The following is a 72089-nucleotide window of genomic DNA, read 5'->3' as shown; positions in this document are numbered from 1 at the left end:
TACTTGCTCTCCCAAGCAGCTAATACTATTAAAACAGGCTTTTTTCTTCTACAGCAAACATTATAATGGACAGTGAAAGCCTGAATAACTTCCCCCTAAAATGGGGAAAAGGAGAAGGATTTCTGTTTGTCCTCACATCTTCTGTTCTAGTGGCCTGGAGGTTCTAGACAGTGCAAAGAATGTGGAGAAGAGATAAAAGTATATGTATCAGGAAGGAAGTTGTAAAACGAGCCTCATTTGCAGGGGATATGATTAACTGAAAAGAAAATCCTAAGGAATCTACAAGAAGAAAAGCTTGAATTTTTCAACTTTACATGATACCAAGTCAATATATAAAAATCAATTGCATTCCTATACACAAATGCCACATAGTTTAAAATAAGATGCAAAATGCCACTTACAATAGTGTCAAAAATGTCAAATACTTATGGATAAATTTAACAAATTTATCAATGCAAAACGTCTACACCAAAATCCACAAAGCACTCATTTGAGAAATCAAAAAAAGAGATAAATATTTCATGTTTTTGATTGAAGGATTTATGTTACTAGAATACCATTTCTCCCACATTGACCTGTTTATTCCAGAAAAATCCCAACTGAAAACCCTGAAAATGTTTTTTTATAAATTGACGAGACGATTTTATAATTTTAAAAATTAAAAATTAAATAGAAAACAAAACAAAACAAAAATCCTCCATATAGGGGACCCATGAGCCACAGAGGAGGACTCCTCCTGTCTCCCAAATGAAATCTTGCTATTTAGAGATGCACAAAACCCCAAGAGTGGGAGACACCTCCATGGCCCCATGAGGCCAAAGCCACAGTAGGCGGCCATCATGGACACAAACTTGAGGCTGACTGACCACCTGGCACTCACCCTAATTTCACATCCCAGGGAGCTCACCTCAGTGTATGAAGATCGGACCTGCCATGCCCTACGCCCTAACCCTAGCTTGGGTTTTCCGACTTCTGTCTCCAGAGCACTGGCCTACAAACTCTCCAGATTGGGGACTCCAGAGCCACACCACAGGACTCTCCCTGATCTCCAGAAGAAAAATGTGCCCTATGAGCTTCACAAAACATGCAGATTGAAGAAAGCTGCATGTCCCCCACGGCAACCCCTCTTTTGTAGGCTGCCATGGACACTAATGCACAGTCTAACACAAGCTTGAGTGCTGACTTCTAGTCAGGCATCCAGGACGCTGGCCTCAGAGACAGCAAATTAGAACTGACATTCACCTAGGCCTTAATCTTAATGCTCACTTGGGTTTTCAGGCCTCTATCCCCAGAGACCGAGACCTGGTTTCTCTGCTACACTCTCTCTGGCTCTGTGCCAGGGGTAACTGTCCTGGGTCTGGGGACTTAAGCCCCAACCCTAACAACCCAATCCTAGCAATTCCCCGCCCCCCCACCCCCTGTGATCCTTTGCTCTTTTTGAGTGCTTTCTACCAGACTCCGGAGTTAATGCTGGTCCCCAGCTGCAGGGCACTCTCGTATTGGGATATTACTTTCTAATGGGTCGCTTCTGGTGGTTCCATTTGTTTATCTTCTGATATCTGTCCGACTTTCCCACTCCGCTTTACCTGCCCACTGGCGTCTTCTGCTCCAGTAGAGATGTAGACGTGTATAATTCTTTTTTTTTTTTTTTTTTTTATTTTTTATAAACATATATTTTTATCCCCAGGGGTACAGGTCTGTGAATCACCAGGTTTACACACTTCACAGCACTCACCAAAGCACATACCCTCCCCAATGTCCATAATCCCACCCCCTTCTCCCTAACCCCCTCCCCCCAGCAACCCTCAGTTTGTTTTGTGAGATTAAGAGTCACTTATGGTTTGTCTCCCTCCCAATCCCATCTTGTTTCATTTATTCTTCTCCTACCCACTTAAGCCCCCATGTTGCATCACCACTTCCTCATATCAGGGAGATCATATGATAGTTGTCTTTCTCTGCATGACTTATTTCGCTAAGCATGATACGCTCTAGTTCCATCCATGTTGTCGCAAATGGCAAGATTTCATTTCTTTTGATGGCTGTATAGTATTCCATTGTGTATATATACCACATCTTCTTGATCCATTCATCTGTAGATGGACATCTAGGTTCTTTCCATAGTTTGGCTATTGTAGACATTGCTGCTATAAACATTCGGGTGCATGTGCCCCTTTGGATCACTACATTTGTATCTTTAGGGTAAATACCCCATAGTGCAATTGCTGGGCAGTTCTATTTTCAACATTTTGAGGAACCTCCATGCTGTTTTCCAGAGTGGTTGCACCAGCTTGCATTCCCACCAACAGTGTAGGAGTGTTCCCCTTTCTCCGCATCCTCGCCAGCATCTGTCATTTCCTGACTTGTTGATTTTAGCCATTCTGACTGGTGTGAGGTGATATCTCATTGTGGTTTTGATTTGTATTTCCCTGATGCCGAGTGATATGGAGCACTTTTTCATGTGTCTGTTGGCCATCTGGATGTCTTCTTTGCAGAAATGTCTGTTCATGTCCTCTGCCCATTTCTTGATTGGATTATTTGTTCTTTGGGTGTTGAGTTTGCTAAGTTCTTTATAGATTCTGGACACTAGTCCTTTATCTGATATGTCGTTTGCAAATATCTTCTCCCATTCTGTCAGTTGTCTTTTGATTTTGTTAACTGTTTCCTTTCCTGTGCAAAAGCTTTTGATCTTGATGAAATCCCAATAGTTCATTTTTTCCTTTGCTTCCCTTGCCTTTTGCGTTGTTCCTAGGAAGATGTTGCTGCGGCAGAGGTCGAAGAGATTGCTGCCCGTGTTCTCCTCAAGGATTTTGATGGATTCCTTTCGCACATTGAGGTCTTCCATCCATTTTGAGTCTATTTTTGTGTGTGCTGTAAGGAAATGGTCCAATTTCATTTTTCTGCATGTGGCTGTCCAATTTTCCCAACACCATTTATTGAAGAGGCTGTCTTTTTTCCATTGGACATTCTTTCCTGCTTTGTCGAAGATTAGTTGACCATAGATTTGAGGGTCTATTTCTGGGCTCTCTATTCTGTTCCATTGATCTATGTGTCTGTTTTTGTGCCAGTACCATGCTGTCTTGATGATGACGGCTTTGTATTAGAGCTTGAAATCCGGAATTGTGATGCCACCAACGTTGGCTTTCTTTTTCAATATCCCTTTGGTTATTCGAGGTCTTTTCTGGTTCCATATAAATTTTAGCATTATTTGTTCCATTTCTTTGAAAAAGATGGATGGTACTTTGATAGGAATTGCATTAAATGTGTAGATTGCTTTAGGTAGCATAGACATTTTCACAATATTTATTCTTCCAATCCAGGAGCATGGAACATTTTTCCATTTCTTTGTGTCTTCCTCAATTTCTTTCATGAGTACTTTATAGTATTCTGAGTATAGATTCTGTGTCTCTTTGGTTAGGTTTATTCCTAGGTATCTTATGGTTTTGGATGCAATTGTAAATGGGATTGACTCCTTAATATCTCTTTCTTCTGTCTTGCTGTTGGTGTAGAGAAATGCAACTGATTTCTGTGCATTGATTTTATATCCTGACACTTTACTGAATTCCTGTATAAGTTCTAGCAGTTTTGGAGTGGAGTCTTTTGGGTTTTCCACATAGAGTATCATATCATCTGCGAAGAGTGATAATTTGACTTCTTCTTTGCCGATTTGGATGCCTTTAATTTCCTTTTGTTGTCTGATTGCTGAGGCTAGGACCTCTAGTACAATGTTGAATAGCAGTGGTGATAATGGACATCCCTGCCGTGTTCCTGACCTTAGCAGAAAAGCTTTCAGTTTTTCTCCATTGAGAATGATATTTGCGGTGGGTTTTTCATAGATGGCTTTGATGATATTGAGGTATGTGCCCTCTATCCCTACACTTTGAAGAGTTTTGATCAGGAAGGGATGCTGTACTTTGTCAAATGCTTTTTCAGCATCTATTGAGAGTATCATATGGTTCTTGTTCTTTCCTTTCTTGATGTGTTGTATCACATTGACTGATTTGCGGATGTTGAACCAACCTTGCAGCCCTGGAATAAATCCCACTTGGTCATGGTGAATGATCTTTTTAATGTACTGTTGAATCCTATTGGCTAGTATTTTGTTGAGTATTTTCGCATCTGTGTTCATCAAGGATATCGGTCTATAGCTCTCTTTTTTGGTGGGATCCTTGTCTGGTTTTGGGATCAAGGTGATGCTGGCCTCATAAAATGAGCTTGGAAGTTTTCCTTCCATTTCTATTTTTTGGAACAGTTTCAGGAGAATAGGAATTAGTTCTTCTTTAAATGTTTGGTAGAATTCCCCCGGGAAGCCGTCTGGCCTTGGGCTTTTGTTTGTTTGGAGATTTTTAATGACTGTTTCAATCTCCTTACTGGTTATGGTTCTGTTCAGGCTTTCTATTTCTTCCTGGTTCAGTTGTGGTAGTTTATATGTTTCTAGGAATGCATCCATTTCTTCCAGATTGTCAAATTTATTGCCGTAGAGTTGCTCATAGTATGTTCTTATAATAGTTTGTATTTCTATGGTGTTAGTTGTGATCTCTCCTCTTTCATTCATGATTTTATTTATTTGGGTCCTTTCTCTTTTCTTTTTGATAAGTCGGGCCAGGGGTTTATCAATTTTATTAATTCTTTCAAAGAACCAGCTCCTAGTTTCGTTGATTTGTTCTATTGTTTTTTTGGTTTCTATTTCATTGATTTTTGCTCTAATCTTTATGATTTCTCTTCTCCTGCTGGGCTTAGGGTTTCTTTCTTGTTCTTTCTCCAGCTCCTTTAGGTGTAGGGTTAGGTTGTGTACCTGAGACCTTTCTTGTTTCTTGAGAAAGGCTTGTACCGCTATATATTTTCCTCTCAGGACTGCCTTTGTTGTATCCCACAGATTTTGAACCGTTGTATTTTCATTATCATTTGTTTCCATGATTTTTTTCAATTCCTCTTTAATTTCCCGGTTGACCCATTCATTCTTTAGAAGGATACTGTTTAGTCTCCATGTATTTGGGTTCTTTCCAAACTTCCTTTTGTGGTTGAGTTCTAGCTTTAGAGCATTGTGGTCTGAAAATATGCAGGGAATGATCCCAATCTTTTGATACCGGTTGAGTCCTGATTTAGGACCGAGGATGTGATCTATTCTGGAAAATGTTCCATGTGCACTAGAGAAGAATGTGTATTCTGTTGCTTTGGGATGAAATATTCTGAATATATCCGTGATGTCCATCTGGTCCAGTGTGTCGTTTAAGGCCTTTATTTCCTTGCTGATCTTTTGCTTGGATGACCTGTCCATTTCAGTGAGGGGAGTGTTAAAGTCCCCTACTATTATTGTATTATTGTTGATGTGTTTCTTTGATTTTGTTATTAATTGGTTTATATAGTTGGCTGCTCCCACGTTGGGGGCATAGATATTTAAAATTGTTAAATCTTCTTGTTGAACAGACCCTTTGAGTATGATATAGTGTCCTTCCTCATATCTCTTATTATAGCCTTTGGCTTAAAATCTAATTGATCTGATATAAGGACTGCCACTCCTGCTTTCTTCTGATGTCCATTAGCATGGTAAGTTCTTTTCCACCCCCTCACTTTAAATCTGGAAGTGTCTTTGGGCTTAAAATGAGTTTATTGGAGGCAACATATAGATGGGTTTTGTTTTTTTATCCATTCTGATACCCTGCGTCTTTTGACAGGGGCATTTAGCCCATTCACATTCAGGGTAACTATTGAGAGATATGAATTTAGTGCCATGTATTGCCTGTAAGGTGACTGTTACAGTATATGGTCTCTGTTCCTTTCTGATCTACCACTTGTAGGCTCTCTCTTTGCTTAGAGGACCCCTTTCAATATTTCCTGTAGAGCTGGTTTGGTATTTGCAAATTCTTTCAGATTTGTTTGTCCTGGAAGCTTTTAATCTCTCCTTCTATTTTCAATGATAGCCTAGCTGAATATAGTATTCTTGGCTGCGTGTTTTTCTCTCGTTTAGTGCTCTGAAAATATCATGCCAGCTCTTTCTGGCCTGCCAGGTCTCTGTGGATAAGTCAGCTGCCAATCTAATATTTTTACCATTGTATATTACAGACGTCTTTTCCCGGGCTGCTTTCAGGATTTTGTCTTTGTCACTGAGACTTGTAAATTTTACTATTAGGTGACGGGGTGTGGGCCTATTCTTATTGATTTTGAGGGGCGTTCTCTGAACCTCCTGAATTTCGATGCTCGTTCCCTTTGCCATATTGGGGAAATTCTCCCCAAATAATTCTCTCCAGTATACCTTCTGCTCCCCTCTCTCTTTCTTCTTCTTCTGGAATCCCAATTATTCTAATGTTGTTTCATCTTATGGTGTCACTTATATCTCTCGAATTCTCCCCTCGTGGTCCAGTAGCTGTTTGTCTCTCTTTTGCTCAGCTTCTTTATTCTCTGTCATTTGGTCTTCTATATCACTAATTCTTTCTTCTGCCTCATTTATCCTAGCAGTTAGGGCCTCCATTTTTTATTGCACCTCATTAATAGCTTTTTTGATTTCAACTTGGTTAGATTTTAGTTCTTTTATTTCTCCAGAAAGGGCTTTTATATCTCTGGAGAGGGTTTCTCTAATATCTTCCATGCCTTTTTCGAGCCCGGCTAGAAACTTGAGAATTGTCATTCTGAACTCTAGATCTGACAGATTACCAATGTCTTATTGATTAAGTCCCTAGCCTTCGGTGCTGCCTCTTGTTCTTTTTTTTTTGTGTTGAATTTTTACGTCTTGTCATTTTGTCCAGATAAGAGTAAATGAAGGGGCAAGTAAAATACTAAAAGGGTGGCAACAACCCCAGGAAAATATGCTTTAACCAAATTAGAAGAGATCCAAAATCGTGAGTTGGGAGAAAGGGGATAAAAAGAGGTTCAAAAAGGAAGAAAGAAAAAAAATAGAAAAACAAAAAGGAAAAAAAGAAGAAAAAAAAGAAAAGAATTTTTTTAAAAAAGAAAACACCTAAGAAAAATGTAAAAAAGAAAATATATATATATTAGATAAACTAGTAAAAAATCGTTAAAAAAGAAAAAGGTAACAGTTAAAAAAAAATTTACCCAAAGGAGAGAAGAAAAAAAAAATGAAAAAGAAAAAATTAAATTAACTGCAAGACTAAAAAAAATCACAGGAAAAAAGCCATGAGTTCCGTGCTTGGCTTTCTCCTCCTCTGGAATTCTGCTGCTCTCCTTGGTATTGAAACCGCACTCCTTGGTAGGTGAACTTGGTCTCGACTGGATTTCTTGTTGATCTTCTGGGGGAGGGGCCTGTTGTAGTGATTCTCAAGTGTCTTTGCCCCAGGCGGAATTACACCGCCCTTACCCGGGGCCGGGGTGAGTAATCCGCTCGGGTTTGCTTTCAGGAGCTTTCGTTCCCTGAGCACTTTCCGTAGAGTTCCGGAGGGCGGGAATACAAATGGCGGCCTCCTGGTCTCCGGCCCGGAGGAGCCGAGAGCTCAGGGCCCCACTCCTCAGTGCGCCCTCAGAGAAAGAGCGCCCAGTTACTCCCATCTGCCTGACCTCCGGCCGCGCTCCGAGCTCACCGAGCCTGTGACCGGTTCAAGGTAACACCGAGCTGTGAGCTTACTGTCGGCTCTGCCTCTGTAGCCGGCTTTCCCGTTCCAATACCCGCAAGCTCTGCGACACTCAGACACCCCCGATCCTTCTGTGACCCTGCGGGACCTGAGGCCACGCTGACCCCGCGTGGGCTTCGCCCCGGTTTTAGCCTCTGGAGCGATGTCCCTCAGCGGAACAGACTTTTAAAAGTCCTGATTTTGTGCGCGGTTGCTCCGCCGCTTGCCGGGAGCCGGCCCCTCCCCCCCGGGGTCTATCTTCCCGTCTCTTTGGATTCACTTCTCCACCGGTCCTACCTTTCAGAAAGTGGTTGATTTTCTGTTTCCAGAATTGCTGTTCTTCTTCTCTTCGATCTGCCGATGGATTTTCAGGTGTTTGCAATCTTTAGATAAGCTATCTAGCTGATCTCCGGCTAGCTGAAGCAGTCTCAGCTTGCTACTTCTCTGCCATCTTTCAGATGTGTATAATTCTTATCTCAGGCTGATTTGGTGGGTGATTGGAGATCTTTGGAAGGTAATCAGCTCACTTTAGGGTGCAGGTTGAAAGGGCGCCTCCTCCTACTTCCCCACCATCTTGTCTCCCCCCTGGAAGTCTATGTTAATACCACATATGCAGTATCATTTTCATTCATATCATACCGGTTATTCCTATGAGATTCCCTTTTGCAGTTTTATTCAAAAAGCTATTCAATTTCCAAATATATGGGGAAATCCTAGTTATCCTTTCTTGATTAATCCAGCACATTTGCAATTATGATCAAAGAACAACTCTTGTGGGTTTCATTCTTCTGAAATATATTGAGACTTCCTTTATTTCCAATGTATAATTATAGTTGAATTCAATTCCTTCTTTGAAATAGACTAATAGCCAGGCAATCCTGGACTCCAGACTGGGGCCCATTCCCCCTTGGAGGGCCAGGATATAAGAAAAGGTAGAGCAAGACCTTCATTCATACTCACACCCCCTCCTACTAACTAGAGGGGATCAGGAGAGATGGTGGACCCAAGGAACTTCCAACACCTGAAGAGTAGGAGTCTGGAGCCAAGATGGATCTTGGGAAGCATTGGAGAGCAGAAAAGGAGGAAGGGACGTGGAAAGTGGGAGCAGGGGATGTAGGGTTGGATGATAGTGAGCCTAGGACTGGATCCAAAGATAAGGACTGGACATGAGTTGAGGGTGAGTATATTACCAAGAAGTACCCTTATGGACAAAATGGAAGTCAAAGAAGAACCTTCAAGAGATAGGATGTTTGAACTCAGTAACAGTACCACTGATAATGATACTACAATGTATGTCTCCTTCCAGCCTGAGCATTCCACTTTGTGTGACAAGTTGAATAATCTCACTATTATCTAGGTCACTCTACTGCCTTGCATGCATGGGTTTTCAGTTCTCCTACACAAGGGAAAAATGTAAGTTGGTTCTCATGACTGAGCTTTGAGATCTCCCAAGAATGTGTGTGTTTTAAAAGGTAGATCTTCTACTGGGGCACAGAGAGACAACACCCACCATTGTTGGCAGCACCAGGAGTTATAAGGGGTTGGGTGCCTCAGAAAGAGACTCTAAGACAAGGATGTGAGTATAAGTAGTTTCTCTGGAAGGATCTGTGGTGGGAAGAAATGATGGGAGCTAAGATGTGAAGAAGGAGGGCAGCCAACACAGAAGACAGGGTGTTAGTTTAGAGGTCACTGCTTGGGCAACTATGTCTCCATCCACTGGGAACATTTTAAATACATGCAGAACAGCCCTGAGTCATCCCCTCCAAGTGCAAAAAGACCTGCACGGGATGAGTGTTGCTCTTATGGACATTGGTTACCTGGCTCCCGAGCTCACTGCCATGGCCAAAGAAGCCAAGGAAGCCAATGGACACCCTCGGGTAAAGAGCTGCAGGCAACTGTGAAGGCAGCCACTGTGTGTACAAGACAGGACTTGTCAGTGAAGACACCAGAGGGCACCAACCCTCTCCTCTCCTCTCCTCCCTATCATGACCCATGGGATCTGAAATATTGAGAAGTTAGTGTAGTGCTGCCCATCATACACCAAATGACTGCCAGGATGCCTTACTTTCCTGATCACTTACAGTCCCAATGCTGATACTTCTTAAATAACAAGTAATTTCTGTCCCATGACTCCTCCAACCCCACTCTTTCACTCCAGAAGTTTCAGTTCAAGCAACTCTTCTTGCAAGCACTCTTCAAATCTTGCCAGGAACAAAGACATGCACCTTTAGCAAGGGATGGAGGACTATCGACAGCGTATACCTTGTGCCAAGAATAATGAACACTTTTGTCCTCCAAGAAAAAATTCCTATTCCTTGCAGTCTCGGAAGTCATAGGATCTGAGGCTTAAGAGTGCTCACTATCCTTGAAATCAGTATTAGTAAGTGCAGCTTTATCAGCTGAACAGCAATTGACAGTAGATTGCAGTAGTGACAAAATAAAAAATCTAATTATGGTCCCTTCCTCTAAACATTAACAATTAACTGTGTATCTTGAAATCAACCATTTATACATACATACATGCATATACATATACATATTTTTTTTTTTTTTTGAGAACGAGAGAAAAAAGACTGAATTGGTGGGGTGTGCTAGAAGGCGATGGAGAATCTTTTTTTAACAAGGTTTTATTTATTTATTTGACAGACAAAGAGATCACAAATAGAGAGGCAGGTAGAGAGAAGAGAGAAGCAGGCTCCCCACCAAGCAGAGAACATGATGTGGGGCTTGATCCCAGGACCCTGAGATCAAGACCTGAACTGAGGGCAGAGGATTAACCCACCGAGCCACCCAGACACCCGAGAGGGAGAATCTAAACAGACTCCATGCTCAATGTGGAGCCTGATTTGGGATTAGTTTCATGACCCTGATATAATGACTTCAGACAAAAATCAAGACTCTGATGCTTAACCAATTGAGCCACCAAGGTGGTCCCCCCATATCAACTCTCTTTTAGCCCCTCCAGTAACCTCTAAATAGCCTTTGTTGGTATTAATCATTCTAGTATTACAGCCATGATTTTTCTCTCCATGAGTAATTAGCCCCTGGAATGGCAGGCACCAACTTCATAGAGCGCCATGTAAGGACACACCCATTCTAGATTAGAAAACTACATTATGATAGAATACAAAATGTTATATATGTTTTACCTTAACATAAAACATCTGTAATTGCTCTGTGATTTCTATATTGTGTATTACTCAATTTTGTTAACATAAATGCTATTTAAATAAAACAACAGGGGTGCCTGGGTGGCTCAGTGCATTAAGTCTTTGCCTTTGGCTCGGGTCATGATCTTGGGGTCCTTGGATGGAGACCCACATTGGACTCTCTGCTCAGCGGGGACTTTCTCCCCCCCACCACCCTGCCTATCTGCCTACTTGTGATCTCTCTCTCTGTGTCTAATTAATAAATAAAATGTTTAAATAATATAAATGAATAGATAAATAAATAAATAAAACAATAGAAGAGAATAGGTGTCAATTACTAGTAAGTAGTGGTAGGAATAATTATGCTACATTATGCATTTAAAAATAAAAAAAAAGATTACTAATAAACTTTTCACTTTGTAATAGGTTTAGACTTACCAACAAAACCAAATAGAAAAGACAGGACTAAACATTTCCATACACCTAACACAGTTTGCAAACTATTTTCCTTTTTTGTAATTCTTTAATTCCAATATGGTTCACATATATTAGTTTCTGGAATACAACAGAGGGATTCAACACATTCATGCATTCTCTAGGGCTCATCAGGACAAGCAGCTCCTTCATCCCTATCACCTACTTCACCCATGCTTCCAACCATCAGTTTGTTGTCTGTCGTGAAAAGTCTGGATAAAAGAGCTCAGACTGAGGCAGGAATCCACCAAAATCCTAGAGGAGAACACAGGCAGCAACCTCTTTGACCTCAGCCACAGTAACTCCTTCCTAGATGCACCTCCAAAGGCAAGGGAAACAAAAGTGAAAATGAACTTTTGGGATTTCATCAAGATCAAAAGCTTCTGCGCCACAAACGAAAACCATCAACAAAACAAAAATGCAACCCACAAAATGAGAGGACTTATTTGCAAATGACACTACAAAGGGCTGATATCCAAGAACTATAAAGAACTTCTCAAACTCAACACCCAAAAAACAAATAATCGAGTCAATAAATGGGCAGAAGATGGGACCAGACACTTCTGCAAAGAAGACATACAAATGGCTAACAGATGCATGAAAAACTGTTCATCATCATTAGCCATCAGGGAGATTCAAATCAAAACCACACAGATACCACCTTCCACCAGGTAGAACCGCAAAAACTGACAAGGCAAGAAACAACCAGTGTTGGAGAAGTTGGGAGAAAGGAGAACCCTCTCATACTGCTGGTGGGAATGGAAGTTGGTACAGCCACTTTGGAAAATGGTGAAGAGGTTCCTCAAAATATGAAAAATGAAGGATACTATATTTTACACCAGGGCTGAACCTGTTAAGAAGATTACATGTGGCCAAGTGATTCATGTTGGCTGGCTCAATTGTTCTCATGATACCTCATTTTTCTCTTCCTCCCCTTCATCCTCTTCAGCAGTAACTAGACAATCAAATATTTCATTTTATAAAGACATTCCAAGACTGGAAGGATGTAGAGTGAGTTCAATGAGTTTCAGGCTGAAGGAATAAAATGTGACAGTAACATGGAACCCCCATATCCTGGGGGACTGACAGGTTTGCAAGAGGGGTGGCCCATCACAGTATTAATCCTTCCAATACTGGGGGATATTGAAGTGAGTACACATGAGCCTAAGTAATGCCTTTCTGCAGCCTGGATGGGGTGCGGGGTCTCTGCCTCAGGGATTTAGAAGGCCAACAGTTGTTCAGGGTCTTTTAGAACTGAAGGATTAATCTGGATTGCTTGATTGACTCACTGACTTTATTTATGACAAGAAAATGTTGGTCACAGTTTCACGACATACAGAATTGAGGCACGCAGTCAATACCTAAACATCTGCTCTCCAGGGTTATGTTTTTAAAAGACTGGATGTGTAGAAAACAAATCTGACTTAGGTACCAGCCACAGGTCTTTAGCTCATGGGTTGCAGCCTGCCAATACACAGGGGCCATCTCTGGCTCACTGATATCACAGAACAGAAACAGAATCTGGTACAATGAAGATGTAATATTTCACCATGAAGGTTTTTTTTTTTCCAAACAAAGGTCACAAATTACTCAAATTCATAATTTATTCTGTTGTGCTTTGTAGCAAATGAAAAAAAAAAATATTTTAAAATGAAAGATTATTTTGGGAGTGATTTAGATGTTACGTTTTGTGCAATAAACAATTTACATCTTAGGGGATCACAAGAAAATATTGAAAGCCCAAACTCTGGAAGGATTCTGAATTTGAGTATTATAGATTATTATAGTGTTTATATGCCTAATCATATCTGATAGTAAGATCTAGTCTTATATGTATAACAAAATTCAAAAATAATTTGCAATGCTACTACAACATTATATTAGCCCTGAAACACTATTGAGGATATTCAAAGAAAAATGCTATCCCCTGGTTACTGACAGGAAACAGGTAAAGCCCATCAGTGAGGAAAAGTTTCAATTATAAGAGATGTCATATTAAGAATGTCATAAGGGGGGCGCCTGGGTGGCTCAGTTGTTATGTATCTGCCTTTGGCTCAGGTCATGATCCCAGAGTCCTGAAATCAAGCCCCACATTGGGCTCCCTGCTCTATGGGAAGCCTGCTTCTCCCTCTCCCACTCCCTCTGCCTGTGCTCTCTCTCTCTGTAAAACTAATAAATACAATTAAAAAAAAAAGAATGTCATAAGGGGAGCACCTGGGTGGCCTTAGAGCCTCTGCCTTAGGCTCAGGTCATGGGTTAGAGCCTCTGCCTTAGGCTCAGGTCATGATCCCAGGGGTCTGGGATTGAGCCCTGCATCGAGCTTTCTGCGGAGCAGGGAGCCTGCTTCCTCCTCTCTCTCTGCCTGCTTCTCTGCCTACTTGTGATCCCTGTCTGTCCAACTAATAAATGGAATCTTAAAAAAAAATGTCATAAGGGTGTGCCTGGGTGTTTCAGAGGATTAAGCACCTGCCTTCTGCTATGGGCATTTCTCAAGGTCCTGGGATCTAGCCATGCAGCAGGCTCCCTGCTCAGCAGAGTCTGCTTCTCCCTCTGCCTAACCCCCTCCATACATGCTCTCTCTTTCTCTGTCTCTCAGATTAATAAATAAAATCCTAAAAACAAAGAATTGGGTCATAAAGATAGATGATACATTAGTTGATTTTCTTAGCATGGAGAAGAAATAAGGATATGTGAATTTATGAAATCAATAAATGGTTAAAAAAAGGATACCGTCAAAAGATTGCTTATATCCATACACTGCATGTAACTAAGTAGAACTTAAATAAAATTTTGAAAAGAAAAAATAATTGCCCATATCCAGACATAAGATAATGGAGCAACTGCAGCATGTTTGGAAAAGAATGGAAGACATTTTTTCTTCCCTCACAATGATTACGTCCACTTGCACCTTGCTCAGAAACTAACCTTAAGAGGGACATCATCTCCATTTAGGAGATGCAAACATGCATCTTTCATATTCCATATTTCAATATGCAAACTTTCAAAATTTCGTACTTAGGATATATGATTTTTCCAAATTCAATGGACTTGGGAGATATTCTCAGGCCTTATTATAAACAGAAAATCTCCAATAAATACACTATAATTAAATGAAATCATATGGATGCATATAGATTAAACTTCTTTTGTAATATGTCAAGGTGGCATGATAGTTTTAAATGGGTGAGAAAGGTTAATAGAGATGTAAACAACAAATCCTGAAGGGACACAAAGTTGCACGCTCACCACAAGGTCTGTTTTCTTTACAAGTCACAAAGGAGCCTAAAAGTACGTGTGAGGCATGGAAAACTCAGGAAGAGCTATGAATATGATATCTGAATTAGAAATAAGCAACAAAGGAAAAGAAAAAAGTGGGAAGTGCATGAATTGGTCGATCTAAGCATCTATTTTAATATCTTCCACAAATAGCAGCAGCTTTTTTTTCAAATGTTGATTCACAGATTTTGCTTAGTACAATCTTTTGCATATTGAGAAGTGGTCTTGACACTTTGAACAGAAGAAATCTCAGTGGAATCCTGCGAAAGAGCTCTTCCTGAACTCTTTAACCAATTTAAAACTGCTGAAGATTGTTACCGACTCATGACAAAATTAGAAAACATGGCAAATCTCAGTTGAAAAGAGATAAGCAGGGGCACCTGCATGGATCAGGTCTTGATGTCAGGATCCTGGGATCGAGTCCCACGTTGGAGTCCCCACTCAGTGTTGAGTCACCTTCTCCCTCTGCCTCTGCCTCCCCCTCCTCACCACTGTACTTGCATAAAATCATTAAAAAAGAAAACAGAGAAAAGGAGATGAGGTAAAAGGCACGTTTTGAAGATATTATTGATGAGTTTCCTTCCAATGATCACGAGAAAGGATCAATAAAACAATTCCTGTTTTCCTTGTAAATTTAACCTTAAAAAAATGAAAGGTTTATGGAATCAGGGACCTGTCAAGTTTGCACTTGTTTTCCAACTACTGTAACATTGTTGGAAAAAAATAAACACTGAAAAGTAATAAAAGCATCAGTGCAGGACAGTCTGTGCTTTTACCTGGGGTACTGGGTCTAGCAGAACTCAGAGAGCGGGATCCCAGCTCCTCCTTCTAGAAGGTCCTGAAGGTCAATGGTTTTTGCATTCCTGGCCCAACCCAATGTAGCTCCAGTTTCTCTGAAGCTGAGTCACGATTTCTCGCCAGAAACAAGTCGGCATTGGTAAAAAACCAACCACAGTATTTCTGTTGCAGTGTCCCGTGACCTCTCAATCCAGAGACCCCTGAGTAAAATAGGGTCTTCAAAAGTCCTCAGGGACAATGAGGACCAAACCCTGGGAAGAGCCCCAATATGTCATTGCCTGTACTTTCTCACCTACCAGCATGTTCTGGGGAAGCTCCCAGAGCCCCCTACTCAGCACTCAGCCAACAAGGCCGCTTCTCTGTCACACCTCAGGAGGCAGGAATTTACTGCAAAGGCCCCAGGGTCTCCCCAGGGCATCGGGTGAACCAGCTGGAAATACAGCTCTGGCTCTCTATCCTGGGGCAGTGAGAATGGAGCTGGACCCCATGACCTGGGAAGAAGGAGGGCTCTGCTGCAGAAGGGATTGGGAAAAAAGGGCCTAAAAGGGGAGAGAAGCATAAACACCCAAATCCTCCTGCTGCTGAAGAAGGGATGGGTCTCCTTTCGGGGACTTCTGCCCTGCCCATCCCTCAACAGGGAAACTGTGGGAGGACTGTGGGGCATCATGGGTCTTACCACAAACACTGCCACCATCAGCTCCACTCAAGGCCCCCCTGTGGTTGGGGGGCAGCTGGTTAGGTGAAAACCCTGCACAAAAGCTGGTTTAATGCAGGGCCTCCTCACCAGGCTCTCAGGGCCTCACAAGACACTTCATTCTCTGCTCACTGTCACAGTAGACCACTGCATAGGGACAGCCACCTGTCCTGCTGATCACTACCCCCCTAAACAAGCAGGTGCCATGTGCTCAAGAGGATCTGTCACCAGAGTTAATACAAACACCATCAGATCTAAATTCAACCTGGGCCCCCTCCCCAGAAAGTTAATGCAGGGCCTCCTCACCAGGCTCTCAGGGCCTCACAAGACACTTCATTCTCTGCTCACTGTCACAGTAGACCACTGCATAGGGACAGCCACCTGTCCTGCTGATCACTACCCCCCTAAACAAGCAGGTGCCATGTGCTCAAGAGGATCTGTCACCAGAGTTAATACAAACACCATCAGATCTAAATTCAACCTGGGCCCCCTCCCGAGAAAGTCCCTTGCAGTAGAAGTACCACGAAGGGTAATCTTGCTCTATCCTCCATTCCCCACTGCTGCCAGGGTGTTATCTGTCTGAAGGCTTCACCCTGTGCCCTCGAAGGAGAGGGACTGTAGGTACCCCTGAAGGGAGATGCTGACACAGAGACAGAACCATGAACAGTTTATTGGGGAGATACCAGGAGAGACAAATCACAGGGTACAGGATGGGCAGGGAAAGCATTCAGACCACCAGGAAGAAACATTCATATCTTGATTAGATATAAACTCATTGGAGCCTGGTTGTTGGAGGTCAAGGAAGTCTTCAGATTACAAAATGATTACCCTGTAAGGCAAGAGGATTTGGGTTAGTACAATGGGAACTTATGTTTTCCTAAATGCTCTCTGCCTTCCATACTGTATCTGAGGCCTTGGATGAACACTTGGGTGTGTGGCCACATCTGTGAGTCTGTATGTATTAGACAATAACTGTCTTCACATCTCACATAGAAATATCTGATTGTACCTGTTCTCTTAACTATATTTTACTACATTGTGGCTAGGACCTGACATTTAATAGAAAAAAGGGAGCTCTTTGCCTTGTCTTTAAAATGAGAATTGCCACTACCGGGGCTGAGGTATTACACTCTTACTGTATTTTATGGACTTAAACAAACACTTTTTGATGCTCATTGGCATGGAGCTATTTTCATTTAAACAGTGAGAATGGTGAATGGTCAGAGCCCAGATTCTTTGCCCATTATTATTATTATTTTTTCTTTTTGAGACAGAGACAGAGAAAGTACAAACTTGTGAGCGAAGAGGGATGGGGGAGAAGTGAGGGAGAGAGAGAATCCCAGATAGGTTCCAACTCAGCACCGAGCCCGACTTGGGCCTCAATCTCAAAAGCTCGAGATCATGACCTGAGCAGGAATCAAGATTCTGCTGCTTAACCCACTGAGTCGCCCAGGCGCCCCAGCAGTTTCTTTATGTACTTCAACTCCTATTGTTCTAGTGACCTCAGAATCCAATATGTTCTCTCTATGACAGATTAAAATAAAAGCTGAGGCCCTGAGAAGGCCCCACTGAGAGCTGGTATTTGGACTGAGAAATCTGGAATACAGGCAAATCTGGACACTGGGACTGAAGTCCCAGAGAAGTGCACAGCTATAGGCAGGGTGGTGACGCAGATGCGGAGGCCTGTTGACAGGTCTCCAGCTAGGGCTGATCCTGGCCAACCCTGACTCTCCCACTAACAGTCTGACTCGGGCTGAGGCCAGGGCGGCCACCATTCACTGGTTCTCCGTCTTGTCTTCATGTTTTCTCGCTGCTGGACTTAGAGTCAGCCAGACAAGAATCCCCAAAGGCCAAGTTAAATTTCCCAAGTCTCCACAACACTCTTTCACATGGTTCAGAATTTTCAGAAATTCAGGGAAACAACGCTCTTCACAGACTATGAGTGAAGGGATTCATGGCAAAAATGACATTCTGAGACAAATAACGGCGTGATCCACACTGTGTGAGTGAACAAATGCTGCAGTCAGTGTGGACGGCATGGTGTCTTCACACTCACTCTCAAGCTGCTGGGCTGCCAGGAACGGCCTCACCCTCCCTGAGAGAAGCCCAGCCTCTCCCTGAGCACCTCGGGCCTTCTGGGCATCCACAACCTCCTGTTTCTGTGTGATTCGGGGCTCCCTCCCTTCTTTCTGGATACATCCCTAGTTCTTCCCTTATACAGAACACACGGTCTATGTCCTGTCATCAGTGTGTCCCTCCCTTCTCTCAGACACACACCTTCAATTCCTCACATTAAGGCCTCATCCCTCCCGGAGCACAGAGCATCGTCTCCATACCATATGTGTGTGAAACCTGCTGTGCCCAGCATTCGGAGAAGGGCAGGTCTCTGCCACCACAAGGAACCTACAACCCTCTCAGTATGACTGGAAGACAAGGTCCATCAATTCTAAGTACAGAACAACCAGAAGAAAGTTACCATGTCTTTAGCAGTCTTCACGCCCTCATGCCACGAGAGGCCTGTGGGCAGCACCGCTGGTCCTTGTGGAGGACGCTCCAGCATCTGTATCTGACCCACACCATGGAAAAGACAGAAGCTTCTCCACCTGGAAGTGACTGAGCAACATTCCAGCAAACCCTCTACACCTGCCTCCGGCATCTGCCACTTTTTCTTTCATTCTCACCTCCCAGACCAGACAAGAGCATTATCCACAAGTTTCTAAGCTACAGAGGACAAGGGCAGAACCCTACGCTAATGAACAATGAAGGGACCACTTCCCTGTGTCAGGCGTTTATACAACTAAGGAAATGACAGCTTAAACCCTACACACTGCAGATGAAGTGAGAGGTGTTTCATCCCTCCCAGAACAACGTATGCAGATGCTGGATGTGTATGACCGTAAGAGACAGATGTCTGCCATTGTGCAAGGGAGACACTTCCTTTCCAACAATGGCAACTGCCCACTGCTTAGTGTGTGCAAATAGCCAGGCACAAGCACGTGTGTCCTGAAGAACTTCAGAATCATACAGCATCCCCAGCCTGGTTTCCCCTTGAATGTCAAGCCCTGAACACAAACTCTGCCTTTGCTCCACTGACACAACCAGAAGGTGATGATCTGGAAATAGACGCCTGTAAGCTCTGCATGAAGACTTGCCACTTTGAACGGGAAACGACACCACACACAGACCCCAGGATATACCCAACACACAGAGGTCAGGACACTGTGCTGCCCAGAGAGGAACAGGACTCCAGAAATGGGTACAACTGAAAATGCCCCAGCATTTACTTGGTTCTTCTCTGGGACCTTCTCGGGCATGGTGCTGCTACTGTCCCCTTGAGCTCCACAGGCTTCTGATTGGGACCGAAGGCCGAGAAGGGACAGAGGTGGTTTCAGACTGACGATCACACAGGATTCAAGCCAACCCTCTACCCCTGCCCCAGCCTATTCCCCTCTCTCCTTCCGGAGGGTCCACTGTGTTTCTCACAGGACTCCCCGGATCCCTGTGGACGAAGGCGGGAACTGTCCATCACCCTCGCAGATACAACCACTCTTCCTGGGACATATGTTTCCAGAACTAATCTATAATGCTGGACAACTGGGGGTCTCCACATGTGAGACTGATGTGAAGGTTGTGCTTCGTCCAGCCCAGAGCCCAAAACATCGTGTCTGTGTAGTGCACCTGGGCCATGCTTCTATGTCTGTCCTCTGTGGAATGTCACTTTTCTGCTCCATAGTAGATGCCTGCTGCCCAGTTCTGTATGGTGAACCAGACAGTCCATGAGATGGACGTCAGACAAAGTGGAGGAATGTTACCATGTCCTCACTTGGGCTTATTGCTGCATTGCAAAGCCTTGTGGTACCACCTCTCCATCCTCTCCACCGACAGAAGTGGTTCAACAATGAATAAGCTCTATGACCCATGTCAATTCAGATCATCTCACCTTGTGGTGGAGGAACGAAGTGTGGCCGAGGCCCCCATGTCCACCACTGTGGAGGTGGATGAGGAGGAGGGAAGTCTGGTACATTCCACCCCATGTGGTAGGGCATACGGAGGAGCCCTGGGCAATGAGGGAACTCTCTCACACCTCTAGCAACCTGCAGAACAGACAAGAAAATATTTTAGCAAAACAGACAAAAGTTGCAACACCAAGAAAAGAAACCAAAAGAAAGAGCTCCCAGCATCCGGCTCCTTCTCCAATACCACCTTCCAGGAGAGCTGCATCATGCTAGAAAATTTACATGTCCCTCCCAGCTGGGGCCAGTACAATGAGGGGGGAGACGGCAATGGCTGTTACAGGAATAGCCTGTCACCACACATCACTGCCCATGTTGGCCCACATTATCCAGCAAGAAGTAGTATCTTCAAGATGAAAAAGGATCATTGCAAACTAAGGCAGCACATTCCAGACACGGAGGCATCGACATCCTGAACAATACTTCCTCTATCCTCCTCAGCCACCAGAGAAGATTTTGCTTTGGGCAGAATAGAGAGCATGTGGCGAAACTGAATGCCCTTTCTCCACAAAGTTTCCGAGCCACTTGAGGGGAATCGTTGGCGTATAAGTCCCTGACTCTCCCCACCCTGCCTCGCTCCTGACAAAGGGGTCCTCTACTCTCTACAGTTTCTGTCCATGGCTACAAAGACACTTGAGGAATTAGGGCCTTGTGGTCTGACAGGGGCACTGGAAAAGTGTCGTCCGAGGGACATGATATCAAAAACCTTTATTTATACTGAGAAGCTGTGCTTGTCTTTTTTTTTTTTTAAGATTTTATTTGAAAGACAGAGATCAGAAGCAGGCAGAGAGGCAGAGAGAGGAAGGGAAGCAGGCTCTCTGCTGAGCAGAGAGTCTGATGTGGGGCTTGATCCCAGGACATAGGATCATGAACTGAGCCTAAGGAGAGGCTTTACTGCATTGAGCCACACAGGCATCCCCTGTGTTTGTCTGAAAACACAGTCATTTGGAAATTTCAACCTACTGAGTTCCAGAGTAATTTTGTACAATGGGAAATGAAGATGGGAAGGCCATATGAGAGAATTCACAAAAGGGTATATGCTTCCCATTTGAAAACTCCACACTTGTGATGAGAAAAGAAATCAACTCTCACAGTAACTTAGGACCCAATGACCTGCTCCTGGAAACCCAGCTGAAGGGCTGGGAGGCAGTGATCATGCACGTAATCACTGATGTCCCCCTTCAGAACGTGTGAGCCAGTGTGCGATTATGACAGTGCACATAAGAGCTTTGACACTTCAAAATACTTGTAGAAAGGGTCTTAAGTGGGCTGGTTCTGCAAGGCACGTTTTCCAGCAGAAGTAAAATGGAGATGACTTGTGAAACATGCCCTGAGAACATTGCAGACTGCAAAGGAGACAGTATAAAATGCAGAGAGAGTTTTCCCCAGTTTCCATTTGTGAGGATTACCAGACCCATCTATCCCCAGCATGAGCACAACACCAGTGCACCTGAACGTAACCTAAAGGGAGTCGGGCTGGCCAGAGGACTTCACTGTGGAGGGAGGGGCCCTCCTCCCCCAGTTACTTCCCCAGAGTGCACTGTGGGCAGGCAGGGGTACACATTCGCACACACATCTTCCCCACCACCATGTTCCAATACTATAGCATCTGTGCCAGAACGGCTATCCGCCCCCTGGGTCTCACCTAGCACCTGGGGTGAAGAGATTCCATGGGGAAAACTACTGTCACCACATGTGAATATAGATCTGCACACCTCGACGGAGACAAGAGTGTGACACCAAGGATAATCAACTAAGGAAAAAACTCCATTCACGACAGGCCAGTATCTACAGCTGGGACCACACCTCCCCCATCACAGCAAACAGAGCAGCTCCTTCTATACATTGAGAACAAACACAATGATAGGCCCTGGAAAGCCTGTTGTCCACACGTGGAAGTGCATGTGCTTATGGGTCAACCGGAAGCCCACCAGCATCCCCCCTGAACAGCTCTGCTTCCCTCCCTGACAATGGGATCTCCTACACTCCACAAGGGCTGTCCATGGCCACAGACACCGCTGAGGAGATAGGAGTGTCCGGAGTCCTTCAGAGGACCTGGAAGAGTGCTTTCTGAGAGTAACAGGACCCCTTTGAGTGAGCGAGACCAGCTCTGTGAATCTACGTCCCCGACATTCGGACAGTCCTTAGCTCAGGCACAGAGCAAATGCCTAGTCTTTGGTGCTGAGACCCACTGATGGGCTGATTCGATACCCCCAAATGGGAACCAGTGTGTCTGGAGAGCACAGGCAATGCTCCCAAGATGGGTCGGGAGAGACCCTATGAGTTGGCACAGCCATCAGACCCCATCAGAACCCGCTCATGGAAGCACGAGTAAAACACGTGTGAGGTGTGGGCCTTGCAGAGAGTCACTGGGATTCCCTCTTCAGGGCTGCTGCTCCAGGGGGTGTTTTCTATGACACACATGGCACCTGCCAGAGTTCATCATCATCTCACCCAGGGGCTAACTGGAGGGATTCCAGCTGTCGTCTTCATCCACTCAGAAGGGACGCACGGGAGGTCACAGCTCACCTTCTCCACAAACACTCAAGCTGCCCAAAGCATGTGGGGCAAGTGTGACGCGGTCCTGGCTTTTCCCATTTTCCATCTGAGGACCTCTGCAGATACCCTCCCAGGTTAGTCTCCTGACCCGAATACTAAAAATGCTCCAGCTCCCGCAGGAAAGCAAACCGCAAGGAGTCAGCCGGACTAGCTGACTTCACTGTGGGGTGAGATGTCACCCTCCTCGAGTTATGTACACATATACATACACGCACGTCCACACACACACACACACATACACACACAGATGCATGAGGTGAGCATCCTACCATCACGTGTCTCAAAGCATCTACAGCTTTGGGAGGAAGCACAAAATTGAAGATCTCTAACGGAGCAGGCGGAGGCTCCTGGGTGAACAGCGTGCACTCTGAAAGGGATGATCGCAGGACACACACCAAGGCCACAGGCTAGGACAGGGACCTGTCCACACTGCAATCCATTTCAGAAACGGACACAACTAAAAATGCCCAAGCACTTACCGTATGCATCTCTGGGTCGCTTTGAGGGCTAGTGCTGCTGTTTATCCTGGGAACCACTCTAGATGCTAGATCAGACAAAGGTCAGAGTTTTATATTGGTTTCGTGCCCTCCATGCCTTCCTCTCCCCATCTTGCACTCTTTCCCACACTTGGGTCCCTTATCAGAGGGTTTCACCCGTGACTCAAGTGAGTCCTTTGCAACGAGAGACACCAGTCTCCTCTTGCCTGAGACACTCCAGGGCCCTGGTTCCAGTGTTTCTGTAAGTAACCCATCATGTGTAAACTGGTCGGGGTACAACTGGCTATCAACACTAAAATTGGGGTGCTCAACACACATCAGAAAAAAATCACTTTATCTTCATAGATTAAACACCTAAGTGAGAATAGCCTTGCGTGGGGACATCCACAAACCCTCAACATGAACAGCCCATGTTCTCTTCTCAGGCCACAGGTGAATGGTTCATTTGTCCATCCTGCATTTGGGACCTAGAATGCGTGACTGGCCAACAAATAAACATTTCAGGGAAGAAACAGACTTTGACATTTGTATAGTCACGAAAAAAGAAATCATAGACAGATTGAGCAATAAAGCTATGGCATTGCACCGATAACATGAGAGGAGTAAAATATATTTCATTGCTCAATATGGTCCTATAGATGACAAATAAAACAAAAATATAGAAACCTCCATAATGAGTAAATAAATGCCCTTTTTCACAAATAGACTTTTTTTTTTGTCAAGGTTTGACCACTGAGTCAAGGTGGAAAGGGCACTCGTCTCGCACCTTCTCAGGCTCAGCTCTTCCGAAGGGGGTAGCAGGGGGAAGGTGTGGAGTGGCGTGAGCTTCACCTGTCACGGGGGCAAGTGTCCTGCTGCCTGGGGACATATAAGAAAAGCAACCTCCTGTCACCCCTTCAGACAACCTGCAGGCTGGAGGTGGACACACAGCAATCACCCACAGGAACAGGAAGGACACCGTGTGGTTTCACAGCAGAAATCAGGCTGCTGCATTTCACATCATGCTCCCTACCTTGCCACACAGGCTTCTGCGACTCAGGCCTTCCCGGCATCAGTTCCCGCCTCACGGATCCCACAGGCAGCATCTCCCTTTGCATCATGCGCAGTCTTGAACACAGAAAAAGAATGGACATCTCTAAGAATTACAACACCACGTCCTCTCCTAGGCAGTAAACAGCATAGCCGTCACCTCTCCAAACACCCGTAAAAACGCACGTCAAACTCTCGCACCTGTATTTCAGGCAGGCGTTCTCCCTGCTCTGCTGCATCATCCTTGTTTCCCAATACCGAGCCTTCATCTGCGGCAGAAAAACACACCCACCTTCAGTTGTGCCCGACTGTGCCGCAAACGAAGATGAGGAAAAGGAAAATACTTACCCAGTTAGCCAGAGCGTTCCTCTCTTGAACTGCGATCTGAAAAACCAACACACCAGAAACCCATGTTCAGGGCTCTAAGGGCCACGACCATCACCTGCAGGGGGCGCCAAGGGGTCAGTGTGTTGGACACAACTCCCATTACCTTGTGGTTGAAGGTGAGGTTAGACTCCTGTAGCTCTTCCCGCATTTCTTCCACTTCTTGTCTGTGAGGGGGACAATTGTTTTCTTCAGACAAAACCCAACACTGGGTGTGGTTTTCAATCATCTGCCAATGTGGCCTCCTCCTCTTATCTGTCCCCTCATACAATTGATCCTGACACAGGAAACACTTTCACCTGACTATAATTGGACTGTGGGATCCAAGCTGTTCTTACAGCCTTTCCTTCATCATTTTTCTTTGCCTGCGGGATCAAAACCGACAAAACTTCCTTACCCGTTTTCAATCTTTCCCTCAGTTATCACATGACAAATGTCTTTTGTCATGAAGCTCTATTCTCCTTTAACTTCTATCCTCACTATGGTTCCCAGGTTTGCAAAGACCAGCACCATCAGATGCCAATACTGGGCTTATGGGAAAGACTCATCCTAGGACAAACTGTTTTCCTCCAAACACCACCTCAAGGACGCTGGTATGGAGCTAGTTTCCACAGTCAGGCCAACACTGGGGATCCGGATATGTTTAGTAACGTAATTGTTTTGTGCCTTATCTTTCTGAGTCAGTTCATTTGCTCTGGATACATCCTCTGAATTTTAGTGTATATTACTTAATTGAGTCCTCAAAATGTACAAAGATTAACAATCCAAAGGGAGGGAGGAGTCAAGATGGTCGAGAATCAGCAGGCTGAGATGACATCAGGTAGCAGGAGACGAGCTAAATAGCTTATCAAAACATTCCAAACACCTACAAATCCAACAGGAGATCGAAGAGAAAAAGAGCATCAATTTGAGAAACAGAAAATCGACTACTTTCTGAAAGGTCGGACCCACGGAGAAGTGAATCCAAAGCGATGGGAAGAGAGACCCTGTGGGGAGGGTCCAGCTTCTGACAAGCAACAGAGCAAAAACCAGGACTTTTAAAAGCGGTGCGCACTGAGGGACGTCGCTCCAGAGGCTAAACCGGGCTGAAGCCCGTGCAGGGACAGCGTGCCCCCAGGTCCTGCAGGGTCACAGAAGGCCCGGGGGTGTCTGAGTGTCATAGAACACGCAGGTATTAGAGCAGGGAAGCCGGGAACAGAAAGAGAGCCAAGGAGTGACCTCTCAACTCAGCGTTACCTTGAACCGTAATCCATGGCACAGGATCTGGGGAAATCCCCCCAAAAGAGCTCAGCGATCTAAGGGTTTCGGAGACTCCAGGTGGAGCTGTGTGCCAGAGACAGAGACACTTGGTCACAGCCTGGGTGAGGTCTGAGCGCAGCCGGAGGCCAGGGAGAGGGAAATGATGAGTGCTTTTCCCTGAGGGCGCACTGAGGAATGGGTCCCTGAGCTCTCAGCTCCTCCAGGCCAGAGATTGGGAGGCCACCACTTTCATTACTGATCTCTGGAACTCTACGGAAAGTGTTCAGGAAACAAAATCTCCTGAAAGCGACCCCAGCGGATTACTTAGCCTGGCCTCTGGAAAGGGTGGTGCAATTCCGCCTGGGGCAAAGAGACCTGCGGATCACTACAACAGGCCCCTCCCTGTGAAGACCAACAAGAAATCCAGTCAAGACCAAGTTCACTTACCAAGGAGAACAGCGGAATACCAGAGGAGGCGAAAGCAAACCATGAATTCACGGCTTTCTCCTCATGATACAAAGTTAATTTTTTTAACTTTACTTTTTTTATCTTCAGCTAATTTTTTTTAACTTTTACCGTATCTTCTTTTAATGTTTTTTAAACTAGTTTATCTTAACAATACTTTCCATTAAAAAAAATCTTTTTTGAACCTTCATTATTATTGTTGTATGTTATCCTTCATTGTATCTAATTTCAGTTTCTGTATACACGTAGGGTTTTTTCTTCTAAAAAATTTGGGGTACAACTTCTTCTAATAGATGAAACTACACCCTAAATCTACCACCGGGCTTGTTCTACTCTCCAGGCTGAGCAATTCTTCTCCACTTTCTTTTTCTTTATTCTCCCAACCAACTTACATATCAACTCTTTCTTTAGAAATTAAAAAAAAATACTTTTCATCTTAATAGTCATATTCTGTCCTTTCATTGTGTTTACTCTTATATATGTTTTCCATTCTTTAAAATTTTGGGAGGTAATTTCTTGTAAGAGACAAAAATACACCCAAAATTAAGTGAATGACTCTGTTCTAGTCACCAGTCTAATATGTATATATAATTTTGTTTTTTATATTATTTCATTATTTGTATTCTTTTAAAATTTTTTTCCCTGAACTTCCTTTTACCCCCTTTCTCTCCCACCATGATTTGGGGTCTCTTCTGATTTGGCTCAAGCACACTTTCCTGGGGTCTTTGCCACACTTTTAGTATTTTATTTGCTCCTTCAAATATTCTTATCTGGACAAACTGACAAGGTGGAAAAACTCACCACAAAAAAAAGAACAAGAGGCAGTACCGAAGGCTAGGGACCTAATCAATATGGACATTGGCAATATGTCAGATCTAGAGTTCAAAATTACGATTCCCAAGGTTCTAGCCACGCTCTAAAAAGGCATGGAAGATATTAAAGAAACCCTATCTGGAGATAGAAAAGCCCCTTCTGGATAAATAAAAGAACCACAGTTTAACCATGTTCAAATCAAAAAAGCTATTAAAGAGGTGCAATCAAAGATGGAGGCTCTTACTGCTAGGATAAATGAGGCAGAAGAAAGAATTAGTGATATAGAAGACCAAATAACAGAGAATAAAGAAGCTGAGCAAAAGAGAGACAAACAACTACAGGACGACTTGGGGAGTATTCCAGAGATAAGTGATACCATAAGACAAAACAACATTAGAATAACTGTGATTCCAAAAGGAGAAGAAGAGAGAGCAGAGTAGAAGGTCTATTGGAGAGAATTATTGGAGAGAATTTCCCTAATATGGCAAAGGGAGCAAGCATCAAAATCCAGGAGGTGTAGAGAACCCCCCTCGAAATCAATAAGAATAGGTCCACAACCCGTCATCTAATAGTAAAATTTACAAGTCTTAGGAACAAAGAGAAAATCCTGACAGCACCCCGGGACAAGAAGTCTGTAACATACAATGGTAAAAATATTAGATTGGAAGCAAACGTATCCAAAGTGACCTGGCAGACCAGCAAGGACTGGCAAGATATATTCAGAGCAATAAACGAGAACAATATGCAGCCAAGAATACTATATCCAGCTAGACTATCATTGAAAATAGAAGGAGAGGTAAAAACATTCCAGGACAAACAACAACTGAAAGAATTTGCAAACACCAAACCAGCTCTACAAAAAATATTGAAAGTAGTCCTCTAAGCAAAGAGAGAGCCTAAAAGTTGTAGATCAGAAAGGAACAGAGACAACATACAGTAACAGTCATCTTACAGGCAATACAAGGGCACTAAATTTATATCTCTCAATAGTTCCCCTGAATGTAAATGGGTTAAATGCCCCAATCAAAAGACACAAGGTATCAGAATGGATAAAAAAACAATACCCAACCATATGATGCCTACAAGAAACTCATTTTAGACCCTAAGACATCCAGATTTAAAGTGAGGGTGTGGAAAACAATTTACCATGCTAATGAAAATCAGAAGAAAACTGGAGTGGCAATCTTTCTATCAGATCAATTAGATTTTATGCCAAAGACTATAATAAAACAGATGAGGAAGGACACTATATTATACTCAAAGGGTCTCTCCAACAAGAAGATCTAACAATCTTAAATATCTATGCCCGTGACATGGGAGCAGCCAACTATATAAACCAATTAATAACAAAATCAAAGAAACACATCAACAATAATACAAGAAGAGTAGGGGACTTTAACACTCTCATCACTGAAATGGACAGATCATGCAAGCGAAAGATGAACAAGGAAATAAATGCCTTAAATGACATACTGGACCATCACAGATGTATTCAGAACTTTCCATCCCAAAGCAACAATACGTATTCTTCTCTAATGCACATGGAACATTCTCCAAAATAGATCACATTCTGGGTCATAAATCAGGCCTCAACCGGTATCAAAAGATTGCGATCATCACCTGCATATTTTCAGACCACAAAGCTCTGAAGCTAGAACTCAATCACAAGAGGAAAGTTGGAAGGAACTCAAATGACAGAGAAAGGAAGCTAAAGAGCATCCTATTAAAGAATGGATGGGTCAACCAGGAAAATAAAGAAGAATTGAAAAAACAATTCATGGAAACAAATGACAATGAAAACACAATGGTTCAAAATCTGTGGGACACAGCAAAGGCAGTGCTGAGAGGAAAATATATAGCGATACAAGCCTTTCTCAAGAAATAAGAAAGGTCTCAAATATACAACCTAACCCTACACCTAAAGGAGCTGGAGAAAGAACACCAAAGAAAACCTAAACTCAGCAGGAGAAGAGAAATCATAAAGATCAGAGCAGAAATCAATGAAATAGAAACAAACAGGGGCGCCTGGGTGGCTCAATGGGTTGGGCCTCTGCCTTCAGCTCAGGTCATGATCCCAGAGTCCCGGGATCGAGCCCCGCATCGGGCTCTCTGCTCAGCGGGAAGCCTGCTTCCTCCTCCCTCTCTCTGCCTACTGCCTACTTGTGATCTCTCTCTCTGTCAAATAAATACTTAAAATCTTTCAAAACAAACAAACAAAGAAATAAACAAAACAATAGAACAAATCAATGAAACTAGGAGCTGGTTCTCTGAAAGAATTAATAAGATTGATAAACCCCTGGCCACACCTATCAAAGGAAAAGAAAAAGGACCCAAATTAATAAAATCACAAATGAAAGAGGAGAAATCAAACCAACACCAAAGAAATACAAACAATTATAAGAACATATTATGAGCAACTCTTCGCCAACAAATTTGACAATCTGGAAGAAGTGGGTGTACTAGTAGAGACAATATTATCTACCACAAGTGAGCCAGGAAGAAATAGAAAACCTTAACAGACCCATAACCAGTAGGGAGACTGAAATAGTCATCAAAAATATCCAAACAAATAAAAGCCCAGGGCCAGATTGCTTCCCAGGGGAATTCTATCAAACATTTAAAGAAGAATTAATTCCTATTGTCCCGAAACTGTTCCAAAAAACGGAAATGGTAGGAAACCTTCCAAACTCGTTTTATGAGGCCTGCATCACCTTGATCCCCAAACCAGACAAGGATCCCATCCAAAAAGAGAATTACAGATCAAGATCCTTGATGAACACAGATGCAAGAATTCTCACCAAAACACTAGCCAATAGGATCCAAGAGTACATTAAAACGATTATTCTCGGGGGAGGAGTCAAGATGGCGGAGAAGTAGCAAGCTGAGACTGCTTCAGCTAGCCGGAGATCAGCTAGATAGCTTATCTAAAGATTGCAAACACCTGAAAATCCATCGGCAGATCGAAGAGAAGAAGAACAGCAATTCTGGAAACAGAAAAACAACCACTTTCTGAAAGGTAGGACCGGCGGAGAAGTGAATCCAAAGAGACGGGAAGATAGACCCCGGGGGGAGGGGCCGGCTCCCGGCAAGCGGCGGAGCAACTGCGCACAAAATCAGGACTTTTAAAAGTCTGTTCCGCTGAGGGACATCGCTCCAGAGGCTAAACCGGGGCGAAGCCCACGCGGGGTCAGCGTGGCCTCAGGTCCCGCAGGGTCACAGAAGGATCAGGGGTGTCTGAGTGTCGCAGAGCTTGCGGGTATTGGAACGGGAAAGCCGGCTACAGAGACAGAGCCGACAGTAAGCTCGCAGCTCCGTGTTACCTTGAACCGGTCGCAGGCTCGGTGAGCTCAGAGCGCGGCCGGAGGTCAGGCAGACGGGAGTAACTGGGCGCTGTTCTCTGAGGGCGCACTGAGGAGTGGGGCCCTGGGCTCTCGGCTCCTCCGGGCCGGAGACCAGGAGGCCGCCATTTGTATTCCCGTCCTCTGGAACTCTACGGAAAGCGCTCAGGGAACAAAAGCTCCTGAAAGCAAACCCGAGCGGATTACTCACCCCGGCCCCGGGTAAGGGCGGTGTAATTCCGCCTGGGGCAAAGACACTTGAGAATCACTACAACAGGCCCCTCCCCCAGAAGATCAACAAGAAATCCAGCCGAGACCAAGTTCACCTACCAAGGAGTGCGGTTTCAATACCAAGGAGAGCAGCAGAATTCCAGAGGAGGAGAAAGCCAAGCACGGAACTCATTGCTTTTTTCCTGTGATTTTTTTTAGTCTTGCAGTTAATTTAATTTTTTCTTTTTCATTTTTTTTTTCTCGCCTTCGGGTAAAATTTTTTTTTAAGGGTTACCTTTTTCTTTTTTAACGATTTTTTACTAGTTTATCTAATATATATATATATATATTTTTTACATTTTTCTTAGGTGTTTTCTTTTTTTAAAAATTCTTTTCTTTTCTTTTCTTTTTTTTTTCTTTTTTCTTTCTTCCTATTTGAACCTCTTTTTATCCCCTTTCTCCAACCTCACGATTTGGGATCTCTTCTAATTTGGTTAAAGCATATTTTCCTGGGGTTGTTGCCACCCTTTTAGTATTTTACTTGCCCCTTCATTTACTCTTATCTGGACAAAATGACAAGACGTAAAAATTCAACACAAAAAAAAGAACAAGAGGCAGTACTGAAGGCTAGGGACCTAATCAATACAGACATCGGTAATATGTCAGATCTAGAGTTCAGAATGACAATTCTCAAGGTTCTAGCCGGGCTCGAAAAAGGCATGGAAGATATTAGAGAAACCCTCTCGAGAGATATAAAAGCCCTTTCTGGAGAAATAAAAGAACTAAAATCTAACCAAGTTGAAATCAAAAAAGCTATTAATGAGGTGCAATCAAAAATGGAGGCTCTCACTGCTAGGATAAATGAGGCAGAAGAAAGAATTAGTGATATAGAAGACCAAATGACAGAGAATAAAGAAGCTGATCAAAAGAGGGACAAACAGCTACTGGATCACGAGGGGAGAATTCGAGAGATAAGTGACACCATAAGACGAAACAACATTAGAATAATTGGGATTCCAGAAGAAGAAGAAAGTGAGAGGGGAGCAGAAGGTATACTGGAGAGAATTATTGGGGAGAATTTCCCCAATATGGCAAAGGGAACGAGCATCAAAATTCAGGAGGTTCAGAGAATGCCCCTCAAAATCAATAAGAATAGGCCCACACCCCGTCACCTAATAGTAAAATTTACAAGTCTCAATGACAAAGAGAAAATCCTGAAAGCAGCCTGGGAAAAAAAGTCTGTAACATACAATGGTAAAAATATTAGATTGGCAGCTGACTTATCCACAGAGACCTGGCAGGCCAGAAAGAGCTGGCATGATATTTTCAGAGCACTAAACGAGAAAAACATGCAGCCAAGAATACTATATCCAGCTAGGCTATCATTGAAAATAGAAGGAGAGATTAAAAGCTTCCAGGACAAACAACAACTGAAAGAATTTGCAAATACCAAACCAGCTCTACAGGAAATATTGAAAGGGGTCCTCTAAGCAAAGAGAGAGCCTACAAGTGGTAGATCAGAAAGGAACAGAGACCATATACAGTAACAGTCACCTTACAGGCAATACAATGGCACTAAATTCATATCTCTCAATAGTTACCCTGAATGTGAATGGGCTAAATGCCCCTGTCAAAAGACACAGGGTATCAGAATGGATAAAAAAAAAAAAAACCCATCTATATGTTGCCTCCAAGAAACACATTTTAAGCCCGAAGACACCTCCAGATTTAAAGTGAGGGGGTGGAAAAGAATTTACCATGCTAATGGACATCAGAAGAAAGCAGGAGTGGCAATCCTTATATCAGATCAATTAGATTTTAAGCCAAAGACTATAATAAGAGATGAGGAAGGACACTATATCATACTCAAAGGGTCTGTCCAACAAGAAGATTTAACAATTTTAAATATCTATGCCCCCAATGTGGGAGCAGCCAACTATATAAACCAATTCATAACAAAAACAAAGAAACACATCAACAATAATACAATAATAGTAGGGGACTTTAACACTCCCCTCACTGAAATGGACAGGTCATCCAAGCAAAAGATCAGCAAGGAAATAAAGGCCTTAAACGACACACTGGACCAGATGGACATCACAGATATATTCAGAATATTTCATCCCAAAGCAACAGAATACACATTCTTCTCTAGTGCACATGGAACATTCTCCAGAATAGATCACATCCTCGGTCCTAAATCAGGACTCAACCGGTATCAAAAGATTGGGATCATTCCCTGCATATTTTCAGACCACAATGCTCTAAAGCTAGAACTCAACCACAAAAGGAAGTTTGGAAAGAACCCAAATACATGGAGACTAAACAGTATCCTTCTAAAGAATGAATGGGTCAACCGGGAAATTAAAGAAGAATTGAAAAAAATCATGGAAACAAATGATAATGAAAATACAACGGTTCAAAATCTGTGGGACACAACAAAGGCAGTCCTGAGAGGAAAATATATAGCGGTACAAGCCTTTCTCAAGAAACAAGAAAGGTCTCAGGTACACAACCTAACCCTACACCTAAAGGAGCTAGAGAAAGAACAAGAAAGAAACCCTAAGCCCAGCAGGAGAAGAGAAATCATAAGGATCAGAGCAGAAATCAATGAAATAGAAACCAAAAAAACAATAGAACAAATCAACGAAACTAGGAGCTGGCTCTTTGAAAGAATTAATAAAATTGATAAACCCCTGGCCAGGCTTATCAAAAAGAAAAGAGAAAGGACCCAAATAAATAAAATCATGAATGAAAGAGGAGAGATCACAACTAACACCAAAGAAATACAAACTATTATAAGAACATACTATGAGCAACACTACGGCAATAAATTTGACAATCTGGAAGAAATGGATGCATTCCTAGAAACATATAAACTACCACAACTGAACCATGAAGAAATAGAAAGCCTGAACAGACCCATAACCAGTAAGGAGATTGAAACAGTCATTAAAAATCTCCAAACAAACAAAAGCCCAGGGCCAGACGGCTTCCCGGGGGAATTCTACCAAACATTTAAAGAAGAACTAATTCCTATTCTCCTGAAACTGTTCCAAAAAATAGAAATGGAAGGAAAACTTCCAAACTCATTTTATGAGGCCAGCATCACCTTGATCCCAAAACCAGACAAGGATCCCACCAAAAAAGAGAGCTATAGACCGATATCCTTGATGAACACAGATGCGAAAATACTCAACAAAATACTAGCCAATAGGATTCAACAGTACATTAAAAAGATCATTCACCACGACCAAGTGGGATTTATTCCAGGGCTGCAAGGTTGGTTCAACATCCGCAAATCAGTCAATGTGATACAACACATCAATAAAAGAAAGAACAAGAACCATATGATACTCTCAATAGATGCTGAAAAAGCATTTGACAAAGTACAACATCCCTTCCTGATCAAAACTCTTCAAAGTGTAGGGATAGAGGGCACATACCTCAATATCATCAAAGCCATCTATGAAAAACCCACCGCAAATATCATTCTCAATGGAGAAAAACTGAAAGCTTTTCCCCTAAGGTCAGGAACACGGTAGGGATGTCCATTATCACCACTGCTATTCAACATCGTACTAGAGGTCCTAGCCTCAGCAATCAGACAACAAAAGGAAATTAAAGGCATCCAAATCGGCAAAGAAGAAGTCAAATTATCACTCTTCGCAGATGATATGATACTATATGTGGAAAACCCAAATGACTCCACTCCAAAACTGCTAGAACTTATACAGGAATTCAGTAAAGTGTCAGGATATAAAATCAATGCACAGAAATCAGTTGCATTTCTCTACACCATCAGCAAGACAGAAGAAAGAGATATTAAGGAGTCAATCCCATTTACAATTGTATCCAAAACCATAAGATACCTAGGAATAAACCTAACCAAAGAGACACAGAATCTATACTCAGAAAACTATAAAGTACTCATGAAAGAAATTGAGGAAGACACAAAGAAATGGAAAAATGTTCCATGCTCCTGGATTGGAAGAATGAATATTGTGAAAATGTCTATGCTACCTAAAGCAATCTACACATTTAATGCAATTCCTATCAAAGTACCATCCATCTTTTTCAAAGAAATGGAACAAATAATTCTAAAATTTATATGGAACCAGAAAAGACCTCGAATTGCCAAAGGGATATTGAAAAAGAAAGCCAACGTTGGTGGCATCACAATTCCGGACTTCAAGCTCTATTACAAAGCTGTCATCATCAAGAGAGCATGGTACTGGCACAAAAACAGACACATAGATCAATGGAACAGAATAGAGAGCCCAGAAATAGACCCTCAAATCTATGGTCAACTAATCTTCGACAAAGCAGGAAAGAATGTCCAATGGAAAAAAGACAGCCTTTTCAATAAATGGTGCTGGGAAAATTGGACAGCCACATGCAGAAAAATGAAATTGGACCATTCCCTTACACCACACACAAAAATAGACTCAAAATGGATGAAGGACCTCAATGTACGAAAGGAATCCATCAAAATCCTTGAGGAGAACACGGGCAGCAACCTCTTCGACCTCTGCCGCAGCAACATCTTCCTAGGGACAACGCAAAAGGCAAGGGAAGCAAGGGAAAAAATGAACTACTGGGATTTCATCAAGATCAAAAGCTTTTGCACAGCAAAGGAAACAGTTAATAAAATCAAAAGACAACTGACAGAATGGGAGAAGATATTTGCAAACGACATATCAGATAAAGGACTAGTGTCCAGAATCTATAAAGAACTTAGCAAACTCAACACCCAAAGAACAAATAATCCAATCAAGAAATGGGCAGAAGACATGAACAGACATTTCTGCAAAGAAGACATCCAGATGGCGAACAGACACATGAAAAAGTGCTCCATATCACTCGGCATCAGGGAAATACAAATCAAAACCACAATGCGATATCACCTCACACCAGTCAGAATGGCTAAAATCAACAAGTCAGGAAATGACAGATGCTGGCGAGGATGCGGAGAAAGGGGAACCCTCCTACACTGTTGGTGGGAATGCAAGCTGGTGCAGCCACTCTGGAAAACAGCATGGAGGTTCCTCAAAATGTTGAAAATAGAACTGACCTATGACCCAGCAATTGCACTATTGGGTATTTACCCTAAAGATACAAATGTAGTGATCCAAAGGGACACATGCACCCGAATGTTTATAGCAGCAATGTCCACAATAGCCAAACTATGGAAAGAACCTAGATGTCCATCAACAGATGAATGGATCAAGAAGATGTGGTATATATACACAATGGAATACTATGCAGCCATCAAAAGAAATGAAATCTTGCCATTTGCAACAACATGGATGGAACTAGAGCGTATCATGCTTAGCGAAATAAGTCAAGCAGAGAAAGACAACTATCATATGATCTCCCTGATATGAGGAAGTGGTGATGCAACATGGAGGCTTAAGTGGGTAGAAGAATAAATGAAACAAGATGGGATTGGGAGGGAGACAAACCATAAGTGACTCTTAATCTCACAAAACAAACTGAGGGTTGCCGGGGGGAGGGGGTTTGGGAGAAGGGGGTGGGATTATGGACATTGGGGAGGGTATGTGATTTGGTGAGTGCTGTGAAGTGTGTAAACCTGGTGATTCACAGACCTGTACCCCTGGGGATAAAAATATAAGTTTATAAAAAATAAAAAATTAAAAAAAAAAAAAACGATTATTCTCCACCACCAAGTGGGATTTATTCCAGGGCTGCAAGGTTGGTTCAACATCCGCAAATCAATTAATGTGATACAATACATTAAGAAAAGAACAAGAACCACATGATACTCTCAATAGATGCTGAAAAAGCATTGGACAAAGTATAGCATTCCTTCCTGATCAGAACACTTCAAAGTGTAGGGATATGGAGCACATATCTCTATATTATCAAAGCCATCTATGGAAAACCCACTGCAAATATCATTCTCAATGGAGAAAAACTGAGAGCTTTTCCGCTAAGGTCAGGAACACGGCAGGGATGTCCATTATCACCACTGCTGTTCAACATAGTACTAGAAGTCCACGCCTCAGCAATCAGACAACAAAAAGATATCAAAAACATCCAAATTGGCAAAAAAAAAAAAAAGTCAAACTCTCACTCTTTGCAGATGATATGATACTATATGTGGAAACCCCAAAAGACTTCACTCCAAATCTGCTAGAACTTGTACAGGAATTCAGTAAAGTGTCAGGATATAAAACCGATGCACAGAAATCAGTTGCATTGCTTTAAACAACAACAAGACAAAAGGACGAAAATTAAGGAGTCAACCCCATTTACAACTGCACCAAAAACCACAAGATAATTAGGAATACAACTAAGCAAAGAGGCAAAGAATCTATACTAAGAAAACTCTAAAGTTCTCATGAAAGAAATTGAGGAAGACACAAAGAAATGGAAAAAGGTTCCATGCACCTGGATTGGAAAAACAAATATTATGAAAATGTCTTTGCTACCTAAAGAAATTCACACATTTAATGCAATCCCTATCAAAATCCCATCCATTTTTTTTTTCAAAGAAATGGAACAAATAATCCTAAAATTTATATGGAACCAGAAAAAACCTCGAATAGCCAAAGCAATATTGAAAAAGAAAGCGAAAGTTGGTGGCATCACAATTCTGGAATTCAAGCTCTGCTACAAAGCTGTCATCATCAAGACAGAATGGTACTGGAACAAAAACTGACACATCGATCAATGGACCAGAAGAGAGAACCCAAAAATACACCCTCAACTCTATGGTCAACTAATCTTCAACAAAGCAGGAAAGAACGTCCAATGTCCAAATGACAGTCTCTTAAATGGTGTTGGGAAAATTGGACAGCCACATGCATTAAAATGAAACTGGACCATTTCCTTACACTACACAGGAAAATAGACTCAAAATGGACGAAGGACGTCAATGTGAGAAAGGAATCCATCAAAATCCTTGAGGAGAATACAGGCAACAACATCTTCAACCTCAAGCACAGCAACTTCTTCCTAGAATCATCATCAAAAGGGAGGAAATCAAAGGCAAAAACAAACTATTGGAACTTCATCAAGACCAAAAGTTTCTGCATAGCAAAGGAAACAGTTAACAAAACCAAAAGACAACTGACAGAATGGGAGAAAATATTTGCAAACAACATATCAGATAAAGGGGTAGGATCCAAAATCTATAAAGAACTTCGGAAACTCAACACCCAAAGAACAAATAATCCATTCAAGAAATGGCAGAGGACATGAACAGACATTTCTGCAAAGACATCCAGATGGCCAACAGACACATGAAAAATTGCTCCACATCACTCGGCATCAGGGAAATTCAAATCAAAACCACAATGAGATACCACCTCACACTAGTCAGAATGGCTAAAATTAACAAGTCAGGAAATGACAGATGCTGGCGAGGATGCATAGAAAAAGGAACACTCTTACACTTTTGGTGGAAATGTAAGCTGGTGCAACCAACTCTGGAAAACAGCATGGTGGTTTGTCAAAAAGCTGAAAATAGAGCTACCCTATGACCCAGAAATTGCACTACTGGCTATTTACCCTAATGATACAAACGTAGTGATCTGAAGGGCCACGTGTACCTGAATGTTTATAGCAGCAATGTCCACAATAGCCAAACTACGGAAAGGACCTAGATGTCCATCAACAAATGAGTGGATAAAGAAGATGTGGTATATATATATACAGTGGAATACTATGAAGCCATCAAAAGAAATATCTTGCCATTTGCGACGACGTGCATGGAACTAGAGGGAATTATCCGTATCGAAAGAAGTCGACCGGATAAAGACAACTATCATAGGGTCTCCCTGACATGAGGAAGTGGAGATGCAACGTGGGGGGTTGTGGGGTAGGAAAAGAATAAATGAAACAAGATGTCACAAAATAAACTGAGGGATGCTGGGGGGAAGGTTGTAGGGAGAGGATGGTGGGGTTATGGACACTGGGGAGGGTAGGGTATGAGCTATGGTGAGTGCTGTGAAGTGTGTAAGCCTGGTGAATAACAGACCTGTACCCCTGGGGCTAAGAATACATCATAGGTTTATAAGAAAATTAAAAAATTAAAAAAAAAATCCAAAGGGAACTTTTCAGGAGCCAATAGTATGTAGTGTCTGAACTTACCTGTACTTCTCCATTTCTTCTTCAGTTACTTTCAGATATTTATCGGCAGCTAACAGCTCATTCTTAGTTGCATTCAATTCATACAGTTTCTCTTCTAGCTTCCTAAGATGGGAGAGATATATACATTGTCCAGTAGCCACGGTCCTGAATTTTTGCCATTTATTCTTCTAGCACACTTGATGGCCTATGTTGGAATGTCCCTGCTAAAAGCACAGACTGACAACACAACAGGGAAATGAATGAAGGCCCCATTTAGGGTTGAAGAAACATCAAACTTTTGCTGCTGGCCAAGCTCCCTGCAATCGGGGCTGTCTTTTTACTTGTCTACTTTAATTCATTCACCATGTCACCAAATAATATTGCACTCTGTGCCCTCTTGGAATGCGTCTTTGGTTTGAGATGGTGAAGGCTCATTTCAATTCAAAGTGAAAAGCCAAGCCTGACAAGCTACACTCATTAGGATGAATAGGGGCCCATCGTTAGTCTCTGTGGGGAGCCCTGATCCTCAGACCAAGGCTGTGCCCCCACATTCAGCCCAAGGAACTTCCAGAATATGGCTTCACTGGTATGGAAACTCACTCCCACACATCTCTAGGCTTTAGAAGTACAACCCCTGGCCCCTTGTGAAAGATCCTGGTATAGGAAAAGGCCAATCTTAGTGCCGAAAATATGTCCTCATATAATCCATGTGAACTGTCACATACTCAGGGTGTTATCTCAGTGGAACATAGTTCAGATGTAAATCTGTCAACTCCAGTGACTCTACCTTTATTTAAAAAAAAAAGATTTTATTTATTTATTTGAGAGAGAGAGATCTCAAGTATGCAGAGACGTAGGCAGAGGGTGGGGGGGGAAGCAGGCTGTCCACTGAGCAGAGAACCCAATGCTGGGCTCCATCCCAGGGGGACCATGAACTCAGCCGAAAGCAGAGGCTCTAACCTCCTGAACCACCCAGGCCCTCCAAGTCAACCTTCTGAACCAAAACCAGCTTCATGGATGGTGAAGGCAGCAAACGGTGATGCTTAGAATGTTTGGTCTGCTGGGCTGCCCTCAACTCTTTTGTTCATGGTGTTCATTCACAAGGTTTCAACAGGAAACTTGTCAAGAATCTCATGCAGAAAGACTTAGGGACAGACAAAAGCTCTAGAAAGAGAAGGACAGGAGCATCTGCTTCTGGTCTCTCAACCATCCTTCAGCAAATGTCTTCTGGAGCGGCAGTCAGTGTGTGGCTCAGGGATATGGTGTTGAAGAGAGAAAGGTGGTCAGGACATTGGGCCTGCCCCAAGAAGGTCCTGAAGTATGTAAATTAAAAGTAAGACTCCTTTCTTTGCTTGAATTGTGTTCTAACAGCAGAAATAAAAGTAATGAAATATTATTATTATTATTAAAATTAATATTATTTCAAAGATTGATTTGAGAGAAGGAAAGAGTGAGGGGAGTGGGTCTTTACCAATGAACAGAACCCAAGTGCCTGTGAGAGAGAGTGGCCCCCACCCCCTATGTGGGAAGGAATAACACAAAGCTGAGTATCCAGGGTAGACAGGGAACAGTTTTGCTTTTCCACATGAATGAGGGACTCCAACGTCCTTATCTCTCCTGAGAAATAAATGACACACTGGACAAGAGAGCAAACTTGTGAGTGAATGCACCCAATTTCTAAAGAGCACATGAAGAAACATGATAATCAGATGGAGAAGAAGGAAGCCTAGGAGAAAGCCAGCCTGGCAGTGGGAGCCAGTTTCCGGAGGACACATCAGTGAATTCTAGAACAGGCGAGTGAATACAAAGTAAATGAACAAGCAATCTTTTGGGGACAGGTTGGAATGCAACAAGTGAAGCTCTCATCCAGCCAGCAAAGATGAGACTTAGTGAAACTGTAGGCTTTGGTTGGGATCCAAGAGACATAGACCTAGAAAATCGTGTGGAGGGGCACCAGGATGGCTCAGTAATTATCTGCTTAAAAGTATTTGGTACAGGTCATGATCCCAGGGTCCTGCAATAGAGCCCCACACTGGACTCCCTGTTCCACGGGAAGCCTGCTTCTCCCTCTCACACTCCCCCTGCTTGTGTTCTCTCTCTCGCAGTGTCTCTTTCTGTCAAATAGATAAAGAAAATCTCTGAAAGAAAGAAAGAAAGAAAGAAAGAAAGAAAGAAAGAAAGAAAGAAAGAAAAAAAGAAAATCAGGTGGTCAGGAAATACCCTGGCCTTCTAAGGTATTGGGCTGCAGCGAATGATCTCAGTTGTACACCAGATAAAGGGACCCTGTATTGCTGGAGCCCCAGCACACTTTCCACAAAGAAACTTTCCCTGTTTCTGCAGGAGGAGAATTCCATTTTTCTCTCCATGTTCTGGACCCAAGTCTCATACTGAACAAGAAATGGACCTAATGCAGGAGTGGTCAGAGCATGTGATGAGAGTTAAAATGAAAGGGAAATGTAGACTGATCCAGAGGGGATCCACGTATCAAAGTGATTAATGCTGGTACCTTCCCCCTTCTTCCCCAATGAATCACACAATAACATGTGGCAAGTCATTAGAACAGAAAGGAAAATTCAGGTTACACAAATCAAGACAGGAAGGGCAGGCACAATTCTACAGAATGCATCTGGCAAAAGTACACAAAGATCCAATTCCAGAAGATCCAAATACTGGCCGCCACGAAAATTCATACAACAATATCTATGACAACACAGCTATGGCTTACTCTTCTGCAGTCAGTTTTCGGTTTTCAGAGAACACCACCACCATATCCAATTTTTTCTTTAGCAGGTTCAATTCTGCTTCTTTAGAACTCAGGGCATTACACTGGTCTTCCAGGAATGATTTCCTTTCTGTAAAGGATGAGTTTAATTTTCTATGTTTGTGCCATGACCTGAGAACTTGGTTTCAATGGGGAAAGGAGAAGGGCAAGGCTGTGAAGGCAGAAAGGCATTCTCTCCCTGCCCGATGCAAACTCATTGCCACCATATGGAGATTTCATCCCCCAAAACAAGGTACCTTTCAGTTCTTGGTTTTTTGATGCCAAGGCTCCCAACTCTTGATCCGCCAGTGCATCTTGGGCCTTTAAGACAGATTTGAGAAAAGACATATGAGGGCACCTAACAGGACAGGATCATGGAGGGCAACAAAGAAAGCCCTTGAGGCATAAATGGAATAAGGGGCAAGTAAAGAAACTAGTTCATGTCAAAAACCGCACAAATGGCTTTCTTAGAGGAACTGATATAAAATAATATTCTACTATACATATTGGGCTTGCTATCATCCTTCACTGCTCACGTATTTTGTGAGATGTTCTATGTAACTTGGAGGGCAGCGCTAAATGATGTGATGATTACCCAGCTGTGAAATAAACCATACTTCCTAGGCCTTGAAATTGCAAATCTCATCGGGGTGGTCCTAAGTGAAATCACAGTTCACGGTTCAGTAGAGGTTGCTGTTCCCAGATGCCCACGCTCTACTGCGCAAACAGCACAGGAGTACACTGCACTCACCTCATCCAAATAAACCAAAAGCCTCCCAAGCCACATTATAGTACAACTAACACCTAACTTTTACCACATCCACATTTTTAATATTCTTTTCTCTCTGAGCTTGTAAGAGAGCCTGTTTACAATGAAGGGAGTCCTTCAAATTTTCATTAATCTCTTCCACCTTTTTGATGTTCTCCTTCAAGAAAACATATTGAATGAGTAACAGTGATTCATTCCTTGGGGCACCTGGGTTGCACCTGGGTGGCCCAGTCTGTGGAGTGTCTGACTCTTGCTTTCGTTTGCCTCAAGTCCTGATCTCAGGGTCATGGGATTGATCCCCGCATCAGGCTAAACACTCGGCACGGTGTCAGCTTGGCATTCTCTCTCTGTCTCCTTCAGACCCCCTCCCCTCACTCTTTCCTTCTCTCAAATCAATCTTTGAAATAATAATAATTTTAATAATAATAATAATATTTTATTACTTTTATTTCTGCTGTTAGAACACAATTCAGGCAAAGAAAGGAGTCTTACTTTTAATTTACATACTCCAGCAAGGGAACGCTCATGTTCTCTCTTCGTTTCTGCTTGCTTCTTTGCTTCCCTGGCCTACAAAAAATATGAAAAAGAATCAGAAGTCCAAAATAGCATGTTAAAGAAACCTATATTTGTGCCTCTCCTTTTGTGACAAAGAAAGAGGCAGTACTCTACATTTGTGAAGCTTCTCTTACTCAAGGACCATTTCTGGGTTGCATGATATAGATAAATAGAATGAACTACCAGAGGGTAAGTAACCAATATGAAATCACAAAAAAATATTTGAAAGGGCACACATACCTTCTCCTCCCAACTCGCTATGTTTTTTTCAAGATCCCTGTTTTCGTTTTTAAGGTTATTAATCTTCATCTTGATTTGGTCTATAGTAACTGAAAGGAGAATAAAGAATTTTAAGATAATTAGCAAAAACAGCGACATTGAATAATCCCAATATATTAGCACCAGAGTACATTCTCTGACACTTGGGTGTCACTAACTTGCTAGCATTCCCATTGTGCCTGAAGGAAGCATGTTGTAGCAGCATTTGAAACCTAAGACATTCTATATCAGTGAGATTCCTACTTAAAATGTTTTTCAAACATAAAAAAAGAAACAATCGAAAGCTTTCTCATTTTTCTCCCACCTGTAAGCACCATTCTTGGAAAATTCAAACCTTGCATATGCTAATGTCATCGCCAGAGATGTGACCGAAAAATCAAGCATCCTAGCAACTAACATCTCTCTCCTCCAGTGATTCAGATAGATACAAAAGCAGGTCCCTGCAAACAACACATAATGAGCAAAACTATACATTGTTCCTGCTCAGTGGATCGTCCACTTCCAGGTCCTACTTGGAATTCCACACAAGGAAAGCTCAAGATGTCAGGTGAGTGACAACTCACAGGCCTTCAGAAACTTTCTGCTGCTCCCAGATCGCCTTTCATGGACCCCAGGCTGGAGGCTCTGGAGGACCAGTTCTCTGCTATAAACACATTTGGGTACAATATCCACGTTACAGAGAGTCTTTGGAGGCCCTGGATAATGCACAAGCCTGAGAAGACAAGCTTTTTTCATCACAACAGGAGAATGTTACCCTCCACCCTTAAAGGAAAACAACACTCATGAGGAGACTGATGGCAGCTCATAACACTTGTAAGGTCTAGAACACAGACTCCTCTAAGAGCCACTTAATTTTCTCATCGTGGGGCACCTGGGTGGCTCAGTTGGTTAAGGGTCTGCCTTCTGCTGGGATCAGGATCCTGGGTCCTGGGATCACATCCCACATCCAACTCTCTGCTCAGCAAGGACCTGCTTCTCCCTCTCTGTCTGCCTCCCACTCTGCCAGCTTGTGCTCTCTCTCTATATATATCTAGTGAATAAACAGAATCTCTTAAAAAATAATTCTCTCATCTTGCCTCAAAGTGCAAACTTCTCTTCTCCTGACCCACTGTGAGTGCTCTCCTGCTCTGAGACCTCTCTTCTCACCAGAACCACTTCCACACTCACAACAATGAACAACGACATTCAATGGTTTCCTAAGTGCCAGGTGGCCACCCAGGCCGTCAACAGCCAGTACCATGGAATCACCACAATCCGTGATCCCCACATACTATCCATTATCCCCGCTGGCACAGGCTTTATTCCATTCATTCTCCCCTGGCAGGCGACGACCCCTCCACTTCAGACTTAAAACCACAGTTTACTTCTCTCCTGTAACACACGCTCTGTATGGCCATATCTGCCTTCTTCCCTATGTGTAGCCATTTTGCTAGACTCAGAGAGTTTTCTCCTCTTGACATTTCACCAAGAGCCAGCTCATGGTGAAGTACTCACTCCAGACCTCACGGTGTCATCATCACTTGCCTCCTAAACATGTCTCTGCAAAATTATACCTTGTATTCTCCCTAGTCCCACGAAGAGTTCCTTCTCCTGGTCTCTTAGAGATGGCAACTCCCTCCACACTGTCACTTAGACTCCACATGGGGAAGAGAAGCATTTTCAAGACTTAAGTCAGTGAGACATCAGAAGTCACCATATTTATCCCTCATCAAATTAAACACACATCAAATACGGGTACTGAGAATTTTTGGCAAAGAAAACTGAAGCCCCAAATCTTACCTTCGTATTGTCGAGGCTTTATCTAAGAGAGGAAGAAACAAAGATAAGCTGGATGACAAAACATATTATGAGTAATAATCTGTAGTACAGGTAGTACCACAATTATAATCCAAAGATATTACAACAATCACTTTGCTTAGCAGCATGAATTCACAGGATTAAAAAGGAAGATAAAATTAGAATTTCTGGGGCGCCTGGGTGGCTCAGTGGGTTGGGCCTCTACCTTCGGCTCAGGTCATGATCCCAGGGGCCTGGGATCGAGTCCCGCATGGGGCTCTCTGCTCAGCAGGGAGCCTGCTTCTCCTCATCATCTCTCTCTCTGTCTGTCTCTCTGCCTATTTGTGATCTCTCTCTCTGTCAAATAAATAAATAAAATCTTTAAAAAAAATTAGAATTTCTGATGAAGTCATAATGGTTTACAATCAATTAATGATAAAGAGTACAAGTTGTGTTTAATTTATTTTTGCCCCCAAATTCTATTCACATAGTAGTCAATGAATGTTCAACCTCTTCAATATTGACAAGGGATCATGCAGACATTGAAAAGATATCCTTTAATTCATTATTTATTTCCCTAGCTATTTTTTATGTTAGTCACCACACAGACTGTCATTAGTTTTTGTTTTCTTGTTTTTTTTAATTTATTTTTTATTTATTTTCAGCCTAACAGTATTCTTTGTTTTTGTACCACACCCAGTGCTCCATGCAATCCATGCCCTCTCTAATACCCACCACCTGGTTTCCCCCCCCCACCTCCCAACCCCAAGACTTAAAACCCCTCAGATTGTTTTTCAGAGTCCATTATCTCTCATAGTTCACCTCCCCTTCCAATTTCCCCCAACTCCCTTCTCCTAACTCCCCATGTCCACCATGCTCCACCAATAAGTGAAACCATATGATAACTGACTCAGCATTATTTCACTCAGCATAATCTCCTCCAGTCCCATCCATGTTGCTAGAAAAGCTGGATATTCGTCCGTTCTGATGGAGGCATAATACTCCATAGTGTATATGGACCACATCTTCCTTATCCATTCATCCGTTGAAGGGCATCTTGGTTCTTTCCACAGTTTGGCAACTGTGGCCATTGATGCTATAAACACTGGGGTACAGATGGCCCTTCTTATCACTACATCTGTATCTTTGGGGTAAATATCCAGTAGTGCAATGGCAGGTCATAGAGAAGCTCTATTTTTAATTTCTTAAGGAATGTCCACACTGTTCTCTAATGAGGCTGCACCAACTGGCATTCCCACCAACAATGGAAGAGGGTTCCCCTTTCTCCACATCCCCTCCAACACATATTGTTTCCCGTTTGGTTAATTTTGGCCATATCTCAATGTAGTTTTAATTTGAATCTCCCTGAGGGCTAGTGATGATGAACATTTTTTCATGTGTCTGATAGCCATTTGTATGACTTCATTGGAGAAGTGTATGTTCATACCTTCTGCCCATTTTTTGATATGATTATCTATTTTCTGTGTGTTGAGTTTGAGGTGTTCTTTGTAGATCCTGGATATCAACCTTTTGTCTGTACTGTCATTTGCAAATATCTTCTCCCATTCCGTCTGTTGTCTCTGTGTTTTATTGACTGCTTCCTTTGCTCTGCAGAAGCTTTTGATTTTGATGAAGTCCCAAGTTTATTTTGGCTTTTGTTTCCTTTGCCTTTGGGGACATATCTTGAAAGGAGTTGCTGTGGCTGATATCGAAGAGATTACTGCCTATGTTCTCTTCTAGGATTCGGATGGATTCCTGTCTCACGTTGAGGTCATTTATCCATTTTGAGTTTATATTTGTGTATGGTATAAGAGAATGGTCGAGTTTCATTCTTCTACATATAGCTGCCCAGTTTTCCCAGCACCATTTATTGAAGAGACTGTCTTTTTTCCACCGTATATTTTTTCCTGCTTTGTCAAAGATTATTTGTCCATAGAGTTGAGGGTTAATATCAGGGCTCTCTACTCTGTTCCACTGGTCTATGTGTCTGTTTGTATGCCAGTACCATGCTGCCTTGGTGATCACAGCTTTGTAGTAAAGCTTGAAATCAGGTAACGTGATGCCCCACATTTTATTTTTGTTTTTCAAAATTTCCTTAGCGATTCAGGGTCTCTTCTGATTCCGTTTAAATTTTTGGATAATTTGCTCCAGGTATTTGAAGAATACTGGTGAAATTTTGATTGGAATGGCATTAAAAGTATAGATTGCTCTAGGCAGTATAGACACTTTAACAATGTTTATTCTTCTGATCCAAGAGCATGGAATGGTCTTCCATCTTTGTGTGTCTTCTTCAATTTCTTTCTTGAGTGTTCTGTAGTTCTCGAGTACAGATCCTTTACCTCTTTGATTAGGTTTATTCCCAGGTATCTTATGGTTCTTGGTGATATTGTAGATAGAATCAGTTCTCTAATTTCCCTTTCTGTATTTTCATTGTTAGTGTATAAGAAATCCACTGATTTCTGTACATTGACTTTGTATCCTGCCACATTACTGAATGGCTGTATGAGTTCTAGTAGTTTGGGGGTGGGGTCTTTGGGTTTTCATTATAAAGAATCATGTCATCCGCAAAGAGAGAGAGTTTTACTTCTTCATTGCCAAATTGGATACCTTTTATTTCTCTTTGTTGTCTGATTACTGTTGCTAGGACTTCTAATACTATGTTGAACAAGAGTGGTGAGAGTTGTCAACCTTGTCGTGTTCCTGATCTCAACGGGAAGGCTGCAAGCTTTTTCCCATTGAGGATGATATTTGCTGTGGGTCTTTCATAGATAGATTTGATGAAGTTCAGGAATGTTCCCTCTATCCCTATACTTTGAAGCGTTTTAATGCATCGGATGCTAGATTTTGTCAAATGCTTTTTCTGCATCGATTGAGAGGACCATGTGGTTCTTCTCTCTTCTCATACTAATTTGTTCTATCACATTGATTGATTTGCAAATGTTGAATCATCCTTGTAGCTAAGGGATGAATCCCACCTCGTCATAGTGGATAATTTTTTAAAAAGCTGTTGGATCCTGTTTGCTAAGATCTTGCTGAGAATCTTGGCATCCATATTCATCAGTGATATTGATCTGAAATTCTCCTTTTTGGTAGCGTCTTTGCCTGGTTTGGGAATCAGGGTAATGCTGGCTTCATGGAAAGAATCTGGAAGTTTTCCTTCGGCTTCAATTGTTTGAAACAGTTTCAGGAGAATAGGTGTTATTTCTTCCTTGAAAGTTTGGTAGAATTCCCCTGGGAATCCGTCAGGACCTGGACTCTTGTTTTTGGGAGATTTTTGATCACTGCTCCAATCTCATTTCTAGACATCGGTCTATTCCGGTTGTTGAATTCTTCCTTGTTCAATTTTGGGAGTTTATAGTTTTCCAGGAATGCATCCATTTCATCTAGGTTGCTAAGCTTATTGGCATATAAACTGTTGATAATAACTTCTGATGATTGTTTCTACTGCTTGGGTGTTTATTGTGATCTCTCCCTTTTCATTCATAATTTTATGAATTTCGGCTTTCTCTCTTTTCTTTTGGGTTAGTGTGACCAATGGTTTATCAATCTTATTGTTTCTTCCAAAAACCAGCTTCTAGTTTCATTGATATGTTCTACTGTATCTCTGGTTTCTACCTCATTGATCTCAGCACTAATCTTGATGATTTCCGTTTTATGTGTGGAGTTGGTTTGATTTGTTGTTGATTCTTCAGTTCTTTAAGGTGTAGAGACAGCTGCTGTGTTCTGGAATTTTCAATTTTTTTGATGGAGATTTGGGTGGCTATGTATTTCCCCCTTAGGACCACCTTTGCTGTATCCCATAGGTTTTGGACCAAAGTGTCTTCATTCTCATTCGTTTCCATGAATTGTTTCAGTTCTTCTTTGATCTCCTGGTTGATCCAAGCATTCTTAAGCAGGGTGGTCTTTAGCTTCCAGTTATTTGAGTTCCTTCTGAACTTTTCCTTGTGATTGAGCTCCAGTTTCAAAGCATTGTGATCTGAGAATATGCAGGGAATCATCTAAGTCTTTTGGTATCAGTTGAGTCCTGATTTGTGACCCAGTATGTGGTTTATTCTTGAGAAGGTTCCACGTGCACTTGAGGAGAATGAGTATTCTGTTGTTTTAGGGTGGAATGTTCTGTATATATCTATGAGGTCCATCTGGTCCAATGTGTCATTCAATGCTCTTGTTTCTTTATTGATTTTCTGTTTCGATGATCTGTCTATTTCTGAGAGAGGCAGGTTAAGATCTCCTACAATTAATGTATTCATATCAATATGACTCTTTATCTTGATTAACAGTTTTCTTGTGTAATTGGCTGCTCCCATATTGGGGGCATAGATATTTACAATTGTTAGATCATCTTGGTGGTTAGTTCTTTTAAGGATTATGTAGTGTCCTTATGTATCTCTGACTACAGTCTTTAGTTTAAAATCTCATTTATCTGATATGAGAATTGCTACCCATCCTTCTTTTGAGGCCCATTGGCATGAAAGATGCTTCTCCATCCCTTCACTTTCAGACTGGGTGCATCTTTAGGTTCAAAATGGGTCTCTTGTAGACAACATATGGATGGGTCCCTATAGTTTTTTATCTAATCTGCAACCCTTTGCCATTTTATGGGAGCATTTAGGCCATTTTCATTGAGAGTGATATTGATAGATATGTTTTTATTGACATCGTGCTACCTTTTAAGGCTTTCTTCCTGTAGATTGTCTCTATATTTCTGTTCAATACTATTCTTAGGAATTTTCCTCTTTTATAGAACTCCCCCCTTAAGATTTCCTGCAGCGTTGGCTTGGTGGTTGCATAATCTTTTAAGCCTTGCCGGTTTTGAAATCTCTCTATCTCTCCATCCATTTTGAATGTCAGTCTTGCTGGATAAAGTATTCTTGGCTGCATATTATTCTCATTTAGTGCCCTGAATATTTTGCCAGCCCTTTATGGCTTGCCCGGTCTCTGTGGACAGGTCTAATACTATTCTCATGAGCTTTCCTCTGTAAGTAAGGAGCCTCTTAGTGCTAGCGGCATTCAAGAGATTATACCTACAATTATGATTCCTCAATTTGACGATCAGGTGTCTTGATGTTTTTCTGGAATCTATAATCTTGGGTGGAGAACATTTGGCCTCTCATACATGAATGCTGGTTCTATTCACTAGATTGCGAAATTTTCATGAAGGACTTGTTCCACTATATCCTCTAGACTTCTTTCTTTCTCCTCCCCTTCAGGAATTCCAATAATTCTGATGTTGGAACGTTTCATGGCATCATTTATTTCCCTGATTCTGTTTTTGTGGTTTCTAATCTGTTTGTTCCAGGCTTCCTCTTGATCTTTCTCTCTGTTTGTTTTCCAAATCACTAATTCTATCTTCTGTCTCAGTTACCCTAGGTTTTAGAAAATTTAGATTAGATTGGAACTCACTGAGAGCATTGTGAACATCAGCCCTGGTAACTTTTAACTCTGCCCTAACATTGTGACCATCCTGTCTGGTCCCTTTCAGCACGGCCCTAATCAATTCCGTTTGGTCATCCATGGCTTTCTCCAACCTATCTATTGCCTGGATAAATGTTAACCTGAATTCTCTTTTCGACATATTGTCTATGTTGATAGCCCTTAGCTCTGTTGTGGAAGGTCCATCCTCTGTATTTTTCTCTGTTGGGATTCCTCCTCCTAGTAATTTTGGTGAGAGATGACTGAACAGATGTAGCTGGATATATCGACCGTGGTGCAGTCAGGGTGCACTCTGTAACACTTCTGAGCAATCAGGATTCCCCACCAAAATGAGAGAAAAAAGACAAGAAAAAGAAAAAAATAGGAGATAGAGAGAGACAGGAAAGAAAGGGAAGATGAAAGAGAAGGTTCAGCCCAAATGCGCCCCAAAGAAAGATTTATGAGGTATACAAACAAGAGACAAACAGAAAGACTGATAAAAGTATATAACAAGAGAAAAATATGTAAATATATGCAAATACATGAATAACCTTGTTGAAAAGAACCCCAAGTGTAAGATTTATATACTATCAGGACAAACACAAAAACACAGAAACACTGGTGGAAGAAAAAGATGGGAGAGTGGTTATAAATTCTCTGTGTGGGCAAGGAAGGTTGTTTTGATCCTTGCTGGATGTAATTGATATCTTTGTTAAAGGACTCAACTTTCCTAGGATAAAGGGATTAAAAATGGTTTACCTCTAGGGGTAGTATTGATTGGGGAATGGGGATTTCTTTGAAGTTTAACTCTATATGAATATTAGAAAATAAAAATAAAAAAGGAATAAACTCAGCTAAACTAAAAATTTTAAAAATTCATAAAATAGAAGTGCAAAAGAGAAACACAGGTGTATGCAACAAAAAGTTTAGGTTGGAAATTTATTATGGAATTTCATGTGCTGGACAGCTCTCTGTGATGGTAAATGGGTTAAACAATTATCTATATACAAAAAATGAGCCAGAATAGTGGGAACAAATTAAAAATAAAAGTTTTCCTATGAAGTAGTGGTGGTGGTTCTCTTGCAGTCTTTTTATTTTTTTCTTTCCTGGTTTGTTTTCTTGGGGAGGTGCCTGCCACGTTGGTTTTCAGTCAGTAATATTCCCTGAGTTAAGTCCTCCAGTCCCTGTCTAGGGGGTGGGCTCTGAGGAAACCGGTTTTTTTCAGGCTTTTGTTCTCTGGAGCTTTTTATGTTTCTTCACCTTTTACCCCCCTCTCGCCTTAACCTCTTTTGATGGTTTTTGTAAGTTTAGAGGAAAGCAAACTGTACCCTGACCTCCCTCTCAGAGAGAAGCCTCAGTCTGTTCTGTGGGTGTTGCAGAGCCCATATAAACTTCCCCTTGGCTGCTGGCAGAGTAGGTTCTGAGTCACGGTTCCTGGGGACGCAGGATCTTCTGCTTGTACCCAAAAGCATGGCAGCGGCGTCTGTCTGGGATCTCCAGACCGCCAGAGAGGTCCTAAGCATGGATCGCACACTGAGATTTTCCCGCTGGTCCAGGCTGGGAGTGCCTAGTCTTTCTAGGTCTAAGAGCACCTGGCTTGCATGCACCTCTTTTGGGGGAGGCTGTGCATCGCGTGCACATCTCAGGCTCTGAGAACGGGTGCAGGTCCAAAAGCACCAGGCTGGGCCTTCGTGCACCTCTCTCCTGGGAGAGTTTGGGGTGCCTTTGTTAGGCTCTGAAACAATGGCGCATATCAAAGAGCGCTGGCTGGGCCTTTGCACCTCTCTCAGGGGAGGATGAGGGACATGCACATTAGAGGCTCTGTAGCAGGGCTCACACATTCTGCCATCCTGTGTGGCTCCCATCCCCTTACAGGAGCCAGAACCCAGGCAATCTCCGGTTTGCTGGCGGCTCTGGGACCAAGATCTGGTTTCTTTGTCACACTCTCTCTGGCTCAGATGCAGGGGAGGCTGTCCTGGGACCGAGGACTTAAGCCCCTGTCCCTAGCTGCCCCGATTCCAACAATTTACCACCCACGTTCCTTTGCTCTTTTGGAGTGCTTTCAACCAGTCTCCAAGTTAATGCTGGTCCCCAGACACTGGGCACGCTCGCTCGTATTAGGGTATTACTTTCCAACTGGTCAGCTCTGGTGGCTCCCTCCCCCTTTTGTTTATCTTGCAACATCAGTCCGCCTTTCCCACTCCGCTTTACCTGCCCATTGGCGTCTTCTGCCCCTGCTGAGATCCAGATGTGTAAAATTCTGATCTCATGCTGATTTCATAGGTGATCAGAGTTCTTTGGTAGGTAATCAGCTCGCTTTAGAGTACAGGTTGAAAAGGTGCCTCTTCCTACTTTCCCGCGCCATCTTGTCCCTTCTGTCATTAGTTTTTGATGTAGTGTTCCAGGATACACTGTTTGTGTATAACACCCAGTGCTCCATGAAATCGGTACCCTCCTTATTACCCATCACCAGGCTCCTCATACCCCTCTCCTCTAAAAACCCTCAGTTTGCTTCCCAGAGTCCATAGTCTCTCTCATGGTTCATCTCCCCCTCTGACTCTTCCCCCCCCCCCCCGATTCATTTTTCCCTTCCTTCTCCAAATATTCCCTATGCTATTCCTTATGTTCCACAAATAAGTGAAACCAAAGGATAATTGACTTTACCCACTGGACTTATTTCACTTAGTATATTTCCCTCACATTTTTGCAACCCAGTATCTGCACTGAAGTACAGAATTTGGGATTATTTTAAAATACTGAAAGAAAGAAAATGGAAGGAAGGAGGAAAGAAGGCAGGCAGGCAGGCACGGGAGCAAAGGCTGTGTCAAGGATATGCCACCTCTTTCCTTCTCTACAAAGCTATCTTGAAACCTTACAAAGAGTTGGCTGTTTGCTGAATTCACACACAGTTATGACATATCAGGTGCTATGCAGTTTCCCAGACTGTTTAAATGCAGTGTCATCAAAAAGAAGTAAAAGCCATCAGATGAGATAAAGAGTGGCCCATTATGAGAAGAAGCATAAGCCATGACAGAAATGACAGCTGATGGTTCCAAAAAGGGAAGTGAGGCAATTCAGATTTGAGTCACCCTCATGTTATTATAGCTCAACAACATCTAGGCAAGACCTCACTTTGACACCATTAACATATTTCCTGTTTTTAAAAAAGGTTTACAGGATGATGAGAGGCTGGGGCCAACCTGCAAATCTTGCCAGGATATTGGAATATCACCATGCTATCAATAAACCAGTCATAGTATGTTGTTGGGGAGAGTGCATCAGGGGAGGGAAATCAGAAAGCCATGGTTATTCCTTTGATTTCACATGTTGATTAGGAACCTCTGAGCTCCTGTGGCCTATGTCACCAGCCCCATGGGCAGGGGAAGTGGAAAGGTCGATGGCTACACCAAATATATAATATTTTTCTTTTCTCTTTGAAGGGAAGTTTTCTCCATTGTGAGGGAGAGGGGGAATAGTCCCACGGAGAAAGAAACTCAAAAGAGTTCTTTCTTCTTACAAAGGTCTGCCCTCAAATGAAACTATGTCTCCAGAGTCTAAATGGGGGTTTCCCAAAGACTCAGCCACAGAGGTGAGGGAAATCCTCAACTCCAGTGCCATCTCCTCCCTGTCTCACCGGCGAGGACCTCAGTCTAACTCCGAGCCAGAGAAGCAGAAAACCTCACCCTAACTCCCACTTACCTCCCTTCCTTCAGCAGGACACAGTATCTAGCTTTCAACACAACCCTACAAGGCATGCTGCAGGTAAAAACCATGACAGCAAGCACGAGAATCACACTTCCTGTGGCAGAAGTGATGGGGAGAGCAGGCTGGACTTTCAAGTCTCTTTGATGTAAGATACTGGGTCTAAGGGAAAAGTGCACAAGAGGAAGAAGAGATGGTAAAATGTGGGCAGAGATAGGAAGCCCTAAGATTGTAACATGTTGTCTAGAAAGACAACAACACCATTATAAAAATCAAGAGTGCTTGCGCTGGCTTCATGAAGAGACTCAAAATAAACCAGAGGAAAGAATCATTGACAGGAAAGAAACTTCCAAAAGAGAAACACAAAGACAAAAATTACACAGACAACACAGAAAACCCAAGACTGATAGGTCATTACAAAATGTGTAACACACACATAACAGGAATACCTATTCCTATAGGAGAGTGGACGGAGAGCTATTTGAAGGAATAATGACAGAGGATTGTCTGAAATTAATGGAGTTACCTAATCAAGATCCAGGAAAATCAAAACATTGAAAGAAGGATAAATACCAAAACACACACACACACACACACACACACACACAAACAATAAACCAAAACCACCAATGTTTCCTAATCTAGAATATTCAGCTACAGATCATTAAAGACAAATAAATTGTTCTGGAAATCTGGAGCAGGGATTGGGAGTGGGTGTGGGAAGGGGAGAGGTGAGCAGTAACACCTTATCCAGAGAAAAGGATAAGAACGACATCACACTTCTTTTCAGAAACCATGCCATCAAGAAGGATGAAGTGTTTATACTGTTTAAAGGAACATCGAGCTAGAAATCTGTGGCCAGTGAAATGGTCCTTCAACACACACCACACAGTAAGGAAACCCGTCAGGAATAATGGCGGGCATTATTTCAATGATGAAGGGGTCAATTCTCCAAAAAGACACAACAATTTCTAATGCGTGTGCATCAACAACAGAGTGTCAGAGCACATGAAACAGAAACTGAAAATACTGCTGGTGGGAACAGATGAATCCATTCCTACAGCTGGAGAATTCAAAATCCTCTTATCCCTCATTGACAGACCCAGAGATGCAGAAGATCCATGAGAACACACGTGAACGGACCAGCATCACCCATCCACCCCATCCACTATCATTGGCAGAATATTTCATTCAACAATGAGGTATAGACATTCTGCTCGGGCTGACATGAAACAGTCACTAAGAGAGTCAAAATTCGGGGCCATACAACACATGTGAACCACCAAAGGAATCGAAATCACCAGAAATATACTCTCAGACCCCAGTTGACTCAAACTAGAGATCGAGAACAGAAAGATAGCTGGAGAAATGACCAGAGAGAGAGAGAGATTCAACAGCCCACTTCTAAAGAAGACATGGGTGGAAGGGCAGGTGGGTGGAGGGATGGGTGAAGGAGGTGAAGGGAAAGAAGAGCGCACTTCTTCTGCTGAGCACTGAGAAATGTACAGAATTGCGGAGTCATGTTGTACACCTGAAAGTCACATTACACGGTTTGCCAATTATGCTTGAACTTAAAAAAAGTACATATGGATCAAGAAGGCACTTCAATAGAAATTTAAAACTACATCAATCTAGGTGATAATCAAAATTGACATAGTAGAGGGAAATTTGTAGTACTGAATGGACATAAAAATGTCCAGGGACTCTAACATTTTTTGCTTATTTATGAGTGAAAGTACAGAAGGTACATTAATATACTTACAGCGAGGATGGTTCTCCAGAGGTATATGAGAAAGGCACAAGTTCCCAAGAAGGCAGTTAAAATGAGAAGCTTCCACAGAACTTCAATCCCATGAGGGCCAAGACAGAAAGGATCAGGCAAGGAAAGGACCAGCTGAAATACCATTTGAGACAATGAGGAATCTCAAAGACTTTTACTGTGTACCTGTCACAAAAAAACAACTTTACAAACCCTCAGTCAGCCTCCAGGAGGTGAGCATACCTCTTAACTAGCTCCTCCTGGAGGAGAAGGAGCACAGAGGCATTTCCAAGGAGCTGGGGCAAACTTTTGGCAGTGATGAGTGTGTTTACCAACTTACCATGATGATGGCTTCCTTGTTGCTTCCCTATGTCAAATATCAACAAAAAGTATTCTTTGAAAAGATGTTGTGATCATATATACATTATGACACACTAAAGCTGCAGGCAAAATCTAATAGACAAATCTTAAGAGATTTTATTTTATCTACAAGCACATTGCAACTGTTTTTTTTTTTCTATAGCTAACAGAACTTGAGAATTTATAAGCCAACATAAAATAAACAAGGTAAGTCAATGTAAACTTAGAATAGGTAAGGAGTCAGTGACTTCTATTGTATATCCATGGAGGACCTGGAAAAACTCCTTTGGACCATTTCCAAAACTACACCCAAAATTTAAGGACGAATGAGACATGGAAAGCATGAATAGAATTTGTACTAGAGGTACAAATGAGCACATTATATGGACACATGTTTATAGATCAGGACATAAGTGAGAGAGACAGGAGGCTGCTCGTTAATACGACATGTGATTATTGCCCAATAAAAATAAATCAGAGTTAAAAATATATGATTAGTTTCTGAAAAAACATTGATGTTTTCTTTCAATGCTCACTCTGATTCTGAATCGCAAACCCAGATGTCAGATTTCTGAAGTACATAATCAGGTGATCATGTATGTTCTAAGCATATCTGTGAGGGTTAGTATCTCCAAAAAGCCAATGGAAGCAATTCATGTTCCTATTTCTTGGTACTGTAAGTAAATCATGCAAGAGCAGCTTAAAATTTAACTTTCTAAACAGGGAAAATATTAACGAATGTATTTATTTATTTGAAAGAGAGATGGGAAAAGGCAGAGGGAGACTGAGTAGCTGAGTGGCAGCTGAGCAGGGAGCCCAACCAATCCCAGCACCCTGGGATCATGACCCAAGCCTAAGGCAGACACTTAACTGCCTGAACCACCCCAGGTGCCTGTGAATTCTAATACAAAAAGCATTTTTATAATACAAAAAAATGGATACAAACACCGAAGCTAGGAACACATCATTTTTACAAAAACTACACTTAGAAGTATTTCAGGAGAAAAGACACTAACAATGCAATTCATACTAATTCACACCAAGCTTGAATTTTGTGCAAACACACCTCTCTAGAAAGGAGCTACTGAAATCTAAAACATTTTCCTCTTCAGCCCTCACAGCTGAGGTCAGGAAAATGTGTGCTGGTGGGAAACGTACACTGCCTTTAATAGCCAAGGTCTGGAAGAGAGCAGTAGCTGTCAGCACAATGGTTGGTCATGGGGATCAAATGCACAAAAGACAGAGGCTGTCTTGTCAGGAATGTAAAACACGCCCAGCTGTGGGCACACAGTACATCTGGCAGCTGTCTGGATGCTGATATCAGTAGCTGAGTCTTAACTAGAGGACAGCCAGTGGGGCCAAAAACTCTAGGTTCTCCGACAGTGGCCATGAGCAGGTGGAGGTGGGAAAATGCAACACCAGTTCATTTAGGCAAGAGTTCAGAGATGAGGAAGGGTGAGAAAGGTGAACTGATCCATGAGATGCAGCCCAGGTAGAGGGGAATGATTCCAATCCAGACGACCAAGAAATTCCCTCTTCTGAAGACTCAAATGAAACAGAATGGGGTCTACTTTGACTAGAGGTCTTCATGTGGGATGGGTCTGCCTCAATACAAGCATCCTTCTTGACTACTGACACTTCCCAGATCCCTCTTTCATAATCTGGTGCAAGCGGATCTAAAGTAGTCTACTTATTTCCAGGGGTGTTCCCTAACTGTTGGCTGACTCTCTCTCTCTTTCTCCTGGGGGTACAGGGTTTACTTTTTCATGACAGAGTGAAATATTCATGCTGGGAACCACGTATTTCTTTATATTTGGACAATCCTAAGGACATCCAGAACTTTCTTATTTTGGGAAAATCAACACACTGCACATACTTGGTCAAAGAAAGGACAACAACTCATTCACTTCCTAATCACATCACTCCTAGTGATTTTCCTGTGACATATATCCCAGCAGGTTGTGGTCTATTAGTGTCTTCTGGGATTCTCAGGTCTCTATGGACCTGGTGGGACACACAGTCCCTGGGGACAGCCTCCAACCAAGAAGCAGAGCAAAAAGGATATTTCACTTCTTAACACTCTAGTCCCAACACCAATGCTTAAGATACCCAGGGATGTCAAACTTTACAAATATAAACAATGCGCTGACACAAAAACAAAACTAAACAGAAGCTGGACCCTGAATTTACCAGGCTTGCAGTAGGATCTTCACCAGGATCCCAGGGGACAATCTAGCACCCCTAGCTCCTACTAAATTAGAGTTCCTGACATTTTTGAAGACAATTTTAAAGAGATATAATGTACATATCACACAAGCCCCCTATTTAGGACAAAGAGCTCAATGGCTTTTCCTATCTTCACAAATCCTTCCTCCTGACACTATAAACCTGGTGCCTTCAGGTTTCCATCCTACCAAAGCTGTGCTTCTTGGACCCAGCAGCACAGACAGGACCCGAAACATGAGGGAAATGGCTGTGGCCTCAACACCTTCAGGTTGACCCTGAAACCTGCCCTGTGGTGCCCAGTCATCAGGAAGAACTCTCGTTTCTGAAGTTACCTTCAAGAACCCCATGAAAAAGCTGTGATTAAATAACCCAGTCGGAAGGAAGAAACCACTAGCAGCTTATGGGCACCCAAGTAGCTCAGTCAGATACGTGACCAAGTCTTGGTTTGGATCAAGTCATGATCTCATGGTCCTGAGGTTGAGGCCCACTTTGGGCTCTGTCCTCACTGCACAGCTGGTTTGGGATTTTCTCTTTCCCACCCTCTCTGCCCCCTACACATGAGCCCTTTTTCTCTATTCCTCAAATAAATCATATCAGAAGAAGAAGAAGAAGAAGAAGAAGAAGAAGAAGAAGAAGAAGAAGAAGGAGAAGAGAGGAAGAGGAGGAGGAGGAGGAGGAGAAGAAGAAGAAGAGAGAGAAGAAAGAAGAAGAAGAAGAAAAGAAGGAGAAGAAGAAGAAGAAGAAGAAGAAGAAGAAGAAGAAGAAGAAGAAGAAGAGAAGAAGAGAAGAAGAAGAAGAAGAAGAAGGAGAGGAAGGAGGAGAAGTGAAGTGTCACATTTACTCACATTTGGGTTTGGGGAACTGGGACACTGGAGCAAGACAAGCCAGAAGAGTAGCCTTTGCACCATCATGTCCTGGTCCTTTTTAGGGGCACTGTGGGCCCAGGGAGGAAGTGGAGATGGTTGCGGGGCAGGGGAGGGTGGGGTGGGGGTGTTCGGAAGGGGTGGGGAGGGGCAGGGTGGTAATTAGGGAGGGGAATAGGGAAGAAATAGAGGGTAGGATGGGGAAGGTGTTGGTCAGGAGGAGGGGTCAGGGACAGTGTCAGGCGGTGTCAGGGTCAGATTAAGTACTCAAGGGGAAGTAGCACGGTTCAGAAAAGTTAGGAGGTCAGCAGGTTAGTAAAGGACAAGGTCAGCAGGACACATTAGCAGGTCAAGTGAACTCTCAGGAGCAGTTGGTGTGGAGAATCCATCCTCCACCAAGCCTTCCCAGGTTTGAACGTTTCCTTAGCAACCTAGAAACATTCTAATCTCTCCACCAATCCCCTGCCGTTGCCCCTAGTAGCTCAACATGGATGCCACAGGTGACCTCATTGGTACAAAGCCCCTTCCCACCTGATACCCCAACACATGCCATCGCAACGACAGATCCTCTCTGGATCTTTAGCCATCCTTCTTGTTTACTTCCTCCAACCCAGGTCCCTGTTCCCTCTTCTGGGCGCTCTCTCCTTCCCTTCCAAACTCCCGTCTGAGAGCCACTGGCTGAACAATGTAGAAAGGAAAGGAGAACCAACTGCAATAACAAGCAAGTACACAACCAGAGTAGGAGGTTTGAGCCTCTCTCAGCAACTCAACCCAGACAGAACATCCACAAGATGTAAATCTTAATGGCAAACCATCTGAATCCCATAGCTGTCTCCATACATCTGTCCACATCCACATCCACTGATTTTAGGCACATAGGAGACCATTACAAAAATACGCCCAATTTACTTTAGCCATAAGGGAAATTTCAATTTTGTTTCAGATGCATCAATTCAGGCAACTACAGAGCATCTTGTGGTAATATAATGTGCTAGAAATCACTGATAAAAAGTGAACTAGAAATTCTCATATGTTTAGAAATTAAGAAGTACCTCTATCATGGGAACAGGAGTAAAGAAATAGAAAAAAGAGGGGCTCCTGGTGGCTCAGGTCATGATCAGGTCCTATGATCAAGCCCCACATCGGGCTCTGTGCTCAGGAGGGAGCCTGCTTTCCCCCTCACTCTCTGCCTGCCTCTCTGCCAACTTTGATCTCTCTGTGTGTGTCAAATAAGTAAATAAAATCTTAAATAAAAAAGAAATAGAAAAGGAAAAGAGCAACACTGGAACTGAATGATACGAGGATGATACAATTGAAATCAAATATGTCTTCTGGGCTGGAATATCCTCCAGTATTAGTCTGAGAAGACTTCATGGTCTCAAAATCATCCCCAATTGGCTGAGACATTGGAACACCTCCGACAGAGTAGATCTGTCACTTCTCTTTGTGACCCTCCTATGCACTAGCTTCGGCTTTACATGAGGAAACTTTACAGGGAAACAGTCCAATCAGACTCTCATGTCATCTTCTGGGGGACCTCCAGGAATGAGAGCATTTTAAGAGAAGACTTTCACCAGCTTCTCCCCTGGCGGATCTAGGATAACACCCAGAGAGCTGGCAGCTCCATCTGTGCTGGGTAGGGACAGCCAAGCATGTGGGCAGGGCCAGGGACCCAGGAGACTAGACAAACCCCTTGTTATCCTCTCTCTCTCCTGGGGCCTGTCCTGAGCTGAACTTCCTAAACTGTGTCTCCCTAGGACTCTCAAATGTTTCCTCAACTCCTTCTGGCCCAAGACAGCTGATTTCCAGTGCTCTACAAACCACCACTTTATTATTGTGTAAATTTCTTGTAAACAGGAACCACTCTAGTACTGCTTAAATAGAACATAAGCTTGTTTTTTCTAATTAACGTATAATGTAGTTTTTGTTTCAGGGGTAGTCTGTGATTCATCAGTCGCACACAGTTCAAGCACTCACCAAAGCACATACCCTCTCCAATGCCCATTCCCCAGCCACCCCATCCTTCCCACCCACTTCCACTCCTGCCACCCTCAGTTACAACAATATCCTAAACATACACATACAGAAACCATAAAAAATAAGCCAACAACAAAACAAGGATAACAAAACAAAGTATTCAATTCTGCTTAGATGCCGCTGTCCACCTCAAGAACCCCAGAGTTGGGCTGCTCTGGTTGTAGAAGGAGACCAGCTATGGAAGGGGTGGAGTCAGACTATCCCAAAAGGGAACAGGAGAGAGGCCCAACCTGTAAGGGGGTCAGGGACTTCCATGGAGATGGCCAGAGTCACCTTGATTAGAACTGGAATCGGGAGCAGGGAAAGAAGCAGGGAATAGAGTTTGGGGGCCTCAAATAGGTGAGATCAGTCATGGAGTTGATGAGGGGTCCCCAAAGCCAGTGTCAGTCTCCCATCTATGAAACCCTTTGTGGCCCCTGGAGACAAGCCAGGAGCCTAGAGTTTGAGATCCAGCTGTCCTGCTTACCTGCTGTTTGGCCTGGTGCTCATTTCCTTCACTGAACCGGGAGTGTCCATGCCCATGTCCATAACTGTGTGGAGGACAAGAAGAAGTCACATGTTGAGAACACGCAGACATTGACGTCATCACCGCCAGGGGCTCAGTGTCTCTGGAGATCCAGTGCCTCATGTCTCACCCCTGTTAATGGCAGCCCAGGTGACAACCACAGGTCCCTCCTGTTTCAGGCCTGTGCTATGCCCTGCCCTTTGCCGACATCAGCATTCCGGCACCAGATGGCAGGAAGACCCCATGAACTGTGGGGTGAGCTCTGGGCCCCTGGCAAGACTGAGAGATTCCTGGACTATGGGAAAGGTGATCAAGTGAGGGATTATACAGGACTGGGCAACTGAGCTCCGGGGCACCCTGAAAGGAATGGGGGATTGGGCACCTGTGGAAAGGGCTGGAGGCATCTTACAAGATTCCTGGGTCCCCACAGGGCAGATCCCTCCTACACTCCTGCTGGTGCTGGCAGGGATCTGGAAGCACCAGCAGCACCAGCAGCAGAAGTCGCAGCAGATCAATGGGATGCTGGATGGACCTGGGAAGAATGGTCTGGCAGGTAAGTGGAATCACCAGGCTGGGATACCCTTGGCCTCCTCCTCCTTCCCCAGCCACCTCTCAACCTCTAACTCTGACTTCACCTTCCAGAAGGGCATGGGAAAGCCAAGCAGAGGTGGACACCCATGGCCAAGGAAGGGTCCCTCCCCAGAGTTCTGTGTCCTTGTTTCTGAACAGACAGAAGGAGTCACCCGGGGCCCCTGGAACAGGGAGGGAGAATCTGGCCCCAGAGCCCTCTCTGATGGGGCCTGGGGAGAATCCTGGAGGGACAGAATGTAGCACTGGTTCGTAGTCTAAAAAGTCTATGTTTATTAAGGAAATGGAAAAAACAAGTTGCCAGTTGAGCCTCTGGAAGAGAACAGGACCAGTTTCCATTCTTCCAATTTCTACTCTTTGCCTGGATAATTACTTCACCTCTCCAAACCTCTGTGTCCTTCTCTGTGATGTGGGGACAGCATGGATTCATTCCTCAGGGCATGGATGCAAAGATTCATCGAGATCCGTCATACAAAGCTAGTTTAAACTGATACTTATACCTATCACTATCATCATTTTTTCTTAAAGATTGAACTTGTTTTTCTCAACATTATGCTAAATAAACTTTTATATTTACTTTCTTCAAAAGATTTTATTATTTGAGAGACAGTGAGCACAAGTCGTGGGCAGACGCAGAGGGAGAGGGAGAGGCAGCCTCCTCTCTGAGCAGGGCTCAGTCTCAGGACAATGAGATCAGGATGCCAGGTAAAGGCAGATGCCTAACTGACTGAGCCACCCAGTCACGGAGGGGTCCTGAGGACGAGCCCCCAGGACTGCAGCAGTGGGAACAGCCCCAATCCCGATCCCCAGCGCCAGGATATCCTCCAGCCCCGGGAACTCCATCTTAACAATGCCTGCCTCCCCCCACCCCGGGTGACCCCAGAGTCCAGCCAGTGCCAGTCCCTGCCTGCCCCCAGCCCTTCCTCCCATTCCACTCCCTCTGCTCCATGCAGGTACCTAGTCAGGCTCTTCTTGTGGCCCATGGTCAAGGATGGGCTGTACCCCCGCCCCCCCCCCCCCCCCAAAAGCCGAAACCAGCACTGCTTGGAGGAGTAACGCCATAGGTGGAGTCCTCGTGGTCCGCCCCTCTCCCTTCACAGCCCAGGACCTCAGCCCTACCTAGGCCACTGGGCCTTGAGCACCCTTCAGTGCCGCCACTGCCTCCGCCGCCGCCCCTTGAGCCTCCACAGCTGCCAGTCTCCTGAGACCAGCTCCCACCTGCGCTGCCTCTACTGAGTGCATGTCATGGAGTGTGTGCTCCTTGGGGGCGTGCGGGCCTCTTGGTGACCTAGTGGCCCAGCGAGGTGGAGCGTGTGATTCCGGCAAGTGGCGATGGGCTCCAGGCCCTGCAAGTTTGCCTTAAGGGGCTGTAGTGGGGACCCAGTCCCGAAGCCGTTGCCAGGGATGCAGTTCCCCACACTGAGGCTTGCAACTGCCAGTGCTGCTTGCTATGCCTCCAGGCTTGGAGTGCCCTGGGAGCCAGCGGGCCTCTTTCTTTTGGCCCCAGTTCCCCTGCTCCCTTCTGCTCTTCTGCCACCAGGAGCTTTGGAGCAGCCTCTCCTAAAGTCCTGGCCTCTTGCCCATACCCCAGGCCGAAGCCCCTTCCCAGGCTCCTGAGGCAGGGAGAAGTGTGCTGACAAAATAAAGACAGCAATGCATACCCTGGAAAGCTAAATCCACATGTGACAACACAGAGACCAAAGGCTTAATTACACGTGCTCCATCAGACCCTGTCCAGACACCAGTGCCCTGTGTGGGGGGCAGTCATTCACAATCTCTCTCCTGCCTGGGACTACTGATTTTAATGATGGCATGGCATGTTATTTTGAGGAATTGTGTAATTTTCTGAATGAGTCAAGTGACAAACAGTACAGTCAGCAGTGTTCTACTACATATTCTCAGCCCATTTTCAGGGCTCAGAGGGTTAAGCGTCCCCCTCCCGACTCTGGCTCACTTCATGATCTCAGGGTCCTGGGATGGAGCCTTCAGTCTGGCTCCTGGCTCAGTGAAGAGTGTACCTGACATTCTTACTCTCTCCCTCTACCCTCCCCATGCCCCGGATGGAGACTCTCAAATAAATAAATATCCTTAAAAGGATAAATAAACCTTTAAAAGAAACAAAAAAACAAAAACAAAAACAAGAACAAAACCCTCCTTACCTAAGAAGGAAGGAGGGAACCATGGGGGCGAAGACGCCACCCACAAAAAGGCCCTCCTGAAAGAGCCCAAGAGAAAGTGAGAGCCAAAGGACTGCAGCACACGTCATTTAGGCGTCCGAGGCAGGCCCCCGACCAGGGCGGCCTCCGCCATTAAAAGATGGCGCCTGGCTAGTTGCCAGGTTAGGATTGCCTCATGAGACTAAGCAGAATGCCCAAAGAGGAAGTAAACAGCATTGGTTGCTAGCAAAGTTGTTCGTTTAGGTGTGCAGCCTGATTCGCTCCCTCCTGTACCCTGCTCGCTGACTGGTCAGGTAAGCGTATATAAGTGTGTAGACTTGCGGAAATAAAGAGAGAGAAGATACATCTGAACTGGGGCTTCTTGTCGTCCTTGCGGGTCGAGGGCGATAAATGGCGCCGGCACCCGGGAACTAAATAAAGGAATCTTGCAAGGTAATCCGCAGGAAAGCGGGGAGTAAAGTTCCGCAGGTCAGCGGGGACATTAGCCACGTTCAAAAGTGGGAATTGCGCGGTAAAGCAGGGAGTAAAGGCCACGTTCAAAAGTGGGAATTCCACGGTAAAGCGGGAAGTAAATGTCGACTGAAGCATATGCGTGTAAACAGTTGATGTGTTAGTTACTGTCTTTAACGTCCGCGTCTGTTGTCTGTGTGTTCATAATGGGATCTGAAGTATCTAAAGTGCGGTTGGAAGAGTCTTTAAAAGACCTGCTGAAAGCCAATGGAACTTCACTAAAAGCAAAAACTGCTCGGGCCTTTTTGAATACAGTGGAAAAGGCGGCTCCATGGTTCCTAGATGAAGGCTTGCTAAACATACCTCAATGGGACCACTTAGGGGAGGATTTGAAGAAACAGGACAATAAAACGCCCTTTGCCACCTGGGTCCCTGGCAATATGGACCTTAGTCTGGGGATGACTGGTGGGGCCTAAACCCAAATATTAATCAGCTCTACAAGAGGGAGCATTGGCATTGGAGGAAGTGAAAGAGGAGCGGTCTTCTCGTGCCTCAGAGGGGGGTAGTTCTAGTGAAGAGGAAGAAGAAATGTCAGGGGAGGAGTTAGGCCGTAAAATGCATTGCAACTTTGAACAGTTGAAACTATCGACTCCAGCGACGCCTAGTGCCCCTCCGCCATATAATCCTATGGCGTGCCAAGGAGCTTGTAGCTGCTGTACCACATGTGGTAGTGGCAGGGTTTCGAGCTGGAGAGATCATGACCTGGCCTCTGCCTTTCCAGTTTTAGAGGACCAAAACAACCAGCGGTATCATCAGCCTCTTGATTTTAAACTAGTTAAGCAATTAAAGGAAGCAGTCATGCAGTATGGCCCTCAGGCAGCCTTTACGGTATCTTTGTTGGAGACCATAGCAGGAATGAACTTAGTCCTGGAGACTGGGGTAACTTAGCCTGCGCAACCTTGTCGGGAGGGCAATATCTAGTATGGAAAACAGCCTGGCAAGAATACTCAGAGGACACTGCCCGCCGTAATGCAGCGGCTGGAAATCCTCAGTGGGACCTAGAAATGTTAATGGGAATAGGACCGTACATGGGAAAGCAGGCCCAAATACAATACAACCCTGCGGTGTATCTGTAAATAGCCGCGGTGGCCACTAAAGCATGGAAGACAATTCAAGGCAGTGGGGATTTACAGGGTCAGCTGTCTAAGGTAAAACAAGGACCAAATGAAGCATATGCTGATTTGGTAGTGAGGCTGATGCAAACAGCTGGTCGAATATTTGGGGAGGTAGAGGCAGCCATGCCATTGATAAAACAGCTGGCTTATGAGCAAGCTAATAAATGGTGTAAAGAAGCCATCAGACCTTGGAAAAGCAAAGACTTGAGTACATATATTAAAGTTTGCAGGGATATCAACGACAGTGTTATTTCAAGGGCAGGTTATGGCTGCAGCTATCACTCAAGGTTTACAAGGATTTCAGGGAGCTCAACAATATAAACATAGGGGTACTCCTGGAGTTTGCTATTACTGCAAGGAGCCAGGACACCTTAAGCGTGAGTGCCCCGAGAGAAAGGTGTCCTATCAAGAGCCTAAAAAACCAGGGTATCTGCCCAAGATGTGGGAAGGGTGCCCACTGGGCATATGAATGTCACTCAATAAGGGATATACAAGGAAACTCTCTGCCTCCAAGAGGGTCAAAAAATGGGAAGGGGGGGCCCACACCCCAGGGCCCTCAAATGTATGCGGTGCTCCAACAGGTGGCTCGCTCGCATTATCCGCCGACGAGCCAAGGCGAGCCACAACAGGGAGTGCAGGATTGGACATCCGTGCCACCACCAGACTCATACTGACTCCAGAGATGGGGACCCAGGTAGTCGAATCAGATTTTAAGGGTCCATTACCTGAGGACACCGTGGGCCTCTCTGCTAGGACGGAGCTCCATGGCGTTATCAGGACTCCTTGTTCACCCCGGAGTTATAGATGCTGATTATAAAGGAACGGTGAAAATCCTGGTATCCTCCCCACGTGGAATTACAGCTATTAGTCCAGGTGATAAGATAGCTCAAATCCTGGTATTGCCTAGTTGTCACAAGCTTTTTGGAAGCCATGAGGTTACGCGGGGACAGAAGGGGTTCTGTTCATCTGGAGTTCCTCTAGCATGCGTCACGCTAGGCATGGAAAATAGACCCTTTTACTCTTTTTGGATAAGAGACAAGAAATTCATGGGCTTATTGAACACTGGAGCAGATCGCAGTATCATCAATGAAGCTGATTGTCTAAGGATTGGCCTGTGCAAAAGACTGATCAAACACTTCGAGGATTAGGGATTGCTCATAGACCCATGTGCAGTGCAGCTACACTGCCATGGAAGGATGATGAAGGCCACCATGGACTTGTGCAGCCATGTGTCCTTAAGATTCCCATTTCATTGTGGGGACGGGATGTCTTGGCCCAAATGAACCGGAAGTTGACTCCAGAATTATTCTATATTGAGGAAGCTCAAGCCTTAATGACTAAGTCTGGTTATCCTGGAACGGGAGGCCTAGGACAAGAGCTGAAGGGCACCCCTGAACCTATTCCCTTGACTAATTACTTCTCTCAAAGAATAGGTGGGCCGGGGCTGGGTTTTTTTTTAGGGGCCACTGAACCTCTAAAAAATTCAATGGAAAAACAGTAAACCCGTGTGGGTTCCTCAGTGGCCCCTGCCTAAAGAAAAATGTGAAGCTGCCCACACGTTAGTAAAAGAGCAACTTGCCGCCGGGCATATTCGGCCCTCCACATCACCATGGAATATGCCTATTTTTGTGATTAAGAACAAGTCGGGGGAATAGCGATTGTTACATGACTTAAGAGCGGTTAATGAAAAGATGGTGGTCATGGGAGCAGTACAGCTGGGGGCTGCCTTTAGTCTCAGCCCTGCCCTCTGGTGGCCCTCTGTGGTAATCGATATTAAAGACTGTTTCTTTTCCATCTCATTGCACCCCCCCGGACACCCAATGTTTTCGCTTTCACAGTACCTACCATTAATCATTCTTGTCTGGATCAACACTATGAGTGGGTGGTATTGCCTCAGGGCATGGCCATCAGCCCTACAATGTGCCAATTATATGTGGACCAAGCCCTGAAGGAGGTTAGAACACAATTTCCCCCGCTCATTGTGTATCATTATATGGATGATATTTTGCTGTGCCATAAAAAAGAAGAATATATTGAGAAGGCCCTTTCCTTTCTTTTCAAACATTTTGAGAAATTCGGATTACACATAGCACCAGAAGAGGTCCAAATGACGCCCATTAAAGAGTATTTGGGAACTAGGTTAGAATACTAAAGTCAGAGCTTTAAAGATAACCCTGCGGACGGATCACCTAAACACGTTAAATGATTTTCAAAAATTGTTAAGAGATATCAATTGGATGAGGCCCTATCTAAAACTCACTGATCAGGAATTGTCACCCTTATTTGAGACACTTAAAGGAGACCCTAACCTCACCTCTCCTCGTCAGTTGACTGAGGGGGCAAAAGAAGCCATCAGTCTGATCCAGAAAAGGCTAGAAGCTGCTCAGATAGACAGAAATGACTACTCCAAACCTTTGCTATTTTGTGTCCTTGCCGAAAAACGAGCTCCCACTGCAGTTTTTTGGCAATCTGGCCCCATATCATGGGTTAGTTTGACCCACTCTCCAGGGAAGGTCTTGCCCTGGTACCCAAGTGCCATTGCACAAATTATACTTAAAGGGATTAAACTTAGTATAGCAGCATTTGGTAAACAAACAGATACTATAATATCACCATATACGCAGGAACAAATAAAGTGCCTAGCAGCCTGTGATGATGACTGAGCCATTTTGATAACTATAACGTGCACTCAATTTGATAGCCACTACCCATCACATCCATGGCTACAGTTCAGTTTATCCAATCCAATCATATACCCTAGGATCACTCACCATAAACCCCTCAGTAATGTAAGGCTTATATTCACTGATGGATCTAAGCAAGGAGTAGGAGCTATAGTTACCAAAGAAGAGAGTTGGACCTTCCTATTTCAAAGCTCCTCTCCCCAAGAAACTGAGCTGCTCACAGTGATAAAAGCATTTCAAATGTTTCATCAAGAACCCTTCAACCTTTTATCAGATAGTAGATATGTGGTGCAAGCTGTCTCTATCATTGAAAATGTGGGTTCTATTAATGCCAGGTCTACTATCTCTGAGGCATTACAAGAAATCCAAACATTAGTTTGGGACAGGAAGGCTCCATTTTATATTGGCCACATATGAGCTCATACAACCTTACCAGGCCCCCTGACAAAAAGTAATCGGTTAGCAGACTCCTTAACCAGAGGAGAATTTGTCTTTGCCATTGAGGACCCAGTGCAACAGGCGAGACATTATCATAAGCTGTTCCATGTGAATGCTTTAACTCTTTGCCTCAAATTTAACATAACAAAACAAACTTGACATTCACTTGATACATGGAATACCCTATAACCCACAAGGAGAGAGTGTTGTGGAGTGCGCACATCTTACAATAAAAAATGCGCTTTATAAACAAAAAGGGGGAATAGGGGACACCTTCAGGTCCCCTAAAGATAAGCTCAACGCCATTCTCTTTATTTTGAATTTTTCAATGTTGGACCAAACGGGTAAATCAGCTGCAGACAGACATGGAAGTGATGCTGCTGCTCCCCCTAAGCCTTTAGTACTTTGGAAGGACATCCTCACAGGAAAGTGCAATGGAGCAGATCCAGTGTTAGTATGGAGTAGGGGGTCTGTATGTGTTTTTCCACAGGAAAAGGAGGCTCCAATTTGGATCCCAGAGCAGCTGGTGCGTGCAGCCTTGCCTCCGAACACCAGTCATGATGCTGAAGATGCTGATGATAACTCTGGGGATGCTACACCTCCTGTGGCTGACTCAAGCCAGAAAGCTGTGGGCAGTGGTTAAAGCATGGCCATATCCTTTACCAGTGACTATCTCTTCTCTCATATTCCCTCCTCTCCCTTTGATGCATGGCAGGTCTGTAACTTGCTAGGAGCATGTACTGATATCTCAGCAGTGTCCATGTTAAATGGCAAATTCCTCAACTGTTTTATAAACAAAATGACTCTAGTACCTTTGAGGCAACAGTTAATGTGTCTTGTCCCAATAATATTACTTATCAGCCCACTCCCATATGCGTCTCGCCACCATTCCTTTTCCTCGTAACAAATGCTAGTGAGCTGAATGATACGTTAATTGCACTAAGAATTGCTATCTTTCCCAGTGCTGGAATGTAACGGCCTTCAAGCTGGCTGTGATTATACGTATCCCTACCCATGTTCCTATCCCAGTTTCCATTCCAGAGGACAAGTTACCGGTGGTGCTATCCAGAAAGAAGAGAGATTTTGGTATCACAGCCGCCGTTGTGACAGCACTGGCTATATCTACAGCAGCTGCCACGGCAGCAGCAGTCTCACTTGCTACAACTATACCCACTGCAGAAGTTGTGAACACCCCTGCAGAGGAATGGCGGCTGTCCTTCAAACAGTCTCAGATCAATGCACATCTGCAAGCAGGAATCCCGATAGTCAACCAGAGAGTGGATTTGGTTCAAGAACAAGTGGACATATTGGGGGCCCTATTGGGACTGGGATGTATAGCACCCTTCCCGGCAATTTTTGTAACTCCCATAGCCTATACTAATATGAGTGACTTACAGAATGTCTCCTGACAGCTCTCCCAATACTTGCGGGGGAATTAGTCCGCAGAATTCCAAAACTACACTCAGCACCTGCTACTAGGCATAACAAGGATAAGGAACACCAGAGATGAGCTGGCAACCCTCCCAGAGATAATCAAAACATTGCAAGATGTGTTAACCTTTATGAAACAAGCGGCTAGCGTAATTTGTCTGATGATAATCCTCGTAGTGGGCTTGATTCTGCTAGTAAGGAAACTGCAAATTTGGAGGCGACAGCAACATAGGCAATGGCAAGCCATGGTGCAGGACTTGTTAGCCATCGAGGCTGGAACATCCCACCAAGTGTGGCTAAGTATGCTGGATCGGTAGTCAACGACGGGTAAGATTGGTGGGGGGGGGGAAATATACCCAACCTAAGACAGGACGCAGATCATTGATATCTGCCGTCTGATGATGGGTAAGGGTATTCCCCGCCACTGACAACCTAAGACAGGCACAATCCCTGCCATAATAGAAAAAAGGGGAGATGTCGGAGGCAGGCCCCTGGCCAGGGCGGCCTCCGCCATTAAAAGATGGCGCCTGGCTAGTTGCCAGGTTAGGATTGCCTCATGAGACTAAGCAGAATGCCCAAAGAGGAAGTAAACAGCATTGGTTGCTAGCAAAGTTGTTCGTTTAGGTGTGCAGCCTGATTCACTCCCTCCTGTACCCTGCTCGCTGACTGGTCAGGTAAGCGTATATAAGTGTATAGACTTGCAGAAATAAAGAGAGAGAAGATACATCTGAACTGGGGCTTCTTGTCGTCCTTGCGGGTTGAGGGCGATATTTAGGGATCCACTATTACCTGAAGTTCTACTCAACTGAGTTAGTGCTGACAACTTCCTCAAGTAGCTGCCGTTTACCAAAAGAGCTTGTAATAATCTTGGAATTTCTTCAGCATTGACAGAAGCACAGGAGAAACCTATGCCACATGAGGAATGCACTCCAACCTCCCATCCCAGTAACTGACAGGATACACTGACAAGTTAGCTGGCCTGGTCTCAGGATGTGGCAGGCAACTAAGGAAAGGTTGACTAGCCTGTCCACGAAGGTTCCACCTTTAATTCTCCCCAACCCCAGGAGCTAAATGGCAGAGTCTTCAGAAATAACCTACAGAAGTAACTACCCCCTTTGCCCCCAAAGAAAGGAGCATGCACGCTGCCCCAAAAAGGCAAAGGTGTACCTTAACACTGTCTAGAACGAGTTTCTCATCACTGTGTAGTTTCACATTCTGCTCTGATTTCTCAAAACACTTGCCACTGGCCACAATTATTTCACTTTTCTGTTTACTTGCTGAATTTCTCTTCTTCTCCACAGTATTCCAAACGCAATGAGAACAAGGACATTGTGTGTTTTTTTCCACCACTAGACACACCAGAGCCCATTTCGTGGTATGCTCCAGAAAAACCTGTCAAATAAGAACAACTACCCAGGTAATTTACTGGAAGGTTACCAAGTAGACAGAAGATCAAGTCAGTATCAATAAATCACTAAGTCCAATGTAATAGCAAATACAAACAAAATTATCACCGTTTTGGGATAAGGGCGATCTTAGAAGCCAAAA

General features: G+C 43.6%; 1 protein-coding gene across 5 annotated transcripts; it reads right to left on the bottom strand.

Annotated features, from left to right (window-relative positions):
* Window positions 1-16608: 16608 nt before the first annotated feature.
* Window positions 16609-59172, bottom strand: LOC123391633 (transport and Golgi organization protein 1 homolog). 5 transcript variants are annotated; one of them, XM_045078492.1, is made up of 15 exons: window positions 55611-55670; window positions 44738-44759; window positions 44512-44592; window positions 42920-43008; window positions 42617-42691; window positions 41613-41676; window positions 41320-41446; window positions 38616-38717; window positions 24539-24599; window positions 24397-24432; window positions 24250-24317; window positions 24032-24126; window positions 23002-23066; window positions 19891-20044; window positions 16609-16779 (listed from the first exon to the last, which is right to left on the bottom strand). In XM_045078492.1, the coding sequence occupies exons 4-15, from the start codon at window positions 42986-42988 to the stop codon at window positions 16775-16777; spliced, it is 921 nt and encodes a 306-aa protein (XP_044934427.1). In that variant the 5' UTR covers window positions 42989-43008; window positions 44512-44592; window positions 44738-44759; window positions 55611-55670; the 3' UTR covers window positions 16609-16774. The 5 variants fall into 5 exon arrangements, with proteins under 5 accessions (XP_044934427.1, XP_044934424.1, XP_044934426.1 ...); XM_045078489.1 differs by lacking the exons at window positions 44512-44592; window positions 55611-55670 and adding an exon at window positions 59039-59172; XM_045078491.1 differs by lacking the exon at window positions 55611-55670 and adding an exon at window positions 59039-59114 and having other exon boundaries at window positions 44512-44759.
* Window positions 59173-72089: the final 12917 nt, after the last annotated feature.

Source organism: Mustela putorius, unplaced genomic scaffold (assembly GCF_011764305.1).
Source record: "Mustela putorius furo isolate JIRA1106 unplaced genomic scaffold, ASM1176430v1.1 tig00000271_pilon_pilon_pilon, whole genome shotgun sequence".
NCBI classification, from domain to species: Eukaryota; Metazoa; Chordata; class Mammalia; order Carnivora; family Mustelidae; genus Mustela; species Mustela putorius.
The sequence above is the reverse complement of the archived record's forward strand: the minus strand, read 5'-3'. Positions and strand labels throughout refer to the sequence as shown.

Coding starts and splice junctions, on each gene's coding strand:
- LOC123391633 (XM_045078488.1), bottom strand. CDS start 55,754: ATGGTATTTCAGCTGGTCCTTTCCTTGCCTGATCCTTTCTGTCTTGGC. Junction 42,692..42,919: donor TAGCGAGTTGGGAGGAGAAG/GTATGTGTGCCC, acceptor TATTTTTTGTAG/GCCAGGGAAGCAAAGAAGCA. Junction 24,600..38,615: donor GAAGAAATGGAGAAGTACAG/GTAAGTTCAGAC, acceptor TCCCCCTCACAG/ACAAGAAGTGGAAGAAATGC.